Source organism: Hyaena hyaena, unplaced genomic scaffold (genome assembly GCF_003009895.1).
Source record: "Hyaena hyaena isolate Hyena2069 unplaced genomic scaffold, ASM300989v1 scaffold_398, whole genome shotgun sequence".
NCBI classification, from domain to species: Eukaryota; Metazoa; Chordata; class Mammalia; order Carnivora; family Hyaenidae; genus Hyaena; species Hyaena hyaena.
This window is the reverse complement of record NW_024081032.1, coordinates 92,410-164,498: the sequence shown is the minus strand read 5'-3', so window position 1 is coordinate 164,498 and position 72,089 is coordinate 92,410. Positions and strand designations below refer to the sequence as shown.

Below are 72,089 nucleotides of genomic sequence, written 5' to 3'. Positions count from 1 at the left end.
CTACATTGTGCAGTCCCTACCACCTTTCATTTTAGGTGAGCATTTATTATCATTCCAGCCCTCACACTGGACATGTGGCAAATATTACCCATAAACCATGGAAGACGAAACAAAGATCTCAAAGAACTCAGATCTCATGAGTCATAGCTGAGTGCAATGTATTCACTATATCTCTGTTAAACAACCTTCCAGTAGTGACTCAGTGAATAAAACATGCATTCCGATATCACACTCTGAAAGAAGCATTGCTGTCAGATAGAAACATACCTTAGGAAGTATTATCCCTACTCCCTCTCTGCCGTTTGGCTCGTCCTGAACTCCAGCTCCTCTCAGGCAACCTCCACACTACAGTGAAGAGAAATGTTGCAGCCTTGGCAGGGGGGAAGCTGTAAGGGCCACAAGCATGGGCCCTTCCCTCTACTAAGCTCACCCACCACAGGGGTTGCGTGGCTGGCGCCCAAGAAGGCCCCACAACCTGCTGCGTCTCAGCTACTAACCCAAAAGCAGCAGAAGAAAGCAGACTGTAATGTGGAAGAGAAAGATTTTTTTTAATGACCTTTTGTTCATAGAGATTAAAAAAATTAGTATCTTACCCTATGGATCTTTTTGGTTATGCGAGGTTATTTTCCGAATGCTGGTGGTAATTGTCCTCTTTATTAATTTTCTGTTGGTGATAATGGATTCTGTTGTGATTGGCAAGACCAGACGTTTGCATTCTTTAAAGTACATACGTATCTTCTGAATACTTTGAAAATTACAGATTCATCTTCAGTAGGTCTGGGGTGTGGCCTGACATTCCATATTTCTGGCAAATGCCCAGGGGATGCCAATGTTGCTGACCGAGAGACTAAATTTTGAGTAGCATGAAACCAATTATTTCAAAGAGTCCTTATATTCCCTAGGATCTATGAGAATAGGATAAATCTAAAGATTATTAATTATTTCACTTATCCTGAAAGCAACAATGAAAAAAATCCAGCTGGTTTTATTTTTCATTTGTTAATTTTTCTGTGGAAGTATCTGAAAGAAATAGAATTCATTTTCCTAGTGTCTGTGAATAAATCGGGTGTTGGACCAAATAGACATTTCTCTCTCTCTTCCATCCCCAGCGGCACAGAGAAATGCTAAGCTGCTTCCTCTTGGTTCACCCCCTTCCCAGAATTCTTCCTGTCTGGTCATCTCTGCCTCTGCCTGATTTTTTTTTTTTTCTATAAAGATTTAGCGTTTTTATTGACTGGAGATGGATTATGGCAGGAGTGTCCCAGTTGTTTTAGCTTGTGCAGTTGGCTGCATTCTTTTGAAATTAGCCTGAAATTAGATCACTGCTCAAAAGAGCCATAAAAATAATATCAGTGCACGATATCTTATTTTAAATTATCTGGCTGCTTTGGGTCAGCCCTATCTCAATGCTGTAGCCTTGTTTGTATTTTTAACTTTTTATTTTGAAACAAAGGCTCAGAAAAAGGTGCAAAAATAATGGACTCATGTACCCTTCATCCAGTTTTCCTCAAGGATGACATCTTACAAAACCATCATACATTATCAAAAACAGGAAGTTTACACTGGTAAACTACAAGCCTTAATTTGGATTTCACCAGTTTTTACGTGTCATCTTTTTTTGAATGAGGCGAGTACACACTATGATGAAACTATATAGATTCATGTAACCATCAACACAACCTGATTGTTAAAAGCTGGGGTCCTGCAGGGTTCTGTTCCAAGCCCTATTCTGCTTCCATTCTTCACACTGTCCCTGAACCTTGTCATCCACAATTGTGACTTTAACTGTCTTTTGTATTTGAATTCCCAAATTGATAACCCTAACTTCTCTCTCTTGAGCTCTGTTCCTAAGCATTTCATGGCTTATTTCTGGACACCCACTGAATATTTTATCGGCACTTCACACTTCAGCATATCCAAAATTGAAACAGTGTTCTTTCATTTTTAAACTAAATAGTCTGTATATGTGGGAATAGCACCCTGTAGCCCAAGCCAGAACACTCAGGCTTCATCCTAGATTGTATCCATCAGCCATGTTTCACTTTCATATAATGAAAACAGCTGACACTTCTATGGCAGGGTACCATGTGTCACACACTCAATGTAAATTAGCTCTTGTCATCCTGAGAGCAATCCTAAGCATTGTCAGAAATGGCTCCAAGTTCGCTGAAGCCAAAACTTGGACAAGTTTTAGTGTCCTTAAAAACACAAACAAACAACAAACAAAAACCAAACATCAGGATATTTTGCAAGATGCTACAACATGGACAAACCTTGAAGGAAAACATTGTACTAAGTGAACTAAGCCAGTCCCAAAAGGACAAATACTCATAGGAACAGACTAGAATGGTGGTTACCCAGCAGAGGGAGCTGGGGAGTTGCTAATCGATGGGCATAAAGTTTCGATTATGCAAGATGAATGAATTCTAGAGATCTGCCATGCAATGTAGTGCATAGTTAACAGTGCTACACTGTACACTTAAAGGTTTTAAGAGGATAGATTTCATGTTAAGTGTTATCACAAGAAAATATAATTTAAAAAAGAAAATTACAAATACCAAAGTTAGTACTCAACAAAAGTAAATACTTGAACTGATACAAGTGATGGGTCCTGAAAATTGACTTTCATTAGTTTCAAGATACACCCATCGTCAAAGCAGGTGGTATTCTTACTTTTGTTTTACAACAAGACAATGGAGGCACAGAAAGTTTGAACGTTTACTTTGATCAGGGTCCTCTTGGCATGGAGGTCCCATCAGCCCATGGCCTCCTACATGATCTTGTGACCACTGAACACCCCTGCTTTGACCACTCTCCATGCTGGCCCCAGAGGCATCTGTGCTGGGACCATGTGTCTCTCCTGATCAGAAGCCGTACCTAGCGCCTTACTACTTTTAGGATAAGTGCTGACCTCTTCTGCATGACTTCTAGGCTGTCTCCGGCACTTGATGCTGTGGGACGCTGAGGTGTCAATGGCTCTCCAATACTCCACACTTCCAACTCCTTTCCACATGCCCTTCCCTCTGCTAAGACTGCTCTCTCCCCATCCTGTCTACACTCGATGTTCTTTATCATTTTTTCAAAATTAAAAATAGCATTATTAGTTAATTTCAGCTTATAAGAGTAATATATAGTTAAAATGAAATACATATATTATATATTATATATATAAAACCATTATTAGCGACTTAGTGTACATACACTTTCCATTTTTCCTGCATGTCAGTGTGTGTGTGTGTGTGTGTGTGTGTGTGTGTGTGTGTGTGTTCTAATCTCTAAAATTGGGATATGTTACTATGGTTTTTCTTCTATTTCTATCAATCTACCACTCTCCTTCCAAATATTTTGTTGTTGTTATTTTAATGCACATCTGTGATTACTGGGCAAGCCAAGCAGCTCTTTATATGTTTCTTCTACTAAGAACTGCCTATAGATATCTACCCTTCCCTCTTGAGCTTATACTAAGGGTATTGGTTGTATATATTACAATATATTTTCCAACTTTATCCTTAGTCCTTTGACTTTGTAATGATTTAACTTGGAGTGATGCAATTTCACTTACTGTTGGTATGTTAGAATAACAACCATATATTTTTACCTCTGTAGCACCAGAATCTAGTACACTTGCAACAGAATAGGTGGTCAAGAAGTATTTGTGGAATGAATGCGTGTGCTAAAGACACATCACCTCATTTTAGAGTGCCCAGTGTGTTGGGGATAAAGTCTCATCCTCTGATTTCCTTATCCTTTCTCAGAACCAACAGCCAAATCCTGTGAATTCTACCTTCAATGTGCCTTTAAACCTCCCACCTTGGCCCACTCTAGCTCGCCATTCCTTACCTGGATTTCGGTCATAGGCTCCTCTTTCTAGTTTCTCTAACTCAATCTTTTCTCCATCTGCGACCACAGCTTTCTAAAATACAATCTGTTCATTTCACTCTCCTGCTTAAAATCTTTAAATGACTCCATATTTAGAAAGGGTCTGGAAGCCTCCATAAAATCTGGTTGGATTTCCCATCTCAGCCTCATCTCTCCCCCTTCCCTCTCTTTACATCTACACTCAAGCCACACTGTACTTTCAGCTGTTCCAGAAGAGACTATGCTTTCTATACTCTTTACTTTCCAGATCTATCTCAAATGCCACATATTCCACAGAAACTTGTCCTTTCTCTTCACCAAAATTATCACTCTACTATCACCACCATCAGCACCGCCAGTATCATCACAGTCACCCCTGCCTTGGGTACCTCCCTCTAAGCTTCTATACTTTTTCATTGTCTTGAAGATAATCTTTTACTTCACCCCCATTCCATTTTCTTGCCTGGATAGGAATTCTGGTTCAGCAATTTCAAAGACACAGTCAAATATCTGAGTACCTATTATGTGTGAAGTACTGACTCTATTTATGATACCCAACTCAGTTTCCAGCTGAAATTTTGAGCACAGCTGAGTTCTGAAAATATATTAGTTATAAAAGTCTAAGAGCCTACATGCACTTTTTTTGTGGTTTTAAAATAGTGTAATTTGAGCTCCTCTTCAAGCAGGGGATCTGAGAACAAATGGGGAGGTAGATGTCAGTGTTTTCTCAGCCTTGTTAACTAAGCAGGCAAAGGAGAAGCAGAAATTCTTCTCCCCTGGTGATATCTTCTCACTCATCAGTGTGATGATACAGTCACCGACCTAGAGCTTTTCATTCATACATAACAATAGACACATATATTAAAATTATTTTCATTAAGCTTTAAAAAAAATACAGTCTCTGAATAAGTATGAATAGTCATCTGCCTCGGCAAATTTACAGTCCATAATTTATTTGTGCCTTCCCTGTTATTGCTGCAACATGCCCTAATTCTAAATATCAAAAACAAGAAAAGGATTCAATACATGTATGTTACCATTCATAAACTCTAAAATGATCATGGCTATAAAACTTTTAAAGCTTATTGCTTTTCTTGCAAGATATTTTAAATGTGCCGACAAAAAAATACTATTTCTTTTGTTGCTTCCTATTGCTTCACTGGCTGCTGAGGGTACAAGAATAAAAATCACAAGCATGTCCTCTCCCTTCACTGGGCTTACATGAACTTCCAGATAAACAGAAACCAGCCTGGAAAGCTTTTGCAGAAGAAGGGCCATCGAAAACAAAACAGAGAGAATTTCAACCTTCAGATCTTTTATCAATCACTGAAATACAATATGATTTCCCCACAATCTCCATGATTCTCAGCCAAGACATTTTTATTCCTCCTTACTTTAAAGAAATTGCCAATAGGAAGTTATTCCTAATATGTCATTTATATGCCTTTCCTAATAGAGCTGGCAAGCTAACAGTGTTGGAACTTAGAACATCTGGTCAACTTAATCAGTTGGCTGCTGTGTGTCAAATTCAATAGAGAAGTCAAGCTATCTACGTAATTAGGTGTTCGTTTTATATTCTCCAGGCAATTCTTACTGAAGTGAAAATTTAAAACCTTAGTGTATTATACCATAAATTTCTTGAGAATAAATATAATATTAAAATAAATGGCCGAGGGGCGACTCGGTGGCTCAGTCAGTTAAGCGTCTGACTTTGGCTCAGGTCATGATCTCACGGTTCGTGGGTTCAAGCCCCGCATCGGGCTCTGTGCTGACAGCTAGCTCAGAGCCTGGAGCCTGTTTCAGATTCTGTATCTCCCTCTCTCTCTGACCCTCCCCTGCTCACACTGTTTCTCTCGCTCTCTCTCAGAAATAAATAAAAGCATCAAAAAATTTTAAAATAAATGGCCGAGTTTTTTCTTTAAATGCTTCCATTTTTCTCTACATGAAATCAGCTACTGGTTTGCTACCAAAGTCATTTGCCTTCCATCTTTTTTAGCCCAAGTGTCAACATCTTGTCACCATCACTGTTTATTAAGACTTTAAATAGCAATAGGCCCAGGCAGAATGAAAAAACGTATTAATTCATTTTGCCACTTAAAAGCTATTGCAGAGACTGTAGTAGGAAGAAGAACAGAATTACTAGGCGTGTTGCAATGCAGAGTTTATCTGACGTTTTATAGTTTCACTCTCCTCAGGATAATTGGTATCTTAGTATTAGAAGACATCCTTCACCTTCAGTGTCTTCAAATAACAATTTGTCTCCAAATCCTGGTACGATTTCACCATTGCTTTGGGGGTTAACTCTGAGTTTTCATTTTCATGTGGAACCATAATTTATCCCAGTTGTGAGGACGCTGGTTGGGAGTGTTTTCCAACCCAGGCACCAGCCTCTTAGAAAATAATCTTTGCCCAACCTGGGCTGCCATGCTTGACTTCAGGGTGACCCTAACATGACTGTGTGTCATGTTTACTCCTAAAAGTAAAGCCAAAAAGATTCAACTCCCAGGAATTATCCCTCTCGTCTGACAAATGGGAAAACTTCCCTGGCTTTCCACTGCCGACGCCCCTCATTCCTACCTCACGTTCACTCAGTAATTCACCAGATATTCACGGAGCCCTTGTGAGCCAGGCAGCCAAGTCAGCACTGCAGGAAGAACTGACGATGGCTCCAGGTCTGACTCTCCATCCCCTTGCCTTCGGAGGATGTTGAGGCCTGGTGGAGGATGGGGCAGACAGCCAGCTCTTAAAAAACAAAGTGCTCCCCTAAATACCTTCTGAAAGAAGGAGTGATACAGTGCATAAGTAAAATAATAGTGATTAATAATTAGAATAAAGTTTATTCCTTTACTCACTCATGAGCAATCCTCCCTGGGCAAGTCGCTTATGATTTCCTTCCAGAACTGAAGAATGCCTTTGCAGAAGGAAGGAGGGGATGTTGGGGGTGCTGTGGCTGGCGTGGGGGCAGGAAGAAGCAGGGATTGAAAAGAGTCTTTCATTCCTCTGGTGAAGGCAGCCTTGCAGCTGGGGCCACGGTCTGCTCTGCTGAGCCTTGGCCTCCTGAGAGAGAGAGAGAGAGAGAGAGAGAGAGAGTCTGTGTTCCTCTCATGATAGGAGCCTTAGCCACCAGCCTCTGGCAGCAGCCAGGAGATGGGGAAGACAGTTCAACGACCCATTTACTTTTATAAAACATGGGCAATTTGTTTTCTCTCCAAATCAACAATATCTACTCAATTTTAACTTTCATCTGTAATCCCTCTCTACCTCTCTACCTTCTATTTAATCTGGGCAGGCAGGATATCCTGACCCCATCAGTCTCCTCATCTGTAAACTGAGAAGGTGGTAACAGATGTTCCCAAGGTTCTTTCTAAATGAAACAAATACAATTTTTAAATCAAGAGCATTTCAAGTGGCTCACATTTGACTGTTAAGGAAAAGAATATTAAAGACAACCACAACACAACTATTTGCTTATTTTTCTGTCGGCCTTTTTCTATCATTTTAGATTACTTCTTGTAATTTATTGAGTCCACTTTGTGTTTATTATTCCTCCACTACCATCCCTGGAATAAAACAAGCAAAAATGTAAAGATTTGCATTCTAATCCAAAATTTTAAACACACACACACACACAACTGAAACATAACTCAGTGGTTCCCAAACTTTAGCAGGCATTAGAATCACCTACCTCATTTGGTAGGTAAAGCAGAGCCCAAGGGTTAATGTTTTTAAAAAGTTCCAAGTGATACTGATGTTGCTGGTCCAGGACCACACTTTGAAAACTACCCTTTTTTAGCAGAATTCCTATGAACTTAGCCGACCTAGCCCCCACGCCTGTTCCCTTCAAATCCTGAAAGTCATCACGTGCCTCGGGCAACAGCCTCTCCTCTGTACTGCTGTGTCAGCGAGTCCTGAGGATGATGGTGGTTTTCTTCGTCTCAAAGCACTTTCCATCTACTCCTAATCGATGGCCTATTGATTTCTCTGTTCACTTGACTATTTCCTTAAAAGGAGTTCAAGCCACTATAAAACTTTTATTTTAATACCTAGCATGACGTTGTCCTATTGTTTTATTTTTGCAGCAGATTAAGAACTACCTCTAGCGCTCAGAAATACAAGCAATTATCAGGGAATACTATGAAAAATTATATGCCAACAAACTGGACAACTTAGAAGAAATGGACAAATTCCTAAACACACACTCACTACCAAAATTCACACGGGAAGAAATAGAAAACCTGAACAGACCCATAACGAGTGAAGAAATCGAATCAGTGATCAAAAATCTCCCAACAAATAAGAGCCCTGGACCTGATGGTTTCCCTGGGGAATTCTACCAGACATTTAAAACAGAATTAATCCCAATTCTTCTCAAGCTATTCCAAAAAATAGAAGTCGAAGGAAAACTCCCGGACTCATTTTATGAAGCCAGCATCACTCTGATTCCCAAGCCAGACAGAGATCCAACAAAAAAAGAGAACTATAGGCCAATATCCTTGATGAATACGGATGCAAAAATTCTCAACAAGATCCTTGCAAATCGAATCCAGCAGCATATCAAAAGAATCATCCACCAAGATCAAGTGGGATTCATTCCTGGGTTACAGGGCTGGTTCAACATTCGCAAATCAATCAATGTGATCCATCATATCAATAAAAGAAAAGATAAAAACCATATGATCCTGTCAATAGATGCAGAAAAAGCATTTGACAAAATACAGCATCCCTTCTTAATAAAGACTCTCGAGAAAGTTGGGATAGAAGGAACCTACTTAAACATCATCAAAGCCATCTATGAGAAGCCTTCAGCTAACATCATCCTCAACGGGGAAAAACTGAGAGCTTTCCCCCTGAGATCAGGAACACGACAGGGATGTCCACTCTCACCACTGTTGTTTAACATAGTGCTGGAAGTCCTAGCATCAGCCATCAGACAACAAAAGGAAATCAAAGGCATCAGAATTGGCAAAGAGGAAGTCAAACTTTCACTCTTCGCAGATGACATGATACTCTACATAGAAAACCCGACAGACTCCACCAGAAGCCTACTAGAACTGATCCAAGAATTCAGCCAAGTTGCAGGGTACAAAATCAACGTACAGAAATCGGTTGCATTTTTATACACCAATAATGAAGCAACAGAAAGAGAAATCAAGAAACTGATCCCATTCACAATTGCACAAAAAACCATAAAATACCTCGGAATAAACCTAACCAAGGATACAAGAGATCTGTATGATGAAAACTATAGAAAACTTATGAAGGAAATTGAAGAAGACACAAAGAAATGGAAAAACATTCCATGCTCATGGATAGGAAGAATAAATATAGTTAAGATGTCATTACTACCTAAAGCACTCTACACATTCAATGCAATTCCAATCAAAATTGCACCAGCATACTTCTCAAAACTAGAACAAACTATCCAAAAATTTGTATGGAACCACAAAAGACCCCGAATAGCCAAAGTAATACTGAAAAATAAAACCAAAACGGGAGGTATCACCATCCCAGACTTCAGCCTCTACTACAAAGCTGTCATCCTCAAGACAGTATGGTATTGGCACAAAAACAGACACATAGACCAATGGAACAGAATTGAGAACTCAGAAGTGGACCCAAAAGTATACAGCCAACTGATCTTTGACAAAGCAGGAAAGAATATCCAATGGAAAAAAGACAGCCTTTTTAACAGATGGTGTTGGGAGAACTGGACAGCAACATGCAGAAGAATGAAACTAGATCATTTTCTCACACCATGCACAAAAATCAACTCAAAATGGATAAAGGACCTGAACGTGAGACAGGAAACTATCAACACCCTAGAGGAGAAAGCAGGAAACAACCTCCTTGACCTCCACCGCAGCAACTTCTTACTTGACACATCCCCAAAAGCAAGGGAATCAAGAGCAAAAATAAACTGTTGGGACCTCATCAAGATTAAAAGCTTCTGCACAGCCAAGGAAACAACCCAGAAAATTAATAGGCAACCAACGGAATGGGAAAAGATAGTTGCAAATGACATATCAGATAAAGGGTTAATATCCAGAATCTATAAGGAACTCACCAAACTACACGCCCGAAAAACAAACAACCCAGTGAAGAAATGGGCAGAAGACATGAACAGACACTTCTCCAAAGAGGACATCCAGATGGCCAACAGACACATGAAACGATGCTCAGCATCCCTCCTCATCAGGGAAATACAAATCAAAACCACACTGAGATACCACCTCACGCCAGTCAGAGTGGCTAAAATGAGCAAATCAGAGAACTCTAGATGCTGGCGAGGATGTGGAGAAACGGGCACCCTCCTACACTGTTGGTGGGAATGTAAACTGGTACAGCCCCTCTGGAAAACAGTGTGGAGGTTCCTCAGGAAACTAACAATAGAACTCCCTTATGACCCAGCAATAGCACTGCTAGGAATTTACCCAAGGGATACAGAAATGCTGAGGCATAGGAGCACATGTACCCCAATGTTCATAGCAGCACTCTCCACAATAGCTAAAACATGGAAAGAGCCTAAGTGTCCATCAACAGATGAATGGATCAAGAAGATGTGGTTTATCTATACCATGGAATACTACATGGCAATGAGAAACAATGAAATCTGGCCATGTGTAGCAACATGGATGGACCTTGAGGGTGTTATGCTGAGCGAAATAAGTCAGGCAGAGAAGGACAAATACCATATGTTTGCACGTATAGGAGGATTAGGAGGAACTTGACGGAGGAACAAGGGGGAGAAGAAGGGCGGAAATGGTGGGGGAAAGGGAGAGAGGCAAACCATGAGAGACTCTTGAATGCTGACAAAAACTGAGGACTGATGGATGTGGGGGGGAGGGGGGATGGGCACGGAGGAGGACACTTGTGGGGATGAGCACTGAGTGTTATGTGGAAACTAATTTGACAAACTATTTGTAAAAAAAAAATTAAAAAATTAAAAAAAAAATTAAAAAAAAAAAAAAAAGAACTACCTCTAGCGCATATCTCTCCTTAATCCTTCGGCCATTGAGGTCCAAAACTCTGGCAGAAGTTCGGTGCTGCCCAGAACATGAAATAAATGCAAGAATGAGAGAGGTAGTGCATGCACTACCACCCAAGCCAGGGTAGTGAGGCAGAATGTTTGCAGCGCACTGAGCTAACGTGCTCAGAGATGCAGTAGGCTGTCTCTCTACCAAGCTTCCATCTTTGCCTTAAGCAGGATATGAGCCTAAGATTGTGGAAGGAAAGATTCTGTTTGAAACTTTTATTCCGTGGTATTTGTGGGTAGATAGTCCTTAGTAACATAGAAATAGCTTCACAGGGGCACCTGAGTGGCTCAGTTGGTTAAGCATTCGACTTTGGCTCAGGTCATGATCTTGTGGTTTGTGGGTTCCCATGTCGGGCTCTGTGCTGATGGCTCAGAGCCTGGAGCCTGCTTCGGATTCTTTGCCTCCTTCTCTCTCTGCTCCTCTCCTGCTTGCATTCTGTCTGTCTGTCTCTCTCTCAAAAATAAGTAAACACACACAAAAAAATAAAATTAAAAAAAAAGAAAGAGTTTTATACCTCTAACTACAGGAAATGCTCTTCAAATAATGCTTCTTTATAATCAATGTGTTCTCAGGTCTCTGTTTTTAAGAGGGGTCTAGAAAATAAGTTACCCTGGAAGTTTGCGGTATATCAATAAAGAAGAATCAAGTATGATATATCATATCATATTTATCAATATGAAATAAAAACCATGATTTTTAAAGGTACTTACATGACTTAATTTCTAAAAAGTCTGATACCTTATGCTAGAGGTATAGGTACATACCCTATTCTCTTTTCATCTGCCAATATTAGGAATCAAGACTGATATCTTGTTAGAGTGCCAGCATTTACACAAAACAAAGCAATTCTAGAGAATTATTTAGCAGCCCTCTTTAAAAAAAAAAAAAGGTATCCCCAATGTGGGGTTCAAACTCACAACCCCAAGATCAAGAGTTGCATGCTCTACCAACTGAGTCGACTAGGTACCTCATTAGTGGCCCTCTTTCAAGATGATAAAGCTAGGTCCACTCCTCAGTTACCTGCCCCTCCTTTCCCACTTCCTTTTCTGCCTATAAAGAGAGCCTCGGCATTTGCCAGCAAGAGGAGTGAGTCAGGAGGAGGCCAGTGGGAGCAGATGAAGCAGAGGGCTGCTGCTGCTGGTGATTGCATGGGGTGGAGTAATTTCACCCCAGTACTAAAAAGATCCAAGCTTCACTTGCAGACGGTCTTGCTGAAGCCAGTCACTCATCCCTGTCCTTCCCAATTCTGCCTACCCAACGGCCCTCCCAGGTACTAAGGCATTTCTTTTCCTTTCATGGTTGTTACGACCTATTTTTAAACTTACATGTGTGTTTTTAGCAAGTGGTGTGTGTGTATGTGTGTGTGTAAGGGTAAGGATAAGGGTTACTATACTTTGGGGCTCACTATCCCAGCCATTGTCCTCCATCTCAAGAATTTCAATTTTTTTTAACCCAAGTTAGTTAACATATAGTGTAATAATAATTGCAGGAATAGAATTTAGTGATTCATCACTTACATACAAAACCCAGTGCTCATCCCAACAAGTGCCCTCCTTAATGCCCATCACCCAGTCAGCCCATCCCCCCCAGCAACCCCTAATTTGCTTTCTGTATTTAAGAGTCTCTTATAGTTTGTCTCCCTCTCTGTCTTTATATTATTTTTGCTTCCCTTCCCTTATGTTCATCTGTTTTGTTTCTTAAATTCCACATATGATTGAAATCATATATTTGTCTTTCTCTGACGGACTTATTTCACTTAGCATAATACACTCCAGTCCATCCGTGGTGTTGCAAATGGCAAAATTTCATTCTTTTTGATCACTGAGTAATATTCCATTGTGTGTGTGTGTGTGTGTGTGTGTGTGTACACCACATCTTCTTTATACATTTGTCAGTTGATTGACATTTGGGCTCTTTCCATAATTTAGCTATTTTCAATACATCTTCTATAAGCATTGGGGTGCAAGTACCCCTTCAAATCAGCATTTTTGGATCTTTTGGATAAATGCCTAGTAGTGCAATTGCTGGATCATAGGGTAGTTCTATTTTTAATTTTTTGAGAACCTTCACTCTGTTTTCCAGAGTGGCAGCACCAGTTTACATTCCCACCAGCAGTGAAAGGAGGCTTTCACCACATCCTCACCAAAATCTATTGTTTCCTGAGTTGTTCATTTTAGTCATTCTGACTGGTGTGAGGTGGTATCTCACTGTGGTTTTGATTTGTATTTTCCTGATGATGGGTGATGTTGAGAAGAATTCCAAATTTCTTTTCATCAAATGCTTCTGAATTAGAACTTTCTACTAAATTTAACTATTCAGTAGAACATTAATTTTCCCTTTATTTTTTATTTTTAGGTTTATTTATTTATTTATTTACTTACTTATTTATGTAACCTCTGCACCCAACATGGGGCTTGAACTCATGACCCAGAGATCAAGAGTCACATGCTCTTCTTTTTTTTTTAATGTTTTATTCATTTCTAGGACAGAGAGAGAGAGAGAGACAGCGTGAGCAGGGGACGGTCAGAGAGAGAGGGAGTCACAGACCGAAACAGGCTCCAGGCTCTGAGCTTGCAGTCAGCACAGAGCCCGACGCGGGGCTCGAACCCACGAACCGCGAGATCATGACCTAAGCGAAAGTCGGACGCTTAACCGACTAAGCCACTCAGGCGCCCCAAGAGTCACATGCTCTTCTGACTGAGCCAGCCAGGTGCCCCTCAAGCTTCCCTTTCAAATGGCTTAAATATATCAAATACTTAATTTAAAAAATTTTTTTTTCAATGTTTATTCCTTTAGAGAGACAGAGCGCGAGCAGGGAAGGGACAGAAAGAGGGAGACATACAATCCAAAGCAGGCTCCAGGCTCTGAGTTGTCAGCACAGAGCCAGACTTGGGGCTCGAACTCACAAACCACAAGATCATGACCTGAGCCAAAGTCAGACGCTTAACCATCTGAGCCACCCAGGCGCCCCTCAGATATTTCATTTTTGAAAGCTACTCACTCAGTGACATTTTTGACACTTTACATTTCCAGAAACAGCTAATATTTTACTAAAGAGATTCTAAAGTCACACAAAACTTATTCAACACATTGCCTTGACTCTAGTGGCTGTGTTGTGAATTATTACTGGGGGCAGAAGCTATAGCATTACTCCATGACCTTTATCAGTAGAGATTAGTGGTGACCTAAGCACTTCTTTTTCTAGATGTCTTATATTTTTTTTAGTCTTTAATTAGGCTAAGGTACCAGAATGGCCGTTCCTTTTTAAATTGTGAATATTCTCATTTCTACTCTTACTTATAATACAAAGATAGATACTTCCTAATTATTTACTCTGGCTAGGGGAATTATTTATTTACAGAGCTGGTAATGTTATATGACTCTTGTGAACAGGTCTGCATCATGGTTTTGCTGTTGTTCTAAATTTTGCTTTCCGTTTAATTATAACCTTGAGCTAATACAGATACTGTTTTTAACATTTCATTGGGTATTCGGGGCAAGAAGATAACAGATCTCCTTTTTGAACTCTGAAAACAGAAGTCCTCTGAGGAGCCTCTAAGAATTGAATCCCTTCAAGGCTGAAACTGCTAGTTCTCGTCAGCTCCGTAAATCTAGATTAGGCTTCGTGTGATTTGTGATTTGTGATGTAGTTCTATACACTAACTGTGGGGTTGCTGAGACAATAAACATTACTGATTGCCCCTCTCCCACCCTACCCCCACTGATATGCCTGCCAGAGGGGCCAAGGGAAGTGCCTGGAGAAAGAACAGCTGTCAAATCCTTGCCTTGCCTTTGCTTCTCTCTCTCTCTCTCTCTCTCTCTCTCTCTCACACACACACACACACACACACACACACACACCAGTGTTCTCCAGAAGATTCTCTTCCCCTTAAAGATTGAGTACCATCACAAGCACGTCCAGACATACCCAGGTTTTTAAAGAGAGGATACCTCAACCAGCTGGAGCCCCTGGTGCATAAGACCAGAGCAAGAACTTAGTACTCTTTTTTTTTTTTTTTTTGAAAAGGAATCAGGTAAGTGTGAACCAGAACATTCTTTCTAAATAGAAAAACGTTATTAGTTGTGCAAATGATTTCACCCATCATACTATAATCTCAAGTGTATGAATAAATATGTCATCATAATGATAAAGATGATGATGGCTTAATTTCTTATCCATCTAGAGATCCATATTGGTTATTTGCAGAGTAAAGTCACATTCCAGAGGCAGAATTCTGCAGGCACAAATTCTGTAAAGGGTTTACATTCTTTATCTTTATTCATTGAAGAACATTAGAGGGATAGGATTCATCATCCGGGGCAACATCTTCTGAAAGCCCCTTCTTCCACTTTCTGATTTTCCTGTACATTCCAGGGCCTCTCCTATGTCATCTCTATACGTGTCCCTCCAGGTTCTGTCTCACACTGGACTCTTCTTCTTCTTTCCTGCTCTCACTGTGGTACATGCCTTGGCTTCCATTCCAGTAATCAACATCTCTTATTCTTTAAGTGGGAGAGAAATGGAGACAGCTGGACAGGCATTGTGTTAACCGTGTTACTGGACCAGGTTTTGGAAGTGGAGGATCAGGAAAGGCATCCTACTTAATGATTTTAATTAAGGCATCCCACTTAATAACTTTTGCTGCAACACAATAGCTGCCCTTCATTATGCTACTGTGACAATGCGACTGCATATTAGGTGCAATAATTGTTTCTTGTCATTGAAGTCTTACTAGTCTCATTATAAAGGAGAGACATCTGAGCTTCAGAGAGATTAATATTCCCATGGGCACATTGCCTAAAAGTGGAAAAGTCAGGTTTTGAATTCAAATCTCTGTTCCTCCAGAACTTACACATCTGCCACATGTCTCTATGCCTATTATCCTAAAGAGTTAATTCAAGGGAAACATATAAGTCATTTGTATACATCATTTAGATTAGATACTGGCCAAAGCATCAAGGCACAAAAATATGAATGTGATTCAGTAAATTATTAACCAGCAATGTAACAGATTTATGTCATCGAAGTACTATAAATTTTTTAAATTATATTTATTTATTTTTGAAAGATAGAGAGCAAGTGGGGGAGGGGCAGAGTGAGAGGGAGACAGAGAATTCTGAGCAGGCTCTGTGTTGACAGCAGAGAGCCCAATGTGGGGTTCAAACTCATGAACTGCGAGATCATGACCTGAGCCAAAGCCAGATGCTTAACCAACTGAGGCACCCAGGTGCCTGGCCATTGAAGCATTATAAAATAGATTGATAAAAAATTAAATGAAGTTTAGTATACCTATAATTATAATCATTTAAAACTAAGCATACAGAGAATTAAAAATCATGAAAGTCATAAATATTACAAGATATGTCTATCAAGACGACAGGAAGGGGGTCATGTTTCAGGACATGGAGATCATAACCTGAGCAGAAATCAAGTCTGACGCTTAACCGACTGAGCCACCCAGATGCCCCTGTAAGATTAAACTTTCAATGACTTCTGTTTATCTGACAGCAAGATTGTCATCCCCGGGTGCACTGATTCTGTTGACCACAAGCTTTGTGAGCTCAGGTTCAAGTTGGGAGAGCTAAACTCTCATTAATCTGGTAGATGGAGGCAATTCATATTCTTCAACTTCTTATCTATTTTGTTTCTACGAAAATAGTACGCAACAGTGAAAGAACCGGAAGCAAAACCAGCCAAACCTCTGCTCTCCAACCTGCAGGGGGCACTGTGGGTTTGTATAAAGGGAGGACTGGCAGTGACCGCCCAGGGCAAAGTGGTCAATTAGTTTGACTTTCCTGCTCAGTCCGCTCCCAGGACTGTTTCTCCACTACCGGGCGCTGAATGTTTCCTGCTCTCCCTCTACCTGCTTCACCAGACCACTCTGCTAGTTGTCCCACGACAGAAGACTGGTACCATACGAAGTATGACTTGAGATTTTCATCAAATCTCGAAGCTTTGCTCCTAAGGGAAATGGAGACCCTAAGTTAAGGGAAATTGAGGCACTGTTGAGAAGGCAGTGAAGATACATTTAGAGCCAGGCTCCCTCTGTAGTTCAAAATCACCTTTTTGCTGCTGATAATGCTGCCTTCCTGAGGGGCTGTATCCTCAGGGGGAAATATTCTTTTTTTTTTCTTTTAAATAATTCTGGCGTTTATCACTTTCGTGAAAAGTGTAGATTTTGAAAAGGAGACTTACCACAGTATATAAAATAGCTTGCTGTGCTCATATGTCAATCCATGCATTCTGTCTAAAGAAGTATCTCTTTATTCTAGACGTGCATGTGGATTCTCTTTTTACCAGACAACTGGCATGGAAGTTAAGGATTTAACAACTCTACAATTCTCTTTGGCAGGTTCATTTTAATTAGGTTTTGTTTTGTTTTCACAGTTCATCATAGGAGGTCTCATGCTATGAATCTCATGTGGGATTCATCCATCAACAGACTTAGGTTCCTTCCATATCTTGGCTACTGTAAATAATGCTCCAATGAACACAGGGATGCATATGTCTTTTTGAATTAGTGTTTTTGTTTTCTTCAGATAAATCCCAAAAGTGGAATTGCTAGATCACATGATATTTCTATTTTTAATTTTTGCGGAAACCTCGTACTGCTTTCTACAGTGCTACACCAATTTACATTCCCACCAACAGTGCACAAGGATTCCCTTTTCTCCATATCCTTGCCAACACTTACTATTTCTTGTCTTTCTGATTATAGCCATTCTAATACGCATGAGGTCACGGCTCATTGTGGTTTTGACTAGCATTTTCCCGATGACTAGTGATGTGGAGCCTGTTCACACCATTGAGCATTTGTAGGTCTTATTAATGCTTATTCAGATCTTGTGCCGATTTTTAATCAGGACTTTTTTTTGCTATTGAATTGTAGGCATTCTTTATATATTTTGGATATTAACCCTTATCAGATACATGATTTGAAGATATTTCCCCCCATTGAATAGGTTGCTTTTTCATTTTGTTGATGGTTTCCTTTGCTATGCAGAAGCTTTTTAGTTTGATGTGGTCCCAATAGTCTATTTTTGCTTCTGTTGTCTTTGCTTTGGGTGTCAAATGATTGTGAATGCTCTTAATGACACTGAATTATACACTTAAAAACTAGGGGTGCCTTGGTGGCTCAGTCAGTTAAGCCTCTGATTCTTGATTTTGCCTTAGGTCATGATCTTGCAGTTTGTGAGTTCAGGCCCCATGTCTGGCTCTGCACTGACAGGGTGGAGCCTGCTTGGGATTCTCTCTCTCTCTCTCTCTCTCTCTCTCTCTCTCTCTCTCTCTCCCCCTTTCTCTCTCTGCCCCCCCACCTCAAAATAAAGAAGTAACTTTAAAAAAATAGTTAAAATGGTAAACTTTACGTTAATGCCTGTTTTATCACAACTTTTTAAAAAAATCACAAAACTAAGATCAACGTGGACTGTGTCTTCCTATAAATCAGCTTGTCGTATCCAAACCTAAAATGCCCTTCCCAATATTTGCTCTTTATTTGTTCCTAACCAGTCTCCTTACCTGTGTCCTGAACTCTGCATGGTCACCCTGACCATACTTGTGCCATAATCACACTTGAGCCCATAGCTGCCTGACCAGTCAGGCTCCCTCCCTCTGCATCTGGCTTCACGTAGCTCCCTGGAAGGTTACCTTGCCCACACCTTGAACCCTCCGTTTCTGCCCTGTACCTCTGCCTGTGATCTGGAGACTAGATCATGCTCTACTCTCACCTTTTGGCTTAGATTCTTTCCTGTAGGGGCTCAACTTTGCTGCCCTGTTTGTTTGAGGGATGACAGAACAGATGCATTTTCCACACACTTCCTTTGCCTTGTTCCTGTCCCCAGGTCCAGTACACATCTGTCACATTTGTGAAGTCAGGCTGGAGGCACTGCTTGAACAAGCATTCTCTTCTTTTTAATAGATTTGGACTTTTGTGGGAAAATGGATGTTTATGGTTTAAGAGGAAGTTATGTATTTCCCATATTCATCTATATCAAATGCTAATCAAAAATTTCAGTTCATTTATGATGAACATTACATGATACATGTTGGTTGAGAGATGACTACATCCCCGTCCTGGTGACATGTGTCTATTTCAGGGATAGAAACTGCTGGATCCAAGTGTTCTGCTCTCTCCCTGCTTAGACCATTGAGTCTGCAATACAGCCTCAAAAACAGCTCATTATGAAACATCAAACCATAATATAATTCTTCATTACTTAAGAACAACATATGGTTATATGCTCAGTTGGAGAAGGCATTGCTTTCAGAGGAAAGTCTTTGGATAACGAAAGTATTCTTGACAAAGTACCCTATACACTTTGCCATCTTAAATATTTGTGTAGAGCAATGAGGATTCCACTAGAAGTAAATAAATTTAATGCCATTTGGACACATCATTAGTTACTAGAAAGATATTCAGGGAAGCAACTGCTTTTATTTATTTATTTATTTAAAATTTTTTTTATTTTTATTTTTTTTATTTCTAGGAGAGAGAGAGAGAGACAGCGTGAGCAGGGGAGGGCCAGAGAGAGAGGGTGTCACAGACTGAAACAGGCTCCAGGCTCCGAGCTGGCAGTCAGCACAGAGCCCGACGCGGGGCTCGAACCCACGAACCGCGAGATCATGACCTAAGTGAAAGTCGGACGCTTAACTGACTAAGCCACCCAGGCGCCCCTATTTATTTTGAGAGAAAGAGCATGGGAGGGAGGACAGAGAGAGAGGGAGAGAGAGAATCCCAAGCAGGCTCCATGCTATCAGCACAGAGCCCTATGTAGGGTTCGATCCCAGGAACCATGAGATCATGATCTGAGCTGAGCTGAAGCTCAGCTTAACCACCCAAGCCACCCAGGTGTCCTGCAACTGTTTTACATTTATTCCTTCCTACATGGATTCCAAAAACACATTTTAGTGTCTACCATGTGTCAAGCACTGTGCCAGGAACTGATTATAGTGGCAAACATATGAGGGTGAATCTGAGTTTCTCTTTCTTTTCTTGCTACTCTTGGAGTTACATTTGAAATATTCTTGATCCCAGGCACCCCTAAAACTTGAATATTCTGGAAGTTGTTTGAGGCTGACCAACAAGGACAGACACAATGGGAACCCTCCTCTTCTCAGCCCAAACAGTCCTATTTCTCTTTCTTAGATGGTTTCTCTTACTCCTGACATAATTTCCCACATCTACCCAAAACAATGTCCGTCGGTGAAGTTTTGCCAAAAAAAAAAAAAAAAAAATCACCTACTATAAACTGTAATAACTGTCTGCCCTGAAATAGGATTGGCTGCTCTTTTTTTCTCTTTCTGAAGCTCTTTCAGGAAACCTAAGTAATCACTAGGATTCTGAAGTTTGAACATAATCTTTTAACTTTTGCATATGCAAATCATAGAGCATTAGAGAAATTAGCTTCACAATCTTCCTTGTAGAAAAATAAATCAATTTTCTTTTAGTCTCTGCTGTACAAATTGCAAATTGGCTGAAGAGATTTTGGCAAAAGGCAAGTCTATCATTACCATCTTAGAATTTACTGGAGGCAAAAATGGGACCATTAGTTAGAAACTATAATATACACTATATTTTGGTGTTTATATATTCAGTGAAACTTTGTAAAACCAGACAAATCCCTGCTGGAAATAAGATTTTAGAGTAGTGGGATAATTTTAGGATCTACTAAGTCCATTTCATTTGAGAGAACTTCATTTGAAGTTCTTTCATCACTCAAACTTTCATTTGAGTTCATTTGAGAACTTTAAAAAAAATAGTTTTTATGAAATTCTAGTCATCCTTAATATAAGAAAGCTAATTACTCAAGGAATAATTAAAAAATTGTCCAAGCCCACAGAGATTGCCTAAGCGGGCAACTGAAAAAAGTAGAAATTTCCCATTGTAGCTAAAATTTGGAAAGAAAATTTCTAAACCATACAATTTGCAAAGAATTCCTCCTTCTTCTTTAGGGGAAGACTTGGACTTGATATAACCCCTACCTGATGATGTGGAATTTTGAAAAATTTCAGCATGGCACTAACAGCGCAGGTACTAAGAGTACTGAGTAACAAGCATATCAATCCTACTCTGGCACTGAAAACACTGAAAGCGAGCATTTCCTGATTTCATTAGTAATCTTCTTGCTGCTATAGCAAATTATCATAAATTTAGTGTCTTAAAACACACATTTATTCTCACAGTTCTGGAGCTCAAAAGCCCAAAATGAGCCTTGCAGGGTAGAGATCAGTATATACTTGTATCTGAGTGGAAGTGCACACCGCTTGCACTCATCGTATCAGCTGATTCTTTACGGCCAAGCCCTGTCCCAGGGGGGAGTCACGATATGAGGGGTGAGTGAGAAACTGATGAGGCAATAAGATGTGCTTGGGGAGGAAAAATATCCTTTGGTTTCTACTTCACCCACATGTTCAGATATCCCAGAACAAATTTTTATTCTCACCGCCACTTTTTGCCAACAGTTCTAAAATCAGCAGCGGTTGATCCACTTTGGAAATACGAGGGTGGATGCATCAGAATGGAACAAAGGGACATGGAAGTAAGGGAGTGAGTGTGGAGAACGGGATGTGGGTTGGAGAAAGAATTAAATGTTCAGTGAGGTACAGATCAACCATACAGCTGGTATTTGCCAATTAATACTATAGCTGTGAAATAAGAAAAAAAAAGTACTATAGCAAGTTAGTGATTATTTCTGGGTGAAATGCTTACTAGTACAATAATTATTTGTTTCAAGTATTGCTTTTTTTTTTTTTTTTTTTTCCGAATATCATGCTCATTAACAAGTTTAAAAAGTGACAAGATTTAGGTACAGTCTGAAGCTGATAATTAATTGGTACCATACATATCTTGTAACTGAAAAGTAATGTAGGGTGGCTGGGTGGCTCAGTTGGTTAAGTGTCAGATTCTTGATTTCAGCTCAGGTCATGATCTCACGCTTCATGCGATGGAGCCCCACCGTGCTCACTGCGCAGAGCCTGTGTGGAATTCTCTCTCTCTCTCTGCCCCTCCCCAGCTCATGCTATTGTGTGCAAGCATACTCTCTCTTTCAAAATAAACAAACTTAAAAAAAAAAAGAAATGTAAATTTAGTTACAAAAATGTACAAAAATGTAATTACACACAAAGGTTACAACTTCTTTTGGAAACTTGATTGATGGCGTTTGACATACTTTCAATTATTTTTAAAATGTTTTTTGTTATAATATGACAAATCTGAGGGTGTTCAAAAGTAAACATTAGGGGTGCCTGGGTGGCTTAGTTGATCGAGGGTCTAACTCTTGATTTTGGTTCAGTTCATGATCCCAGGGTCACAGGATCAAGTTGTACACTGGGCTCTGAGTTGAGCATGGAGCCTGCTTAGGATTCTCTCTCTTCCCATGCCTGTCTCCCCTGCTCATGCTCTCTCTGAAATTAAAAAAAGTTTTTAAAGTAAGCATTAATTTTTTTGAAACTCTAAGTTAATAGAAATTTTAAAACTGCTTCATAAACATTTTATTAAAATCTGTGGAATGCTGATGTACAAAATTCCCGACCATTGCCAATGAAAAGAAAATATTAAGATAAACCTGGTTCTAATTTATTTTGAAGTCCTCAGATCCAAAATCCATAAATTCAAAATACGTACAGTAAAAATCTTTCAGTGACTTATAAAATGTTACCATTGGTTCATAGGGTAAAATGCAACTCTGTTTGACCAATCAAAACCTGAGCACAGTACTCCAGGAATAAAACTCCAGGATCTACCACTTCCTGCTGCCTAGTTGGATATATAGCCTGGAGGAGCTAAGAGGGAGATGGGTATTTGTTTATTTGTTTGTTTTTAGGACATTTAGGTATCATATCTATTATTGCAATAGAGACATTGCCAAGGAGAAACTTTCTGACAGATGAGCATTATCTTGGATAAATTCATAGTCCTCAGCTTTGTTAGGCTCAGAAAAAAAGATAGTACTGGTTTGTTTGAAATTGATGAAATTTGGGGGGGGGGTTGATTTATTCAAACCAAAAAAGAGACTAATAAACTTGGAAACTGTTATTTATGTATAATGGGACCGATAGCTGGCGGGATAATTTGGTGCCTGCCATTTGCTCAGGGCACTCCATCCTGGTATCTGCTCCGAAGAGTGAAGCAGAGGCTAAGCACAGAGATGGAACAAAGGAGGGGAGTTACTGGCCAATGATGAATGAGCTCTTTGTGACGCTGGATCCTCCTCAGTAACCTGCTAGCATCTCAAGTAGTTGAGGGCCTCTTTGGTCTCTTGATATATGTATGTTACATCTCTACTAAGCTTATCTACCTGATGCATAGATATGTTTAAAGTATTTTGAGGTTGGCTGACGTCATCAGCATTTTGTTAATTCTCTGGTTTTCAGGTTAGATGGTCATATTTCCTGACCTTACCCTTAAATTTTTAGATGTTTTCTTGCATTGCTCTACAGATTGGCTATATATCTTCGTATTCAACTGGAAATCCTGACTTATGGTTTGTTTACCTACCACACCAAAAGCACATGATCTCTTAAAGGCAAATTAACTATGTAACTTCCCAGCTTAAAAACCCTTCAGTGATTTCCTGCTTTCCATGCACTAAAGCCTAAACTTCTTAGGATGCTAGTAGACAAGTGCTTCATGGGCTGACCTCTGCCTTTCTCTCCAGTCTTATGCCATGTGAAACTTTTCTGAGGTTCCTCTGACACGTCGTAAGATTTCACACCAATCCTCCCTGTATACACATGCATCCTTCTGCCTGGGATGCCCCTGATTTCCCCTGCTGACTTGGAAATACTTTTTCTATGAAGTCTTTTCAGTCTCTTCAAGTTTCAGAATCAGTCACTCCTTTCTTTGTTCTAAATATTTCTATCACAGCATCTTTAGCATTATACATCATGTGCTTATACATACATGTGTCTGGACAGCGAGATGTTGTATATCTTTACTGCCTGAAACAGTCCCTGCCATATAACAAGCAGCCAATGAATATTTGTTGAAAACAAGAACAAAAGTCCTAAATCTATACATTTTCAGTCTACAGCACTGAAAGGATAGAGGAGAAAAAAGGAGAAAGGGGGAGATTACGTGTTAAAATCTTTGAAAGATGAAGTCAAGAACCGTCAGAAACTAGAAAATTCCCCTGACTAGAGAAATAAATATGATGGAGAAGAAATTTTTGAAGCAGATTAAATACTCTTGGGGCGCCTGGGTGGCTTAGTCGGTTAAGCGTCCGATTTTCGCTTAGGTCATGATCTCGGGGTTTGTGGGTTCGAGCCCCGCATCGGGCTCTGTGCTGACTGCCAGCTCAGAGCCTGGACCCTGTTTCTGTCTGTGACTCCCTCTCTCTCTGACCCTCCCCTGCTCACACTGTCTCTCTCTCTCTCTCCTAGAAATAAATAAAATATTTTTTAAAAAGTTAAAAAAAATACTCTTATAATCTACCATATTTTATCTCCCAAATTATAATTGTGCATATTTATCCATATTTGCAAATTTCTTTACCATTTCCTTTAAAACTTTTTTTTTAAATTTATTTTGAGAGAGAGCACATGTGGGAGAGGAACAGAGAGAGAGGGGGAGAGAGAGAGAGAGAGAGTCCCAAACGTGCTCGGCACTGCCAGCGGAGACCCCAATGTGGGGCCTGAACCCACAAACCACATGACGATGACCTGAGCCAAAACCAAGAGTTGGATGCTTAACTGACCAAGTGCCCCTACTGTCCCTTCTTTTATCTGAGTTCTACCTTCTAGAATTTTATTTCTTTCTGAAGTATATCTTTAGGAAAATGTCTTTTTCTTTTGTAATGTATATTCTCTTTTTTTCCTTTTTTTTTTTTTTTTAATTGAGTATAGTTGGCACACAATGTTGCGTTAGTTTCAGGGTACGGCACAGTGATTTGACAAGTTTATATGTTATGCTATGGTCCCCACAAGTGTAGCTACCATTGGTCCCCAGAAGTCACTACAACACTATCACTATTTATGCTGTGACTTTTGTTCCCATAACTTAATGCACTCCGTAACTGGAAGACTGCATCTCCCCCTCTCCTTCACCCATTTTTTCCCCCAGCTTGTGACTCCCCTTCCCTCTGGCAACCATTAGTTTGTTCTCTGTATTTATAAGTCTGATCCTGCTTTTTGTTCATTTATTCACTTGTTTTTTTCCTTCTGTTTAGATTCTACATATGAATGAAATAATGGGGTTTCTCTCAGTCTGACTTATTTCACTTAGCATTATACGCTGTATTTCCATCCATCTTGCCTCAAATGGCATAAGCTCATCTCTTTTTGTGACTGTTAATATTCTATCATATCATTCCATATTATATCCACTAAATTGCCATATATTTCCAATATATCATTATATCAGCATCTACTATATCCACAATAAACATTATACATATACATATTTATACACCACATCTTCTTTTCCCCCTCGTCTAATGATGGACATTTAGGATGCTTCCATATCTTGGCCGTTATAAATAGTGCTGCAATAAACACAGGGGTGCATGTATCTTTTCATATTAATGTTTTCATTTTCTTTGGGTAAATATCCACTAGTGTAATTTAATCATTGGTACTTCTATTTTTAGCTTTTTGCGGAAACTTCATTCCATTTTCCACAGTGACTGCACCAATTTATATTCCCACCAACAGCATACAAGGGTTCCTTTTTTCCACATCCTTGCCAAGACTTGTTATTTCTTATCTTTTTCTTATTTTAGCCATTCTAATAGGTGTAAGGTTATATTTATTTCATTGTGGTTTCAATTTGCATTTCCCCGGTGCTCAGTGATGTTGAGAATCTTTTCATGTGTCTGTTGGCTATCTGTATGTCTTCTTTGGAAAAATGCCTACTGAGGTCCTCTGCCCAAAAAATGTTTTTCTTCTGTTCACATTCTTTTTTAAATTAAAAGAATGTTTATTTATTTTTGAGAGAGAGAGTACAAGCAGGGGAGAGGCCGAGAGAGAGAAAGAGACAGAATCTCAAGCAGACTCCAGGCTCTGAGCTGTCAACACAGAGCCCAATACAAGGCTCAAACCCATGAACTGTGAGATCATGACCTGAGCAGAAGTTAGATGCCCAGCCAACTAAGCCACCCAGGTGTTCCTTTTGCTCATATTCTTGAATCACAGTATAGCCAGGTAAATTATTCTACTTTGATGTTACTGTTGCTCAACATCTTGAGGATATTATATTTTTCACCCTATTCTGACTTCCACTGTTACTTTAAGAAGTCAGTTGGTTGTCAGTGCTTCAGAGATAATCTGTTTTTTTCTCTAACTGTACATCTCTTTTTACTTATCAATTGGAATTTACTGCGCTGCTTGAATCTGAAGGTGGATGCCTGCATTTAATCAATCCTAGAAATTTATACACATACACATTAAGATATGTATGACATTTCTCACGTAAAAAAATACATGTTAAGAAATACACATTAAAATAACTTGAGGTGAAATCCACATAATAAAATTAACCATTTTAAAGTGAAGAATTCAGTGGCCTCTTGTATTTTGGAATATTGTCTCTGCCTTATTCTATTTTTTCTGACAGGAACTCCATATTATATTAGATTTTCATATTTTATCCTCCATGATTCTTATATCTCTTTCGCATTTTCTGTCTCTTTGTGCTATGTGCAATTTCTTCAGTTCTATCTTTGAATTCAATAAATCTCTCTTCAGCTATGACTCTTCTGCTTAACCCATCTACAGAACTGATATTATTTTCTTGTGATGAAAACTTTGATGATTAACTGTTAGTAACTTCCAAATATACGATACGGTATTATTAACTATAGTCACTATGTTGTACATTACATCCTGGGATTTTTAACTTAAATATTGTGTATTTTGACCTCCTTCACCCTTTTTGCCCACCCTTCCCCCCACCCCTGCCTCTGGCAACCACCAATCTGTTCTCTGTACCTAGAAGTTTGGGGTGGGTTTGTTAGTTTTAAATTCCACAGAGAAGTGAGCTCACACGTTTTATGTTTATTGTATGAGTATTTGTCTTTGTCTGACTTCATCGATTAATAGACACTTAGGTTGCTTCCATCAGTAATATTTTTAATTTTTAGAAGTTATGTTTGGTTCTTTTCCAGAACTTTCTAATAATTTATAATACTGAAAATTATACTAGAATATTCTTTACTCATATTTTTGATACCTTTAAAGCAACCACAATGAAACTGACAGCTGGCCTCTATAAATATCTATTTTATATTATTCCTGTGATAATTTCAGTACCTGAAATCCTTTCATGTTTTATTCAGCCTTTTTAGTTTCTGATGACTTTTGCTGATGGCAACCTATTTCCTCATGTGAATTGCCATTTCCTATTGGGAGCTCATATTTGGCTGACTTGGGGAATCCTGATTTCTGTGCTAAGGGTATACTTCTCCACAGAGGACATGTATTTGATTCTGGCAGGTGCTCCTAGACACCACCAAGCTGACACTCCTTTAAATTTTGATGTTTCCTGGATGTTGTAGGCAGTATAGTTTGAACCACAAATCCAAGTAAAAGGGTCACAGTTTAAAATTCTCACATAAGAGTTTCCAGTTTTTCTTTTACTTTTCTACCTATAGCAGGAAGATTAAAATACAAAATCTTCTGGCTTCCTCCCTTTTCCGAGGGCAATTTTTTTCTTTTACCTTGCTATTTTCATGAGGGCATAGTCTTCTGAGAGCACCAATTATTTGCCAGGGCCTTGATTCTAACTCTGCTTTACTTAGGCTTAAGGCCTTTCTTTCTTATTCCAGAATAGTCATTAAAACCTAAGGCTCTTTTTAACTATGTTCGAGATGTTTTTGTGTGGGAATAGTTAATTTTTGCAATGCCATATCACTAAAAAGAGCTAAGGTCTTTGACAATGGACATAGCTCCTAGACCATTTCATCTTATATGTGTTAAAAAAAATGAGTTATTATTAGTAAATCATATAAAGTCTAGTTATAATTTTCTTAGCATTTTTTGTTAGAGAACAAAAATATAAACTAGTTGATACATAATAAAAGTTGATGTGTGTAACAAAATTCTGAGAAGACTTGTAGTTTAGGCCAAAATATATCCTACGCAGATACAGTGGTTAGCCTAGTAGGACAGCCATAAGACTAATACAGCAATCTGATATTTACTAATAAATATTATTAGATTGGGGCACCTGGGTGGCTCAGTTGGTTAAGCATCTAACTTCGGATCAAGTCATGATCTCACGGCTCATGAGTTCAAGGGTCTCATGCTGTAGCCTGGGTCTGTGCTGTAGCCTGCTTCAGAGTCTGTCTGTCTGTCTCTCTCTGCCCCTCCCTCCCCCACTTTGTCTGTGTCTGTGTCTCTCAAAAATAAACATTAAAGAAAACTTAATATAAATATCATTAGATTGCCATGTTCAGTTAACACCCTAAAGATGTACCTTTTTATATATCGTTAATGGAAATTGGCTCTGACACATGGGTATATGGATGTACACTGAGAGCAGTCCACAGAGAAACTATAGTTTAAACCAAAGAAGTCAACACAGATCTTCTTTGAAAAGAAATTCCACTAAAAATGAACTGCCTGCCCTTAAAGGTCATTTAATACAAGCTCCATCTAATGTCTAATCTGTGGTGTTTCACTCAAGTTCCATTCTTATTAATAGATTGGTGAAGGGTATGCCACTTTTTAGATACTACCACTTATTTTTCTTTTCAGATTGCTATTAAGTGGGAATAAATCAGCCACTTTTCATGTAAATATTTTGGTAGAGATTATAGACCTCTGCAGGAGTTCATGTTTTCGAGGAGAGAATCCAGCCGTAGATTAACCAGCAGAATCTCCTAAGCACATCTAGCTTACATTGACTTTGGGGACCCACTAACTCATGCATATGGGCCAAAGGGAAGCTATAGTCGCTTGAGACAGCTTCTGTATTTCAGTATTTGCAGAACTTGCCAGGGAGTCATTGGGAATCCTAACATGTTGTGGTGAAAGGTTCCTTCTCTGTAAACATGAAAGCTAAAATACATGTCGATTTTCAGGGTGCTTATTAATAAACTGACTCTATGTAGCAGCAGCAACAGCAGCAGCAACAACAAATAAAGCTCCAGTTCCTGGCTGTTCAGATATCTAGAGGTCAGCTGAGACCTCATATCTAGACTAGCACTCAGATTTTAGTCTTGTCTTATATAAGATCCCTCGGCATTCTCTTACTTTTGTATGATCTCGGCTACACATTTTCTGTGAAACATTTCTGGCATCTAGGTGTTCTGTTGCAGGTGGATTAAAAACCAAAACACCTGTCTGCCCTACTGCTAGACGCAGACTCTCTGATTCTTGATTAGGTAAGTATGATGTTTTGTTAAATTAAAAAATAAACACAACCATCAAATCATCGTTAAAAACCAAAGTGAGACATTGTCTCCTTCATTTCTGAAGAGTAGTTTGTCCCAAATAGATATGTTCTATCAGCTGACCTTTTTGTTCATCATACGGCTTCAGAATTTCAACCGTGTAAGAGAAATAGTATCACACAGCTCCACATGCCCTTTTAATTTTCTCTCCAAAGAAAATTTAGATCTTATACCGTTTGTAACTTGATACCTTTTATAGAATGCTTTTCTTTGTTTTAGCAAACAAATTAAAAAAAAAACTCTCTGAAGCCTCCAAAACTCTGAACTATTTCTCCTGAGACTTCCATGGTATCTTCTTAGTGAAGTAAATCTGAAAAGCTTTGCCTACAAATGTTTGAAAATGAATTTTATATCATTTCTACAATCTCTCAAGGGAAACTATCTCTAAAGAGATCAATCTCATTGACTTGGCAGCTTTATTAAACTTTAATCACCTTTTCAGTATTTTCATTGTTGAGGAGAACATATTCCCATAAGGTAAAGATTCAGCCACCTCGGCTTAAAAGATAAATATATAACATTCATAAAGGTCATATAATCCTTACATACTGGTTGAGTAATAACAGAATTAAACAGTGGTGCGAACACTGAATCTATCAGTGAGACCAAGCAGGTGACGTACTTCAACAAACTGTGCCAGCAGAATATCAGAAGAAAACTGATTCAGAATAGTTGGGAAGACAAAGCTTCAATTCCAATTAATCCTGAAACACTATTTAATTACTCAAATCAACTGTCATACTAATTCACATTGCTTCTATAATAGGGAGAGGAGACCAATAAAAACAAACAATAATGATTTAGGTATAATTAACATACAAAATTTTTTATATATTTCATGTATACAACTTGATTAATTTGGGAATAAGTATACAACAGTGAAACCATCGCCACCATCAAGATCAAAACGTATCTGTCACCTCTGAAAGTTTCCTCCTGTCTTTTTGTGGTTTTTTGGTGGTAATAAAACTTAACAGAAGATGTGCCCTCATAGCAAATGTTTAAGAATACAATACAGTGTTGTTAGCTACAAAGGCACAAATGTACAGTAGAGGTCTAGAATTTATTCATTTTGCAAACCTGAAACTTTGTGCCCTTTGACCAACACCTCCCCATCTTTTTAATGTTTATTTATTTACTTTGAGAGAGAGAGAACACCAGAGAGCAAGTTGGGGAGGGGCAGAGGGAGAGGGAGAGACAGAATCTCAAGCAGACTTTGCACTATCAGCACAAGGTAGCAAGGAGCCCTCTGCAGAGCATGATCTCATGAAAGGTGAGGTCATGACCTGAGCTGAAATGAAGAGTTAGGATGCTTAATCCAACTGAGCCACCCAGGCACCCCTAACACCTCCCCATTTTGAAAGATTTTAATCTGACCTGATTTTAAATTGCCCTCATTCAGAACAGGCATTCAATTTCAATGTATTCCTTCATCTCAAAGAAATAATGATGTCTACTTATTTTGGATAATAAAATATTGTACATAATTTCTAAGTGAAAACCCTATTAGGCAACAGGCAACAGTCATATTTAACCATAACAGAAAAGACACATCCTTCTGTTTTTAGAAGTAAGTAACTGTTTTTATCGATTCACAGAGGGCTGTTGAGCTTCTGTTCTTCCTAACATTCTGGGCACCATGGAGAATAACCAAATAGATTAATAGTGCATTTATTTATTTTGAGAGAGAGAGAGAGAGTGCATGAGCGAGCACAAGCGGGGGGGTGGGGGAACAGAAAGAATAGGAGAGAGAATCCCAAGCAGGTTACATGACTGTGAGATCACTGACCTGAGCCAAAATCAAGAACCGGACACTTAACTGAGCCACCCAGGAGCCCCCAAATGTCACTGTTTTAAATCTAGAGTGTAATATAGAATTTAAAAACTTGGTAGGATTGATTCACAGCCACTATTAGAAAAAAAAAGTAAATTGAAAATTCTGTGAGAACAGGAATCTATGTCTCTCTTGTGTACTATCACATTTCAAACACCTAAGGTCGTTCCTGGAACATATTAGGTGCTGATAAATGTTTGCTGAAAAGTCACAGAATGAATACACAAATAGGAAGGGACAATAAAACTATGTAGCTTTATGCAGTTCCCATTCTCAGCCAAAAGCCTCTCTATGAATCCAAAATGTTCTTACTTATAGTTGAACAATAGGAGAGGTCTGCCAGGTTGTTGGGGAGAAAAGAGCAAGCGTTATTTCACTTTTAGTCTAAATATGTCCTAAAGGCTGGCTCAGTCGGTATAGCATATGACTCTTGATCTTGAGTTTGTGAGTTCAAGCCCCATGCTGGGCTTGGAAACTACTTAAATAAATAAATAAGTTATAAAAACTTCTTATATAGATACCCAGCATAAACATCAGGTTAATTTTTAAAAATCAGATACTAAAATGCAAATCAAAGTGTTTGGTACTATTTATTAATTTGTTCCCAATAACTACAACAAAATAATCAATTTATAAATTACAATTAAACTTATCATGGCAAGGTATAAGAACAGATTCATTTCAGCCTTTAAAAAGTTCTACATATAGGGGCGCCTGGGTGGCTTAGTCGGTTAAGCGTCCAACTTTCGCTTAGGTCATGATCTCACGGTTCGTGGGTTCCAGCCTCGCGTCGTGCTTTGTGCTGTCAGCTCAGAGCCTGGAGCCTGTTTCAGTCTGTGACTCCCTCTCTCTCTGACCCTCCCCTGCTCACGCTGTCTCTCTCTGTCTCCTAGAAATAAATAAAACATTAAAAAAAATTTAAAAAAAAGTTCTACATATAAATTAAACAAATCAAAGACAGTAGTAGAAGCCAGATTTAAGGGTATTTTATGTAAATCAGAATTTTGGGGGGATTTATTCCTAGTTTAGTTCTGAAAAACAGTATCTAGTATCAGCAAAATAATTCCATTTTTAAAAGTTTATTTATTTTGAGAGTGAAGGAGAGACAGAGAGGTGTACACATGCGTAGGAGGGGCAGAGAGAGGGAAAGAGAGAGAATACCAAGTAGGCTCCACACTGTCAATGCAGAGCCCAATGGAGAGCTCAAACTCACTAACCATGAGATCATGACCTGAGCCAAAATTAAAAGCAGATTTTTAACCAGCTGAGCCAACAAGGTACCCCCAGCAAAATAATTCTTATTTAATATTTGTCAGAATATAATGGACTTCAATTCTTAAATTATAAGATTTTCCCAAAGATAACATGCATAACAACGTTCAGGAAAGAAGTGGTGTGCAATTTTGCTTCTATATAACTCAGGTTCTCTCCCTAAAAGTGCAGTTTCAAAGTGGAAAATGAATAGGTGCTACACAGCTTATAGGAAAAAAGAATGATTAAGTCTTTTTAATGACTTAAAATTTAAACGAATATGCTTAAATCAGCTCTACCCTGAAACACTCTTAGAATACATTGCTACAGATTATTCATTCTTTTTAAAAATTCTTTGAACATTTATTCATTTTTTGAGAGACAAAGACACAGATTATGAGTGGGGGAGGGGCAGAGAGAAAGGGAGACAGAATCAGAAGCAGGCTCCAGGCTCTGAGCTGTCAGCACAGAGCCTGACATGGGGCTTGAACTCATGGACCATGAGATCATAGCCTGAGCTGAAGTCGGACACTCAACCAACTGAGCCACCCAGGCACCCTGAGATTATGAATTCATTCTTATGAGTTAGAATTTCCATTTTGCTCATTGCATAGAAAATATTGCTATTGTTGAACTGACAGATGGTTGGTTAATCCTGAACAGACTGAAGATTATTAACATTAGCAGGAAGGCAGAGCATTCCACCCTGTGTATTGTGTGTATTCGGGGAACACACCCATCCTTGCTCCTCTTGACTGCGGAAGCGGCCCTCCTTTATTTCTCTCTATGGGTTTCGATTCTCATGGAGTGTTTCTCCTACTGCCTTGATCTTTGCTTGAAATCAATAGAAATCTTAATCAGGATGTAAGAAGTTTCCATATTGGCTACTCCTCTTGACTTACCAACAAGATGAAATTTTTTTTTTTTGGCATTTCTTTAGTAAAAGGAACAAAAGCTAGCTTTTTACAAAACAAAGACAACTTAAAAATGGTTCAACTCTAGTGGGATAAAATACTACCTGTGGATTCAAAACAAGCAAACAGAAGCAAAGAAAGTATTATTTTCATCCCCTCAGATATTGCTCGGAGTATTCTCTCATTTTCAAATCCTATTTATAAAGTACATATGACTTGATCACTGTTTATTTGAACTTGTTTTCATTAACTGGGTAAATAAGTTTCTGGATTATTTTCCCAGAGAACTGGCATAGCAACACAGTTAGACTGAGCTCTTTAGCTCACCAGCTTCCTTTCTCTCCTTGCAGCTGAAATTACCAACGCTCTGTTTCTCACCTTCTTTTTAGCAACAGTTTCTGCCATCTTCAGTAAAAATTTATAATTTGTTCTGAATGAATTCTCTCGGATTTGAAATCCAAAGAAACTCATAATTGTAGCTGTATATCTTCTATGTTCGTTGTAATTATAAAAATTTCTCCCAGAAAATTTCTACCCCAAAACTTATGTTAATAACTTTCCTAACGCATTCCTAGCACATCTGTAGAATTTTTAATTGCTACAGTGTTCTTGCTTTATCAAGTAAATTAATATGTGAGGGGAATCACTACGGAATCTATCAAAAAGCAACCCCTCAATCAAGGAAACTCATGATAAAAATTATTTACAGTAACATCAACAAGCATAACTGTTAGCACAATGCTGCATAAATCAATTATGTATGTTCTGGAAAGCAGAAGTGCATTCTTATAAGGTGCCTCCTCAGGAAGCATGAAACAAACAAACAAAAAACAGATCCCAAATAAGGACAGATATTGGCTTCTTATGAAGTATTAGTGGAGGGATGAAGATTTCACAAACACTGGCATGAGTATGACAGGTGAATTCTTTTTTTTTTTTTTAAGTTTATTTATATATTTTGAGAGAGAAAGAGAAAGCACAATTTGGAGAGGGGCAGAGAGAGAGAGAGAGAGAGAGAGAGAGAATCCTAAGCAGGCTCTGCACTATCAGTGCAGAGCCCAACGCAGAGTTCCAACTCACAAAAGGTGAGATCATGACCTAAGTGGAAATCAAGAGTTGGCCGCTTAACCGACTAAGCCACCTGAGTGCCCCAGAAAGGCGAATTCTTAAGGAGATTATGAATTTGCCCACAAAATTCAACATACAACTTGAGTAATAAAAATGAACCTTAAGCTTCAATTTACATTAACTGTTATATAAGGACAGCATTCAGCAAATCTAAGTATACTTATAACTATAAAATTAAATGGTGAAAGTTTGATTAGTTCACCAGATTAACACTTCAAGTTGATCTTTCAGTTTGTTCTGGTTCTATCTCTAGACAATTGCCTGATGAGGGAAAAGGATGAGCATTTCACTTTAACAAGGAGCATGTAATTTCTGGATAAACTCTTCTTGTTCATTTATAAATGGGTCTTCCTTATGAACCGCATGAACTCAATGTTCCTCCAAGAACCTACACTGAAGACATGCCTTCGTATCATTAGTAACTGGTGCACTTTATCCCAGATAATGAAATATAAGAATAATTTCTAGAAGTATAAGAATAACTTAGAAAGAAGTTAGTCAAGAAAAAACACTCATATTTGCATACACTATCGAAGGAAAATGTCCATGATGTCTATTAATGCACTGACTGTTCCCAACCACCCAATATTTTATCCTGCCTTGACCAATATGGTAACTGCTAGCTACATGTGACTATGTAAATTAAATAAAAAATTCAGTTCTTCAGTTGCTCTGGTATACCAAATGCTCACTACATCTGGCCACTCATCACTATACTGGACAGTGCAGATATAGAACATTTTCATCATTGCAGAGTTTTATTGGACAGGGCTGTTGGCCTGATCTTGTAATTTACCATGATAATTTCTCTCTTTAATAATGACTTTTCTTATTGAGAAAATAGACATCTGAACCCAAGGGTCCTCACCTATATAGGTCAGGGCTTAATGACATGACCTTCAAGTATCCTCTAGCTTGCTAGGTCTAAGAATATTTTTCAATGAGTGCCAAAACCTGAAGTTACTAAAAAGAAGGAAAAAAATCCCATCCAGCCTTGAGAAAGCAATTTAAAGCAATGCATGTGCTTCTCCTCTCATACACTTAACAGCACTACAGGCTCAGGGATTTGGGAATTCATCAGGGGAAAAGATATGACCACAAGGTGGCAGTAGCACACAATGAGCTCCACTTGGGTGGTGCTTTGAGAGGTTTGCATGGGGAAGGGAGAGGGATGGATGGGAAAGTCTCTCCAACCAGAAAACCTTCAAAAGACAGTGGCATGGGGCCACCACCCAAAAGAGAAAGAAAGCAAAGGAACTCCAGGGGGAGAGAGGAATCAGAAATGAGAGGTTACATGTCTAGGGCATGTTACTCTGCAGCATAAGGGGGAGTCTCCGGGTCAGATAGTTGAAAGGACAGTGATGACTAGGGACTTTTATAATCCTAAGGTTTATCTAAAGCTCTTCATTACAGGACACAATGCACTTCAGACAGATACTGTGGTTTTGACTGACTGCTGACTAGACAAAAGTTTTATTAATGATAATAAGCAATTTTGGTAGTATGAACAAACAACTAAGCTGCCTCATTTAGTCAGAAAATATATCAAATGCCTAAAAAAGAACACATATACATGCAGACAACTTTATGACTCATTGTTGCTATAGGAAAAGTTATATGTGTTTGAGATTTCTTCTATCCAGATAGAATTTTCACAAGTGAGGGCTATATAAATTCTTCAGGCTAGATACTTCTGATCATAAACAAAATGGTATAATAGTTCTACAGCAAGGTTTGGAGTTTTTTTTTTTTTGTCTTTAGCATGAAAATTTTTTTTTAACAATCTAAGTTTATAATTTTTTTAAGCTTTTATTTATTTTGAGAGAACAAAATAAATTTTTGTGCACATGAGCAGGAGAGGTGCAGAGAGAGGGAGAATTTCAAGCAGGCTCCACACTGTCAGCCCAGAGCCCCACGCAGGGCTTGCAGTTGCGAATCATAAGGTCATGACCTGATCTGAAACCAAAGGCTGGACACTCAACCAACTGAAGCGCCCAGGTACCCCGCTAAGAATCCAAGTTTAGAATAGGAACTAATGTCATTTGCTGTGACTACTGTTGATACTATTATGGATGAGCAATAAAAGGACTATGGCAATGCAAAACAAATTTTACAAATATTCTGTGACTTACTGGCAATAGGACTTAATTAACAAAAATATCAATAGGCAGATAATATTAATGGCTGCTGGAGTTAACACAGCATGAGCCTGTCCTCAGATACAGGATTTAGACAATAAGACACAGGCAGCTAACATGGAAATACTATAACATTTTCAAATTAGAGACAGATAATTAGAGACAAATGTGAAACAAAGGAAACCTATTTTATGGAATCTACTGTGTCATAAAACTGATGGTACAATAATTGATTTGCACAGAAAAACTGTTATAAATAGGACTATTAACTAAAAGGATATAACCAGTAAATGACAGTTAACTTTAAGGATGCAATGACCTCGGGGCGCCTGGGTGGCTTAGTCGGTTGAGTGTCCGACTTTCGCTTAGGTCATGATCTCGCGGTTCGTGGGTTCGAGCCCAGCGTCAGGCTCTGTGCTGACTGCCAGCTCAGAGCCTGGAGCTGTTTCAGTCTGTGACTCCCTCTCTCTCTGACCCTCCCCTGCTCATGCTGTCTCTCTCTCTCCTAGAAATAAATAAAAACAAACAAACACAAAATCTATATTAAAAAAAGGATGCAATGACCCCATATTAACACGAGTTATCAGATGAAGTTTAGATCTATGAAAGATTGTGTAAAATTCACGTTCTTGACTTCCTCTAATAAGAGACTTTCGGCAAAGATCTGGCAACTCAAAACTTTTACAAATTATTTAAACTACAATGGCTCCATCATCGCATTGAAACTTTTTTTTCCCTTGGTGTAGAAATCTTGGGAGAGGCTACTCCCTGAGAACTCAACTCTGCAGTCAGAGGTTTTTTATTTTAATTGTGTATCTTTAGTTGAGCACATTATTAGGGACTGGGTCTTGGTAACTAAAGTCACTAGAACCTTCTTCCTCTTACCCAATTCCTGGGAAGTTGACTTCTTCATGAGATTGTTGCTGAGGAGTCTGTCCCAGAGCCAGTAGAGACATACTTGAGGGCCAATTTTAGACATCACAGTTTATTGCTCTCCTTTGGAAGGTACTGGATAAACACAGCTGAAAATTCTTGTTCTTTGGGCTCCCCCTTTCTAGGATATATGTAGACTATACCATCTGCCCTGCCAATTTTTTTTAACTTTAATCATCTTTATTGTCAGATCTGGATACTGCTTCCAAATCTCTACAGCATGTTTTATTCCTTTTCTCTAAGCTCCAACTGCTCCCTGTTTATATATCTCTGTCCCCCATGGTGAAATAAACACTAATTATGTTTCACCATAACTATCTGTTTACCATCTCTTTGCCTGGAACAAAAAGCTCTTTGAGGGCAGGAATCATTTTTAATTGCTGTTCCATACCCAGCTACTGCCTGGTCTGAAATGCTCAAAAAAATACTTGTAAAAGGAATGAATGAATAGTAGACTTTGGCTACTCTCATGTATCCCAACTATTTTTCCTCAGAGAGAGCACTTCACCTGATATGTATGAAAGGCTCCACTTCACACTGTTGAAGGATGCATCCTTCCTAAGGTTAGACATTTTGGGCTGCTTCTCAAACTGGACTTCCTTGACCCTTTGGCCATCTTCCCTGGAACTACGTGGACTACAATGACACAATGGCCCACCAGCCCCAACATCTGTCCCGTACCTCACTATTATAACTATATTCTGAAATTAAATATATCATGGCAAAGGTAGGTTTATGAAAAGGCAACGTATGTCCCTGAATGGACATCTGCCCTTAAAAAGAAAAAAAGGTTCTACTTTTTCATATATTTTTCAGCCCTACGCTGAAAATCAACTTGATTTCATACAAATTAATGAAAACGGAAATGTTTGAACAGGAGGTTAATTACTAGCTACCATGAGCAAATGTAATAGAAGTAATAACAGCTTCTGAAATGCCAGGTAATTGCTGGCAAACAGAAAAGATTGCCTTTGTAATTTGGAGAAGAGAGGAATTGATTTTAACAGGACCATTGGGTTTTCAAAATTCCTACTAAAGAATTCAGCTGTCATCCTTATTATGGAAATTAACTCCACGTCAAAACTAGCTGAGTACTGAATATCAGGCAGAAATGCTGACCAACTAATTTTTAAGCTAAGAAAGTGTTGTATCAGTATGTAAGTCTCCCCAAATACTTTAGACATTAAAGATGTATTTATAATTAAATGTACGATTCATTTCTCAATATATTAACAAACATATAGTTTATGTAAAACATGCAGACGTTTAATATTGACTTAACTTTGAATTCTAATTCTGGTTTTCCTATAACAGCAAAATTAAAACTACACATCTCACAAAAAACGCATAATTTGTGAGAAAGTCTGTTCTATTCTCTCTGCTCCTATTTGTCTAAATCATAAGGCCAAGTTTTTTGTTTAAATTTTTAACGAAAATTGTGTACTTTTTTCAGCTGTATTCTAAGGCAGCACAATAAAATCAGAAGCCACTTATCACTTTCCTTTGCCACGTTTAACAAAGTGGAAATCGAGGATGGTAAGATGTAATGATAATAATAATATTTCGTATGTATTAAAGCAGAATTAGGCTGCAGCTACTCACATGAGAAAAGGTAGGGGGAAAGGACTATGAAAGTAATTTGAGGATCCCACCTTGTTACAAGGTATTTTCTTTTTCTAAAGGCAGTTTTCAGACCCAAGACACCCGAGAGGCACTAGACACATTTGTAGTCTGTCTTCTTGTCCTGACTCGATTAAGGTCCCCTACACCCAACTTCAAAGAGCTACCTCTGAAGAAGCCTAGCGCTACCCTTTCCCTGCTCAAGCTCCAGTCTCAGAAGAGAGGATCAAAACCACAGGCCGCCACAACCAACACTGCACTAGCTCCTTTGTTTAGGAAAAAAGGAGTGAGGGTTTCAGTCAATTCCCTCCAAGAAACCAGATCAGAAGGGGCACACCTACGGTCAGGTCACGTGAGTTCAGGGAACTCTGGAACCCGCCAAAGCAACCAAGGTTCTAAGCAAGACTTGCTCCCGACTCCCTCCCAGACACAATTTACCACTTGGGGTCTTCAGCGTCCCCAGAAATCGCGCAAGAGGGCAGAAAGGCCCTTTTCCTCCATCAGGCAGAGGCACCTTGCAAAGCGGAGCATTTGCTCCGCTCGTCTCTTGCCACAGCCAAGATGTTACCAGGGAGCCTGCGCTGCCTTCATTTTCAAAGGCACAAGGAATTCCAGGGTTCAAGGGGATTGCTGCCTCCGACGGACAGTCGGTGATGAACGTGATTAAAACCAGTTTCATCCTAAGCAGGAGCCGTTTCCGGGCTCCTCCTGCACTGATTTCCAAGAGGCTTCGCAACTTCCTCCACAGCTGACTGGAGAAAATGCTTTCGTTGGCACTTTCTGTAGCATACTTCAATTTTCCCATTAAAATAATGCATACCCAGCCCGCTAATGAAAACCACTTGAAAAAAAATTTTTTTTGGTAAGATGAACAATCATTTCCGTTCAAAGTAAGAGAGGAGGAGGTAACTAACCATTTCGTAAAGCGGCCATTTAAATGGCCTCTGGGGGTCTGCTTTAGAAATTGGGGGGACGCGTGTTTAAAATAAAACAAAAAGCAGTAACACTACGCAATTCGTGCTTGCGTGTACACACACATTTATAAAATAAAAGTTTATTTTACCTGTTGCGCCAGTTGCCAGTCACCTCTGCTGGGTGCCAGAGCTCCCAGGGTCCAGGGACCCCCTCCCCCTCCCCCCATGTAGGGCCCTCTGTTTTCGGGCTACCTGGCCATGGGCCTCCAGTTCCAGGGATTTCTCTCCCCACGTGCCCAGGCCACGTGCCCAGCCCCCACTTCCTCGCCTCTCTCAACGGCCCAGGCCCCGGTGCTGCCACCTGTGTTCCTTCCTCTTCCTGGGCCGCTAACTCGACGTTCCTAGACCAGCTTCGCGCCGCGCCTGCCCCACGGAACCCGCCCGGGAGCCCCTCCGCTGGGGGGCTGCGAGCACCCTTCGCGAACCTAAAACCCCAACCTCTCCCGCCCTGCTGTGCCTCATGCACCGCAACCGGGCCGGCCCGCTGCGGCCTCTGGTGCACAAGGATCCAGAATGACCGAAGGCAGGCCGCCGCCATGGATTAGGAGGCCCCGGCGCACGCCTGGGGCCAGCCCGCCGCTTCTCGGCCTCTCTCTGGGAGGAAGTGTAGGTGTGTGAGCGGGGGACGCGGAGCGAGCGGGCGGGCGCGGCCTGGGCGCCGCGGCCTGCGCACCCCCGAGGGCCCCGCGTCGCTCTCCCGAGCCAAGGTTCTCAGGAGCGGGCCGGGGAAAAGACGTTGGCGGGGGGAGTTAGCGGCTGTTGGAAGAACGGGCTCACGGAAACAGTCCCTTCCACGGCCCCGGCCATCGCGGGGCGGGCCGCCTTCCTCCCTCCCGGCCCGGGGTCGCCCGCCCGAAGGGGCGCGTGTGCCGACGGCGACCGCCTGCCCCAGCACGCCCGGGCAGGGCGGCGCCGGGGCCGCAGCCCGTTAGCCCCGCCCGGCCCTGAACGCCCGGGCGTCGCGGGGCATCTGCCCAGAGCGCGTCAGGTGAGGGGGTCGTCATGGCGATGGGGGCCCGGAGCGCGCACGCCCGCTGCGGTTGGCATGGGAGCGGCCCCCGCGAGGCCCGGGAGCGCTGCTGATTGGCCGATTCAACAGACGCGGGGGGGGGGGGAGTTGAAAGTAATTAGCGCTGAGCGCCGGGGCCGCCGCCTCTGGGAGTTTTGCGCCCCCGCTGGAATCTATTAACACCTCCGTCCCCTTCCGCCCCCGCCCCGCCCCCGCCCCGCCCCCTCCAGCGGCCCCTCTTTCCCAATCCTCGTGTGCACTTGCTAATTGTTCGAGATTTCTATAAAGATACAAAGCTGAGAAGAGCGAGGCTCGCTGTGGGTTCCAAGCAGGTTTTGGGGTCCTCTATCTGGTGGAAGGAGGGCCGCGGAGGAGAGCCCTGCTTGTCCTTTGAGAAGAGGACTTATTTCCCGCAGTGATGTATCCTGGGCCTTTTGTTTGCAGGGAGGTGGGGGGGGGGGCGGGGGGCGGTCAGGAAAGACTCGAGCTTGTAGTTTCAGACTCTCGATTAACGCGGGGCTTAGTGTCCTGGCGCGGAGGCCTGTCGTGATTCGTCTCTCGCTCCAGCCGTCACACCAGGGCTTGGAAGAAAGCCTCGAGAGACTCAAGTCACTGCTCAAAGCAGCTTTGATCATGGCTCATGCCCTTCCTTTCGGCCCCAATAATTGCAGGGAAAGTCATATATCTTAGTGCTCTCCCTCCTAGACATTCACTACATGCTTGAAGCCCGTGGTGGAAGAGCTTACTAACTGTTGGCTTGTCTGTTTCTCCTCCGATAGCTGCATCCTGTGGAGACTGAGGGTATGCATCGCAGCGGCTCCCAGAGCCAAGTAACTCTGGCTCCGGTGCCTGGAGGTCCTGATGGGTGTCAGATGATAAGCAGAGCCCACCTCGGCCAGGATCCCCCCCAAAGAACAGTGCTAGGGGTGCTAACTGAGAATGGGCAGTACAGGCGGTTCTGTGGCCAGGTAATGACTGAGAACTGCGGCGGAACCTGGTTGTTGAGAAGGGCTATTACATCATGGGGGGAGGTGGGTTTCTCTTGCAATTTTACCAACAAATACCCATGAGTATTCCAGCCCTGAGATCTGGACGGTAAGGGATATTGATTCTGTTAAAGATTATTTTGGGCGCGCCGGGGTGGCTCAGTCGGTTGAGCCTCCGACTTCGGCTCAGGTCATGATCTCACAGTTGGTGGGTTCGAGCCCCCGGCGGGCTCTGTGCTGACAGCTCAGAGCCTGGAGCCTGTTTCAGACTCTGTGTCTCCCTCTCTCTCTCTCTCTCTCTGACCCTCCCCTGCTCACGCTGTCTCTCTCTCTCTCTCTCTCTCTCTCTCAGAAATAAACAAAAAACATTTTAAAAAATTTATTAAAAAAAAGATCACTTTGGTCCCCTTTCCAGCTAGAAATAGTGAATTATTTTATTATTTTTCCAATATCAAGGAGATAGGTCTAGGAACTGTTCAAATCTTGTAAGTATATGTAAAGCCACTTAAGCACTGGGTTAAGAGGAAATATTGATGCATCAAAATAGATTATGGGACTGGCGTTCCTCCAGATCAGAGTGGTGTTCAGGCTGATCTAGGTTGTGCCTGAGCAATTTGAAAAAATCTTTGCTGTGTTTATTGGAGATGGTGTTAGAATCCGGATTGGATAAGGCTAGGCTAAATTACTTCAAAAAGTGTGCTCTGCGGTCTGCATCCTGCTGTATGGCTTATGTGTCCCTGATCTTATGCAAGGTGACACCCCACCCCCCCAATGTGCAGTAAACCTTAGGATGTCACTCTTCTTTCTCTCCTCAGTCTTGTCTACTAGGTTAAGCTCAAGCATACAAGTATATTGTAATTTTTTTCCATCTTAAAAACCTTTCAACTTCACAGCTCTTTGCAGTGACTACTCATTTTATAGCAATAATTCTTGACAGTTTGTCTATCCTGCCAGGCTATAAAGTCCATCAGGATGAGAATTGGGATATCAGGTTCACTGCTGTATTCTCAGTGCTTAGAACCATGCCTGACCAGGGTAGGCGGCAAGTATTTGTTGAATGAATACTCTCTCTCTCTCTAATTTTTCTCTTGTTCTCTTTTGATTCAGTTTTTAGGCCTGTCCTTACTTGAGTTATCTGGCAACATTTGACATAGTTGATTTTTCTTTATTTCTTGAAATAATTTCTTCTCACTCAGCCCGGGGAACACTACTCCCTCCTGGTTGTCCCCCTAGGTCATTGGCCTATCAGCCTCAATATCCTGTTTCTTCCTTATCCAATCTCTAAAAGAATGCTCAGGGCTTGGTATTTGATCTGAATCTCCACTCACTCCCTTAGCAATCTCTCAAGCCTCCTAGCATTAAATACCATCTATCTGTGATGACTTACACTTTTGTCTCTAGCCTGGACCTCTTAGCTATATTATAGGCTCACGTATTCAGCAGTCTACTTGACATCTTCCCTTAGATCATATAATAGACATCTCAAATTTGTGCAAGACCTCACACTAACGCTAGCCCCAAATAACTGTTCCCAAAGTCTTCCTCATCTCAGTGAATGGAATATCCATCTTTCTTAATATTCAGCCCCAAAACCTTTGTCATCCTTGACTCTTTTTCTCCCTCCTCACATCAAATTTTCTGAGAAAATTTCTGAAATTTTTCACAGAAAAATTTTCTGGCTCTCCTTTTTAAAACATCTGGAATCTCTACCTCTTAGTCTTTACTGCTGTTATACTGGTTCCGATCCCGATTGTGTCTCACTGAGAATTTGCAAGTTTCATAAGTGGTCATCTTACTCATCTTGCTTGCTCTCTATACATATACACAGCCAGGGTGATCGTATTAAGACATAGATCATACCACTCCTCTGCCCAATGGCTTCTCTAGTGGCTTCCCACTTCTGAGTAGTAGAGGTCTTAAATGGTCTGTGGTAAGGCCTACCTGATCTGGCTTCTCTTTTCTTTCTGACTTTGTGACCTACACTACTCTCCTTCTCACTCTGCCCTATCTGCTCTTTGCTGTGTCTCGAAGACACACTTGAACATCCGGGCGTTTACCCATGCTGTTCCCTCTGCTCAGAATGCACTTCCGCCCTCCATTTCTGTGACTTACTCCCTTACCTCATTCATATCTTTGCTCAACTCCCTCCTCTTCATTAGGGCCCTCCCTGACCACACTGTTTAAAATGGCAAGGAGTCTCTTTTCCCTGTGTTCTTCGCCTCCAAAGCACTTAACACCAGCCAGTGTAATAGGTCCTGTCTTTCCCCATCCTCTGGGCTAGAATATGAACTCCATGAGGAGAACCCTTCTTGAACGTTTTGTTCACTGCTAAATTCTGGGCACATAGAACAGTGTCTGGTACATAGTATATGATCAGTAAATATTTATTTAATGAATATATGTCTCATCCCACATACATATATCTTTGGAGCAAAACTCAAACTTGGTAGTAACTTGGAGTCATGATTCTAGTAACTTATGATTTTGGTCCTTTATATATTCCGCTGTTGTTGTCGTTTTTTCTAGTACTACCTTAAGGAGTCTTTTTTTTTTTTTTCCTCACTAGACATAAATAAGTCAGGTATTTAATTTGGAGATATAAGGGAAAGTTATGGAAAACACATACTAACTTGAAAGTAACCTCAAAAGGAAACACCAAGATTAGTTATAAATAGGTCTAGCTACTGTATTTACATTTTACTAACATTTGCATAAATATAACTCAGATTCATAAACCTTGGCCACCTACCTTGGTTCAGCTGACCTTCAGGCCTAACATGACTCACCGTAATGTGCTTGTTCATTGGAGGGGTCACACACTAGTGCTACAGGGATAAAGAAAAGGGAGAAGTGATTGAGAGAGAGATTTCCCCAGGGTAATTATGTTATGTCATACAAAAGATTCTATGGCTTTGTAAGAGAAGTTAGTAGTATAAGTTTCTAAAATGATCATGTGTGTTTTTGTTTTTGTTTTTGTTTTTTTTTTAATTTTTAAGGTTTTTATTTATTTCTAGGAGAGAGAGACAGCGTGAGCAGGGGAGGGTCAGAGAGAGAGGGAGTCACAGACGGAAACAGGCTCCAGCCTCTGAGCTGGCAGTCAGCACAGAGCCCGACGCGGGGCTCGAACCCACGAACCGCGAGATCATGACCTAAGCGAAAGTCGGACGCTTAACAGACTAAGCCACCCAGGCGCCCCTAAAATGATCATGTTTCTAAATAATGGAGTATAAAATGGAAACTTTAGAGGAGCTTACTGACTAAAGGCTATTTAAGGAGGAAAACTACAGGAACTCATTGACTGTGTTGAGAGCTTTGCTGGGTACTTATGAACTCCTGTAAGGCTACAAGTATGAAAGGCAATTAACAAACCCCTTCTTCCCCCTGCAATACCTATATCATTTTGGAGGAAACCTATGCTTTCTCTTTTTTCTACAATCTTGAGTCCCCTTTGATAAATACATGAGGAAGATGACAGATTACAGGTAGCTCTTTTCCCAAATGTCAGATGTAGACAAAGATAAGGGAGAAGTCATAACTTCATTTTCTGAAATTAAATTGCAGACCTAGATATTTAAGCCTCCTCTCATCTTCCCAGCCTCCTGGTTTGAGTCACCCAGGCTTACATCACCTATACAATCTTGGGGTTGACCTCTAACAAAAAACTTAATGCTCTTCTAGGGGATTACAACAATCAGGTGTTTATCTGGATCAGAAAATGTCTTTCCTCCAGCTGGTAAGAAAGTGCTCACTGACTACGGGGTCCAAGTGCCAGCCAAGCAAGGATTTGATATCTACATGGATGAGCCTGAGCAGGGAGACAGAGACAGCTGCACAGGGAGAGATGGGATGGCATTTGAGGAGGTGTATGAGGTAGACACCAGCACACTCAAGTCAGACCTTCACTTCCTGCTGGATTTTAGCACAGGTAATCTGACTCACCTACGGCTGATGGTACCCTATGTTCGTAATTGCCTACAGCATTCGATAGTATGTAACTAGCAGGAGAAACCTGTGAAGTAATGACTTATTTTCACAGCTGCCTGGGGAGGGTTAGTGGTTGGGATGAATTTTTAAATTCAATGTCTTACTTGATAATGTTGAACCCCCACAGTTTCCCCTATGCTGGTAGACCCATCTCTCCATCCCCAGTCTGACGGTGCATCAGATTTTGGTACAGATGTGATAAATGTGACTGAATATGCTGACGAAATTCATCAGTACCTTAGAGAAGCTGAAGTGAGTTTTCCCAAATTCGATTTCAATTTCTAGCATCCCAAACATTTAATAATAAGATAGTTATAAACTCTTGGCCATAACCAAGAGCATTCTTACGGCATCTAAACATTGGAAAATCTATGAAAAATAAAGTTGTGAGGCAAGTAGCAACTACTTGGACTATTTCTCCATGACTCAGAGGGTTTGTACATGAAGTATTTCACTCTTAGGAATAAGCCATATTAGTATTTCCACCCCTCCTTTAAGTTATTTGTTACCTAATTGCATTTTATACTTTCTTCCATAGTAAACATTTATTTGGCTCTTGATTGGTTTCTTCCTAGCCTTTGCTCACAAGATTCTTTTTTTAAATAGCCACTGTACTGTGGAGTGATCTTTATGATAGAGCAACAACGGGTTAAGTATCAAAACTCTTTTTCCACACAGATAAGACACAGGCCCAAAGCACACTACATGAGGAAGCAGCCAGACATCACAGAAGGCATGCGAACAATTCTGGTGGACTGGCTGGTTGAGGTCGGCGAAGAGTATAAGCTTCGAGCAGAGACTCTCTACCTGGCCGTGAACTTCTTGGACAGGTTTCTTTCCTGCATGTCTGTTTTGAGAGGGAAATTACAGCTTGTAGGAACCGCAGCGATTCTTCTAGCTTCGTAAGTGTTCTTTCAGCTTAAATAATGTAAGACTGTAGCCTGTCAAAACACTTGATTTTCATTTCCTTTTATTCAAGAAATGCAGTGCTTGATAGCTAATGCTTATTCATACCTCCCCTGATAAAATATCATCATTTGTACGGTATTTACTGAGAAACTGAATCTTAACACACTTTCACTCTTCAATTCAAATATTTAAGATTTATAGCAACAAGTTCAGTGTCGTGACTGAAGCAGCCATGAGCTCAATTCAGGATCCAGTTTAACTTTTGCAGTATGGTCTTTTGACTACATTCTAATACAAAAAGATTTTGGTTATGGAAAAACCATCTTCGCGACCTAGCAAATGACTAGTAATAGCACAGTTTATTCGGTTACATATGAATAAATGATTTCAGCTCATCCTTGATACTATCAATCATTCATAACAGTACCTCACTGTGTACAAAAAAGAGCTGGCTTGTGGCTGAGCTGCCTTTAATTAGGTGACCTGTGGTGGATTATAGTTCATTCTTTTTGTCTCAGATATTCTAGTTAATAATGCCTAGAAACTTGCCAAAATTCCCCTCCAGAAAGAGAAACAAAAGCAAAAGTTGGTAATAATGAAATTATATCATTATTTTATGATACAGAGCCTCACTTGCTAATTCATTAGGGAGTTCTGAACATGATCTTTTTAAAGAAATTAAGATCTAAGGAATTTTTGCTCAACCACTGTGTGCAACTTAACCTTCTTTCCCACAAGATGAGTGAGTGAGGTCTCTGGAATTAAGAGGACTTTATCTGTGTGTCTGTCATTCAGAATCTTTCAGCAAATCAGAGGCCAACACCTAAAATCCTCAGTTGGAAATGGTTTCTGTTACTGTTCCTAGCAGTACAACATAGCCTTGTAATATTCATATTCCGGTTCTGGCACCAAGCTCCTAATATTGTCCCGGCCAGGACCATTTAGTGATACTTAAGTGGATATGTGGATAAAACCTAAAGAAGTCTGCGAGGGCCACACAAGAGGCATGGTTGTGATAGCACAGGTTCCAAGCTTTACTCCCCAAAACTCTTTACCTTTCACAGGAAATATGAAGAAATATATCCACCTGAAGTAGACGAGTTTGTGCATATAACTGATGACACTTACACAAAACGACAGCTGTTAAGAATGGAACACCTGCTCCTGAAAGTCCTGACTTTTGATCTGACAGTGCCAACTACCAACCAGTTTCTCCTCCAGTACTTACGGAGACAAGTAGTGTGCATCAGGACTGAGAACCTGGCCAAGGTAGGCCACGTGACTGCCGGGAACTTGGGAGCCAAGGAGAGGAAGAAGTAGTCTTTCCCAGTCATCCCTCAGTTCTCCCTTCCTTTTCAGTTCTTTGTCTTGGGCTCAGAAAAAAACTTGAGTGATGGAAGGGGGCTAATCTTAGAACCATGATTTATGGTTATGAGACATGACAGTTGATCACGGTTGGTAGTCACGGATTGTCTACTCACCCAGCTCTTAAAGAAATTTAGTTTGGAAGCTGTCCCCTTGTCGGATACAGACCACACGTGAGCAGTACCTCTTCTTAGGTTCACAGAATGGGACCAAAGTAAATGTGGTGTGATTTGGCTCTAATTTTATCCTAACGTATTAAGTAGCGAAGCATTATTTGGTCGTCTGAGCTTGTAGTACTTGAGTTGAAGGCACTGACGTATTGATTTGGAAAACTTGGTTCTAACCACGATGAGCTAGTATATCCGGTATGTATATGCTACGCAAAAAGTAATACGGATATATGTATAAATTTCCCAGTATGTTCCTTCTAATCTAACAAGTTCTCACAGGTACTGTTCTAGCCTCTGAACTGAATGCATTTGCCTGACAAATTAATAGCTTCAGTATGGTCATATTTTTGCCATCGGCCAAAGACTCTTCCACACCAGTGGCCAGAACAGTGCTACTTTACCTGACTAGCATAAGTCTGTAGTACTAGTATAAGATAAGTTAACCTATCATATATACTGTGCAAGTGGACCAAATACTTGTATACTGATATTTACTACAACATAAATGTTACTCTGGTTATGGACAGACATAGCAATTATTAACCCAGTAAATAATTTTGAGCATCTGTTTCTATCTACTTATCATTAGATATGGAAGATGAACAAAGAGAAGACAGTTTTTTTTCCCTTGACATTTCTAGGTTTACTTTTAACCTTAGTCAGATTTCTAATTCCACTGAGATTTTCTCTTTGTGCTTAGTACGTAGCAGAACTGAGTCTACTTGAAGCTGACCCATTCTTGAAATATCTTCCTTCATTGATTGCTGCAGCAGCTTATTGCCTGGCAAACTATACTGTGAACAGGCACTTGTGGGTAAGATTCTACTTCTTTCTAGATGAGATTCAAGGCCCATGTAAGAATCTGTTCAGTAACTCCCAAGGCTTAGAATGAGGAAGAGCTAGTTTAACAAGGAGCTGGTTGTCTGGCCAGCAGATTACAACATGCCACTGAGTCTTGCAGGTCAGCCTTTATGCCTTTGACTCAGTGACTCGGAGTAGAGATTGCAGGAAGTCAAGGAGACGGTGTTGGCATGCTTATTCAAAAGAAGCAGGCCTGGAAACTGCAAAATGCCCATCTCATGCAAGGTGAGCAAAAATTGTTGACTTTTCCCCTCGGTGTGCAAAACAAGCTGGATCCGCTTAGGATGAGCAGAAGATCGCAGCAAGTTTTCAAGGAAACAGAGCAGGCAGTATTGCCTCTTGGTCCAAGAGGCAAGATTGAAAATGGACCCCTTGAGGGGCACCTGGGTGGCTCAGTCGGTTGAGTGTCCAACTTGGCTCAGGTCATGATCTTATGGTTGTGAGTTCGAGCCCCGCATCGGGCTCTGTGCTGACTGACAGCTCAGAGCCTGGAGTCTGCTTTGGATCCTGTGTCCCCCTCTCTCTCTGCCCCTCCCCCACTCATGCTCTGTCTCTCAAAAATAAACGTTTAAAAAAATTAAAAAAAAGAAAAAAAGAAAATGGACCCCTTGATTTGCTTCTGAAGGCTCACTTTTGTGCTAAAAGAAGTGGGGGATCTACTTTTACTTTCTAGAATACTTATTTACTATCCTGCATTTCACTAAGAATCTTTCATATTCTATGTAAATACGGTGTTGGTAAGTAGAGGTTCTTTAGGGACCAGTAAAAACCCTGCTCATGAGGGAAGAGGAAAAGTAACCTGCCCCAAACTGAGCATTTTAAATATACAGTGTGAGCAAATTGAGAACTCTGGCCGTTCTTCCTAATATTTTACTTCTCAAGTCACTGAAGGAGGATTACAGTTTCTTTTGAGATGAATGTGGATACTTCCTAAGTGATTAATTTCCTTTATTTCATAGTTTAATCTTCAGCTGTCTGATAATCCTATGAAGTTATATGATGCAGTTTTTTTCTTTTGTCTTGATTAGCCAGAAACCCTGGCTGCATTTACAGGTTATTCGTTAAATGAAATTGTGCCTTGCCTGAGTGAGCTGCATAAAGCATGCCTTGATATACCCCATCGACCTCAGCAAGCAATTAGGGAGAAGTATAAGGCTTCAAAGTAAGTTTCGGAAATTTTCTTATCTAGGCTTACTAATTTAAAGCTTTAAGAGGTTATAGGAATGTCAGAATTAAAAATAGAACAAGTCAGATCTATGGTACTAGGCTGGCATGTTAAATCAAGGAAATCAGAGGCCCAGATATATAATTTGCCAGGGTGTTGTAGATGCAGTCAGGGAGCTTTCTTCCTTTCTGTTGAAACTACTGGAAAGTTTTCTGTGGCCCGAAATTTTACAACACTGAAGTCCTTTGGGTCTCGTTTCAGGTACATGCATGTGTCTCTCATGGAACCGCCTGCAATTCTCGCTCTGCAATAAGTTTCCTACTGAAGCACTTTCAGAACTTAACCTCCAGATCAACAGAATACGTCTTAACTTTTATAGGTTCCTGTAGTGTTGCTACAATATTGACATGTTTTTAAAAACGTAAATGTATTTAGGTTCTCTTAGACTTTGGTAGCTTGACTATCAGCTAATATTTTATAAAGAATAAACAAACAACTTGCCTTATGATCACGTGTTAGACTCATTTACTAATTAGGATGGTTCATGTGCTTGCCTGGAGTTTTAGTGGGGGGGCATTCTCCATGTCACTTTTATTTCAAGGGTTCTCCTAAGCTGGGTTCATAAACCCGGCCTCCTGTTAGGATTAAATGTTCTGAGGAATTCAGAGATTTTCGTGTTTGGTAAATGGCTACCCCGAGAGTTTTTCCTTCCTATCTCTTTACTTTTCACATAGATCTCCATAAATGGGCAAGGGAAGGAACTCCAAGCTCAGACAGTTGAGTGAAGGGATATAAACGGGCACTGTCTCTGCCAGCTTCCCTCATGGGCCCTACGGAGTAAAGCCAGTGAGTTGAGGGCTGAGTGTGGTCAGGTACCTCTGAGGGGTGATTTACATTTAATTCTAATGCAGGGATGTAACACTCATTTTGTAGATTATGTCCATGTTCGGTTTTGATTTAGTCACCCATCAAGCATATAGTTCAGCTTAGAAGATGCTCAGAGAGGTAGAAAAAGGAAATTTCACAACAGGGTGGGACTTCAGAATAATGACGCTGACGCCTCTTCCTTGTCCCTCGGGAGAAGTCTGTGCTAAGCTCCGCCATGGCTCTAGTTATCCTACGCTCACTGCACATCCCTCTCTGGCCCCATGCGACGGCACTCCCACAGTGTGCTCGGGGAGGAAACCTGCAAAAACAGCCAACCAACCAAAGATGTGTTGCAACTTTCTTTTAAAGATGGGAAGGAAAACCAAGAGCACACTTGACCTGATGCAGGCTGGTACTTAATTGGGGATTGAATGTAACTTTGATAAATGTCAAACCAGTAGGCCCTGGAGGCACTTGAGCTTTCTGTGCTATGTGCCCTGCTCCCCCATCCCCCATCTCTAGGCTGTCCCTGGGCTCAGTCCAGATGGTTCTGTGGAGGCAAGAAGGAAGGGAAACTTCTGCTTTCTGGATCCCTTTACATAGAAAAGATTAGACCCAGATATGTTTTGGTAAAATGGTAGTAGATGAAATTAACTCCAAATACTACTTTTTTCAAGCTCTAATGAAATCATTAATACAGAAATACAGCCATATTTTACATATTTTGTGAAGACTTTTTTTTTAAGTACCCACAAACTCTAAGAAGGTTTTAGCATTGCCTTCTTTTCCCTCTGCAGATAGACATTCTGACATTCTCCAGGTCTCTCCATGTCGGGTTCCACCGAAGAAATCCACACTTCTCTAAGTATTCTGTGATTTATTTTGCATGAGTTTCACTAAGGGGGTACGGGACCTGTATCACTACTGAGCTCTCTGTTTTCATGTTCTATAATCAGCAATATGTGATGTCACGTTCTAACTTATGACCGGGTACCTTTCTGTTCACTGCATAGATGCTCTGACCCTTCCGCGTACTCTGTGGACTTGGCGGCATAACAGACATGCAATGTCAAGTGTGCCATAATAAGGCCTGCTCCGGAGGGGACAGTGGAAGAGGCCAATTCCGGCTAAGGCTTTTGTGGCAGAAGTGCCGTGTTTGTCCCTTTCGGGCCTTAAAATTTGCGGGCCTGGCCAGGGAAGCTTCCTCTCATTCTCTGCCAGTTTCCATGGGCTAACCCGCTCCCTGGGAAACACGCCTGTCTCTAACTGCGGCAATGTGGAATCCTGACAAATCAACATGTTCTTTCACTAGCGATATTCTTGTCCTCGAATGTGTTGCTTCTGCCAGAGGAGACCTGAGAAATAGGCCTTCGTTACGAATTATTTTACAAAGGAGGATTTTGTTGCTAACCTGGATCCAAAATTTAACCCTGACTTTGGGTCACAAAACCACACCATGGGACATAGAGGTCTGAACCCATAATTTTTAAAAAAATTTTTTAATGTTTACTTATTTCTAAGAGAGAGAGACAGCATGAGCAGGGGAGGGTCAGAGAGAGAGGGAGATACAGAATCTGAAACAGGCTCCAGGCTCTGAGCTAGCTGTCAGCACAGAGCCTGACGCGGGGCTCAAACCCACGGACCGTGAGATCATGACCTGAGCTGAAGTCAGACGCTGAACCGACTGAGCCACCCAGGTGCCCCTGAACCCATAATTCTTGTGTTCTTTGCTGCCAGCGATTTGCACACACTTATTCCCGGCCCCCAACACACACACACACACACACACACACACACACACACACACACCCCAATTGCAAAGAACTCATTCTCAGCTTTAAGTTGCTTGTCTTACTACTTTTTTGTGTCCCTGAAATACTTTATTTAAAACTAGAATACAACTAAAAAAAAATAAAATAAAATAAAACTAGAATACAACTGTCGCCTGTAGACCACTCAGCCAGCCTAGAGAGAGAAGCAGCCTTCATTCACTGTGTCCCTCCTTTCATCCCATTCTTTTTCTTCCCTCGATTTGGTGTTGGTCACACAGGGTTTTTGTACTTCACAAGAATGTATACATAAACAATAATCCTTTTAAAATTTAATGGTTGTTGACTATCTTGCATATTCTTCAGTGATACGTGTTTTAGGCCGCTCTGTATTTTGATGTTATCTGTAGAATACTAGTTATTTATATACCGTTGTGGAACGTACAACGAATATACCATGGGTTTATCTGTTCTCTTGGTTTTCCCCCATCTTTCTCCCTGCCCTACCCCACCCACTACTTGCCAGCCAGTGAAGGAAATTGGTCAGGACAGGGCTTTTGGAAGTGTGAGTGTCACACCTATCTGTCTCTGTGGTCCTTTGGCCTGTGGCTTCAGGCCTTTCCCACAAAAGGAGGGGCCCTTGTTGAAGTGGGCCGTGAGAAAGGACAATGGGAACCACATCTGCCCACCCATTATCAGGAGCCCAAGAAGGAAATCGAATATACACAAGCTGCTCTGGTGTTTGTGTCATCCCAGTAACCTGTCCCAGCGGAGAGTTAAAACCTCTAGATCTGATTTAGCACTAAAATCTTGGAATTGAAACCCACACTGTTTGGCCGAGAGTGCCCTTGCCTAGATACTGTCAGGCTTTCTGTTTCGTGTGTCCAGATTGAGGGGATGGGACATACTCCTTGGGGCTCATGGCTCGGACCCCATTTAGCTTCCTGCAAGGCCCAGCATGCAAACCCCACGGTTTGCTCCGTTACAGTTTTACCTCAGGGAGGACTTTCCCTTAGAAATAATAAACAGCTTTTGTTAGTGATTGTGGACTTGACGGTATTCTTAAAATAACAGAATGGCCAACGCAATGATGGAGGAGGCAGAGGTGGAAAGGCATGAAGGCAAGAGACTATGGATGGAGACCGTAGGTAACACAGAGAAGTTAAAACAAGTCAAGCCAGGATCTGTGGATGGAATATCTGTCCTGAGGATGAAGCTTACCGAGGCAGCTAGTTGACTGAGCCCAGGTCCTATTCACCTTGTGGGCTAGGTGTTCACCCGGGCTCCACATGTTGGCTTCTCCTTAGTTCCTTCCCCCCTTCACTCGTCTCCTTCACTGACTAGGTTTCCTGCTTACATCGGTCAAGATATTATTATCATCCGTTTATTTGCTACCTTTAAACTTGATCAACCAGGTGACTGGTGTGGCTATTCACACACTGCAGTGAACACAGTGGAATGTTGGCTGGTTACCATTTAGTTTCAGCCGCAGGCTACAAATATGTAAATATTCCCAACTGATTCATAATCATATTAACTTTTTGTCCTACATGTCCCACCTTCCCCCACGGCTGATCTTCACATTGACTGCTCTTTCCCTGCAGCATCGAGTTCCCTGCAGAGGCATCCTCCACTGGAACATCCATGCCGACCTCCCATCTTTTATGCCCAGGGCATGGACTGTCACATTCCAAGACACCCAACTTTTCCCGCCACTGGTTGGTAGGCAAAGGGAGAAAGATACTGAAAGCTGCAACCTCAGCAGGGAATCTGCTGTTAGACTGCAGTTGTTATATACATGCCCACGGCCCTGTGGGATACCTTTTAATCGCACGGCCAGTGCATATATAGTACATAAAGCTGAGAACAGCTGAGCTCCCTCTGGTAAAGCCCAGACTCAGCTCACGGAGACAGTGGGTTGGGACATGTTTGTTATTATATTTGAACCCCACAGTGGAAGCCTGGGTTCTAGAACCTCCAGCTGCAGGAGCTGTGTCTATCTTCTGTACCCCCTTGTTTCTCCAAGCAGCCGATGCTTGTGTTACAGACCCCAAAATAAAAGGAGAGTGCTTTCGGGGTCCCTGCTCTGCTGCAGCAGCCCCACATCAAACTGGAGATAAGCGGTCAGAGAAACGTCTGGAACAGGTGTTAGAGAGAGGGAATGGGCTGGCTGGGGCTTAACGGTCTAAGCTTAACCTACACGGAAGGGGTTTCTCTCCTCAGTTTAATCAACAGTGAGAGAGAACTACACCCAGATACCAATTTGTGGAGTTGAGTATGTCAGTCTTTAAGACAACTTGTTTCAAACTTTTGTCATCTAAAAATGTGCTTTTATTCTTTTATAAGAATTGAAACTAGGAGGCAGATAAACGCAGTGAAAGGCCAGTACTGCCTTTCTCTTTCCACCTAGGAATTTGTCCTTCACAAAGACCCTTAGGAGACCGGGGTCCTAATTCCAACTTGGCTATTCACTGAGTGACGCTGACGGTACTGGGTAAGTTGATTGCTTTAACCGCCCCCAAACCTGTGCGGCTCACCACGTTGAAGCTTTGTCTCTCCTGTTACTTTCCAGTGTGTATGAGGCAAAAGGGGGCTTTTGTTTTCACATGAAAACATGTGAAAACAACTCCATCCCTCCCCTGGAGTCCCCCACTGAATTCTTGTTTTCAGCAGGTGAGAGAAGAGAAGAAACATGGAGAAAACACACCTACTCTTACTGCCAAGGCCTAAGAGAGGTAATTGAACTGTAAGTGCTGGGAGAAGGGCATTCAGGGTGGATAAACAATCCTTCAGTTGCCGGTGGGCATTTTACTCAGTGTCCTGACTTTAATCCCTTCATGAACTCAGAGCTTGATCGGATCAGTCTTTGTCGATTTTGAGTTACTTATCCATTTTTACTGTCTCTCTCTTATCTAAATATCTCCTTTAAAATGACTGACCTTTTAAAGCAACCACTTCTGAACAGTAACATTTCTTAATAATGGATGTGGATAAGCTACTTATATATTTTCTAATACACATCTCAATATACAATTACTGAACGTGAGTCACGTAAAATTTTGAGTGCTGTGTGTCATCTCTTGGGAAACACCAGATTCAATTATCTGAGACGCTGCCCGGTTCTGTGGTAAACCGGTAATGCTTCAAAATGTAAATGCCAACAAGAATCCACTTTTTTATGTGTCTTAAACTTGATGGCACTTGGGCAGGAAATCTGAAGGTTGGTCACGAGCTGCACTGGGAATGACACTGTCCATAGGATGACCAAGGGCCCCAGAGAGAGGTGATATGGATTTAGGCCTTTACAGTAATGGGGTAGCATCTCATTTCAGCCTTCACCCTATCCCTCGTCCTCAAGCATTAAAAGCAAGAGCCAGGGAAGGCAGAAGATTGACATATCTGTTTAGAATGAACACTTTGATGTGACACTTCTGACACATAGGGGAAGAAAAGGGCTGGGAAAGGTGCCTAAAGTTGAGAATGATACGTCACACTAGAATTTCTCACAGAAATAAGACATAATAGGGGCTATTTTCCTGATGCCTGCATCCATCTCTTTCCTTATCCACCTGCTGCCACTGCCTCAGCTGAGCCCCCATCATTTCTCAAATGGATCCATCCCTGTAGCAACCTCCTAATGATTCTTCCAGTTTCCTTTTCCATTTCCAGAGTTTCTGAAGTGAAATTGATGGGATCACTTTCTTGCATCTAATTCTTCAATGCCTCATCACCACTGGGATAAAATAAGGGGCGTTCATTAGACAGACTCTGCCCATCCTTAACTAACAGCTTCTGCTTTAGTTAACCCCTCAGGTTACTTGTGGCCTGAAAAGGCCATGTTCTCCCTTCTCCCACACAGACTACTCTCTCTTTGAAAAACATTTCCCACTTCCCAATACCTTTTGGCTACCTCTGAAGTGATTTTTCAGAACCGGTCTTTGGCTTTACCTCCCCAACAGCCTCAGGGTAAGTGTCTCTCACTACAACTGGCTCTTAATTGTCTGTTTGCCCTTATCTGTCTGCCTCCTAGAGTGTACATTCCATGCCTGTACTCCTAGTAACACGTTTCATGCTAGAGATTCAATTATATTTTGTTGAATGAATGAATGCTTTATTCTTTTTATAGACAGTCACTAGCCCTCAATTTAATCCACTATAAAGTGATATTGCTGAGAAGTATAAAACTTTGCGAAGTACATTTGGATAAAATGAGATTAAAAGGTAAAGTTGTGGGGAGCCTGGTGGCTCGGTCAGTTAAGCATCCGACTTCAGCTCCGGTCATGATCTCACAGTTTGTGGGTTCAAGCCCTGCATTGGGCTCTGTGCTGATAGCTCAGAGCCTGGAGCCTGCTTTGGATTCTGTGTCTCCCTCTCTTTCTGTCCCTCCCCTGCTCATTCTCTCTCTCTCTCTCTCTCTCTCTCTCTCTCTCCCTCCCTCCCTCTCTCTTTCCCTCTCTCTCCCTCTCTCTCTCCCTCTCTCTGTGTCTCTCTGTCAAGAATAAATAAACATTAATTTTTTTTTTGCAACAAAGGTAAGAGTAGATGGTATCAATGTACTATCGTATAAAGTTCATTCTCTTCATAATTCTTCCATTTATTGTAACATAAGAAACGAGAACATTAAAGGAAAACTTTCATGAGGATCTTGAAACAAAAAACATTTCTTAGATGAGAACTGGGAGTACAGTGGCTTTTTGAGAGACAGATCTAGGGCTTTGCTATCTTTTTGGCCTTTACATATTTCTCCATCTGCCTTACAGGGAAGATTTTTGCCTTCAAAGGAGGTCTTCCTAAGCTTCCATTTAATGAGCAAAAACAGCTTTATTTTGCATGTACTGTGATCTATCACAAATCATACTTGCTTTTGAAATGCATAGAGAAAAGCCCTTTTAATGGAAGGGTTTATTCTTTGATCCCTTTAAAAAAAAAAAAAAGTTTTGGCTTTGTGGCAGAATGGTCGGGGAACACCTTCATCAAGGCCCACCAGAAACAATGATTAACTCAAGATTGTTTGTACTCATGGAGCACAAACAAAGGTAAGACCAAAGCAAAATGAACTCAGGCTAGGGAGCAAGGGTACTGGGTGGGGGGTAGTGGGTAGGCAGGAAATAGGTGCAGAGAAAGGGACTTTTCAGTGTAAGGAAGACTTCTAGTGCTCATTCGTCATGGAAGATACTACTTCTTCCCTAAATTCCAGGAGATGGAGAAAGGCCTTCTTACCATAACAGCATAGAGTTAAGCTTTTAGGTTTTTGAAAGACGCTTTGCAGAATGGACGTCTTCCTGTGGATCCTGTATTATGTGGATTGTTAGGTTAGTCAGCTTAGGCTAAGCTATGCTGAAATAACAAGTAAGGCCCAAATTCCAGTGGCTTAAAACAAGCTGGCCAGCTTGCCTGTGAACTTGCTTTAAACAGTGACTCAGGGCCCCAGGTTGCTTCCGTCTTTCAGCTCCATCAACTCGGAGAGCTATGTTTTCAGATGCATCCATGGGAAACACAGCAAAGACATGAAGGAACTCAACTACCCTCACACTGGAACTGCACATATTTCTGCTGATAAGGGGGCTGGAAAAAGTAGCTTAACTTTTTGCCCTGAGAAAAGGGAAAGGTTAAATCAACACATACCAAGGGCTGCAACAGTTAATATCTTTCTGGAGATTCTCTGTTGAATTTGAAAGTTGGAATTGGAAAGAGAAGCAGCCTGGGCAGTAAAACTTCATTCTGAACTGCAATTAAAGCAACAGGTTACTATACAAGCATGGAATTTGGAACTATTACAGACGAGGATGATAAGCAAGAACAACAAAGCAATCAGAACAAGAAGGGAATCGTTACCCAGGTGTAGTACTTCCCCAGCTGTGTGCTGGGGACCCTAATGCTCCTTGAGATGAGGATGAATGCTCTTTCGTGGGGGTTGGGAGGGGAAGCAGACATGTATGAGTAGTGGGAAGGCATTTTGCAGTCAAATAAGCTTGGTGGTTAAACAGTTTAAATAATTTCTCTACTATCGGAATTCTCACAGTCTTTAACTGGCCATGATAATGCACCCCTCACATCTCCTCCTGAGGGGAACATAACTGACCCAGGGCCCAGCTGTCGCACTCTGCCATCTCTTTGCTGTGTTTGCCAGGAAGGCTGCCCTTCCCTCTGGCTGCTCCTGATGACTGGGCACAGCAGAGATACTAATGGAAGATCATTACGAAGAGATCTGGCCTTCTTCTGACTGCTGGCTTGGGCCCCAGGACTCCTAACAGATAGTCTTCTGAATACTTTCTTAGCACTGCACCACAGTCTGAGTCTCTTCATTTCCAGCCCTTCTCTCCTTCCCAGGACCTGGACTTTGGTCTTAAGCCTCCCTCTGTGTCCCCCACCTCCACCCCCTTTTTGTCTCCCGGACAACTTGCCCAATAAATCACTTGCACATTTAATCCTGCTTTGGTGTCTGCTTTTGGGTGGCCCCAAAAAAGGAGAGCTAGGCTATTTCCCAGATGAAGTTGGCACAAACCTGTCATGTTAAAAAGGAAACTAACATTTTAAGGAACACGGATTGGAAATGCTACCCTAGAGAAAAGGGCAGTTAATAATGAACTAAGCCATCTACACTTTAATTTGTATGTTATTTATAATTTGTACACATATATTTAAATTCTATGTTAATTTGTGTAGTCTTTCAGTCTTATCTAATTATTTCAGATTTCTGGATTAAAATAATCCTTCAGATGGTATTAAGGACCCAATCACTGTCATAGTTATTGCCCTGGTGCCTAGGGCAGGACCAATCCAGGCGAAGAGCAGCCTCCTCCTTCCTGTCTCCTGGGAGCGTTCTGTTGCATGCTGTTAATGCAAATCACCAAGGTAGTGACCATATATTAAATATTGATGCAAGAGGGTTTTTTGGAATCTTTAAGAATGTCTAATTTGTTATTAGGCATTTAGAGATTTTATTAGCACATTCAGAAGAAACTAAAGTTTTGGTTTCTAACATCTGACAGGATAGAATGCTAGAATATATAACTCCATGGCGCTGGCTTTTTGAAAAGAATTGAGCCCCCAAAGCACACATTAGTATTGCATATAAGAGATTATGCATTATGGCATAAGCAGGCATTATGTCTTGGAAATTACTCAAAGATCCTTGCAATTATCTAAAAGGAGGCATCTTGAAGAATTATTTGTACACGTGTATTGGGGGTAGCATTATTCATAGTAGCAAGAGGTAGAAGCAATACAAGTGCCAATCAGCACTTGTATTTATAAAAGGATAAACAAGAATTAGTATCTTGTACGTTTATTGGATATACACTTTCCAAAGCACTTTCAATTACATTATCACATTTGATCCTCACAAGACTTTGCAACATTCAATAGGGCAAGCATTATCAACCCCATTTTACAGAAAACTAACCCAAGTCTTGGCAAGTTTAGAGTCTGCAGTGGTAGTTGACAGAAGTGGCTCAAATTCACTCACTTACTCATTCCTAGGCCACAAGCTACTAACTTCATGTCTCTGGGATGCAGTGTCCTCACCTGCGAATGAGAAGGAAAAGATCGCCCACAAGGTAGATGGAACATGTGAAGACTGTGGTGTAACGGCTGCCTGCGCACAGCAAGAGGGGCACCTACGAGCCACTATGATTGCTGACAGATCATATGGCTAATATGTGACCACACTGGACTTAGGACTCAATTTTTTAAAAATATTTATTTATTTTTGAGAGAGAGAGAGAGAGCACAAGCAGAGGAGGGGCAAAGTGGGAAGGAGACACGGAATCCGAAGCAGACTCCAAGTTCTGAGCTGTCAGCACAGAGCCCGACGCGGGGCTTGAGATCATGTCCCAAGATGAAGTTGGTCACTTAACTGACTGAGCCAGCCAGGATCCCCTTTTTTTAAAAAAATTTAAAAAAAATTTTTTTAATAGACCTAGGGCTCAATCCATCTTCTTTGGGTTCTAAGTCCAACGGTCTTTTCATTATACATCAGCATATTTCCAGCATCATCTTCAGATAGCATTTTCTGATCCCAGCGTTTCCCTGGCCGAGTGCCCCAACTCTCTTTCCTAGCTGCATTCTGTACATCACTAGCCCTCCACACTGTGTATGAATCCGCTGACTCTAAGCTCCCTCAGGGCTGGGAACATGCCTCCTCATTCGTCTTGGTATCACCAGAGCTACGTCGTTGCCAGCACATAGTAAGCACAGGAAGTGTTTATGAATCTGAACTCCAGTATGGCTCATAGGAAGCAGTCTTGGCAGCCAAGACCATACTGTACCCTTCTGCCTGTGTTTCTTTGCCTTTTTGTCTTTTATCTCTTCTCCTAGAGGCCTATTTATTATCTCTGTCTATAATTCTCCAATTCTCACACAGAGTTTGAATAAAATCACAGTTTAGCTCCAGCTGTGTAGATTTCTACAACCCAACATAAAGCGCCTGCCTGCTGCTGAGAAAACACACAGATGCGATTTATAATCAGATTTCAGGGGAATGTAGCTTGTTTTTACGGTTTCATTTCTGGCCAAACGGGAGGGAGGAGCTAAAAATGGGGCTGCCAGAACAAGACAAAAATGTCAGGTGCTTAAAAGGAAGCGCGAAACTCAGACTTTAAACAACTAGATGATACCACAATGGCCTTTTATTTATTTCTTTTGGTTTTCTTTAAGTCTGGAAAAGTGGATTGTATTTGAACAAATCAAATTCACTGCAGATTACACACGTATGAATGCACAGAGATATATACACATATATGGACATGCATTTTCATCCTATGTAGCAAAGCCTTGATATGCAAGCCCATCCTATCATTTAATTGGTGTTATTTTATTCAAAAATCTTACTGTGATATACTAAAGGTCATAAGCACAAACCCAAGCATTAGCTACTTGTACACAACACATTGAATAATGTGACCATTAGCCATCTATGAAATGGACCTCCATTCTAATAAATTAAATAGGTTTAAGGAGGAATTTGATAAATTTAGGGGAGTATTTCAGGGCAACAATTCATTAACCAAATATCAGCAGTCCTTTTTTTTTCCATATTAGAAACCGTGTTGCTTTGGACAATATATTGAAAAAACAGTTTCTACTATTTTTGCAAGTCATACTTGAGAAGGAAAAAAATAAAACAGTGATTGCTCAATTTGAAACTTCCAAAAGGATGGGATATAATATTTAGAGCTACTTTAATATATGAAATACAAATAAAGCCTTTCTGGATTGGTACAACTATTTTTAAGTTCTATCCTTATGAGAATAACAATCTTGCTTAATTTAAAACATCACACCCCCTGCATTTCCTTAGTTTGAGAAAATATAAGCAGATTTGACTTCACATTATTTGGCAAGAGCATAGTTAGCTGATGAAAGGTGGGATGTGACATGTTAGTCAATGACAGCCCAAGATAACCATGAGATCATCAGAGTAGTTTTAAAATCAATTGGTAACACAGTCCCATGGCGAAGTCGAGGGATAATTTTCTCAGACACCTAATGTTTCAAAAAACGTTACGCTATTAATTTTGATTATGGTTGTAATTTAAAATGGCTCTCCAATTTAAAAATGATTACATAAAAGCATTGATTTGGTGCCTGAAACACATATGCTCAGAAAGCACATTCAGGTGAAAAGAACAGTTTTTAAATGCACAGCATACATTGTCTGCACTCTAGAAAACAGCTAGAAATATGTTCTCCTCTTATGAATTCTACCCACCCAGAGCTTTAATGCATTTGTCTTTATGTTAATATATTATCACCTGATTTCTGATATGGATTAGCTGCACTAAGAGAAAAAAAGAAGTCGTTAATTTTCGGTGAGTGACCCCCAGCAACCCTCAGTCTCGGAAGAAATGCTGAAAGCATTCACGCCTGAATCCTGCAATCAGGCCTCGAACATGCCTTTCTTTCACTGTGTAGAGACATTTGCAGAAAGAACAAGAACTGCTTGAAATCCTTCTGGTTGTCTGTTACCTAATGTTTGTCCAGGGGCTAAGTTTCATTTGGGTGAGCGCTCCTGGGGTCTCAGGCTATGTAACTTTGATTGAGGTAAGGAAAATATGGAAGAAGCATCCCCTTCAGGTGGGTTTAAGAGATGTCCAAGCTTTTAAATCACCTGCGAGACCATCAAAAGAGTTCCATGTTTCAGGGGTCCTGGAAGGCAGGATTTTAGGTCAGTTTGGAGACAGGAGAACAGAGAATGAAAAAAAAAAAAAAAAGAATTCCAAATAAAAATAATTATAGCCAAAACCCTGGAAAGTCAAGGGTACAGTTCAGGAAATCTGTGTGAAGTATGAACAATAAGTTGCTGGTAAGCCTAGTCTTTTTTTTTTTTTTTAATATTTTATTTACTTATGAGAGAGAGAGAGAGAGATAGAAAGAGAGAGAGGCAGCATGAGCGGGGGAGGGTCAGAGAGGGAGACACAGAATCTGAAGAAGGCTCCAGGCTCTGAGCTCGCTGTCAGCACACAGCCCGACGCGGGGCTTGAACCCACGAACTGTGAGATCATGACTTGAGCTGAAGTCGGATGCTTAACCGACTGAGCCACCCAGGTGCCCCTGGTAAGCCTAGTCTTAAAGTCTCTCAGAGGAGCCCTGATTCAGTCTTCATTTTAGACCCATCTTGTCCCAGACTGATATTGCTACGGCTCACTGAATCAGCTGGGATGTTCCCATTATTCCCTAGGGGAGGTAAGAATGTGAGGAGGTAAGAAAAAGACCTAACCAGTGATGTGCTACTAAATGTTTAACAATTAGCTCAATGAGGTGTTGCCGGGTGGGAGAGTACGCCTTACAGTAAAAACTTGGTTTGCAAGCACAGTTTGTTCTGGAAACATGCTTGTAATTCAAAGCACTTGTAAGTCAAAGTGAATCACAAGAACCATTGGCTCAGTTGTGATAATGGGATGTTCGCCATCATGTACTACTCATCCTGCAAGACATCGCTTGTTTATCAAGTTAAAATTTATTAGAGATGTTTGCTCAGTCTTGCAGAACACTCACAAAACAAGTTACTCACAACCCAAGGTTTTACTGTATTTATATACAAAGGTTTATTATAAATTATATTGCTGCAAAGGGTATATAACACACAATTTATCAATAATAATAAAGTACATAATACCTTTTGTTGTAAATCCCATATAGGTAATTGATTCTTACAGAATACTTTTGTTGGTTTTTGCCAAACTGTTGTATTTCTAGCCAATCTATAGTTGCAACTGACAACCAGATATAGTTCTTACATGAATGTTAGTAGATGTTTTCATTCAAGGCAGTGAAAAAGACAAAGTGCACAAGAATTGTATATGTTGGAACACACTTGTCAATGACTTTGGGTACTGTAAGAATACTGGAAGATTACTTTCTCAATTTTTTATTCACAGTATAATAGACAAACACATGACACATTTAAAAAGTTTAATCTGTGGGGCACCTGGGTGGCTCAGTCAGTTAAGCGTCCAACTTCAGCTCAGGTCATGATCTCATGGTTCATGGGTTCGAGCCCTGCATCGGGCTCTGTGCTGACACCTCAGATCCTGGAGCCCATTTCAGTTTCTGCTTCTCTCTCTCAAAAATAAATAAAACATTTTAAAAATTAAAGAAAAATGTTTAATCTGCATTATTTAAAATTTCTCTACCATGTTCTTAGGTCCAAACCAGGAACTGGCCAATGTTTTCTGCTAAGGACCAGAGAATAACATTTTAGGTTTTACAGGCCATAAGGTCTCTATCTTAACTATGTCTCTATCTGTACAACCCTCTGCCTTCACAGTCTGAAAGCAGCCACAGGCGGCACGTGAATAGATGAGCGTGGCTGTATTCTGGTCAAACTTTATTTATGGACCCTGAACTTTGAATTTAATGTAATTTTTATATACCATGAAATCTTCTTTTGATTTTTTTCAACTATTAAAAATATAAAAGCCTTGGGGCGCCTGGGTGGCTTAGTCGGTTGAGCGTCCGACTTTCGCTTTGGTCTTGATCTCTCGGTTTGTGGGTTTGAGCCCTTCGTCTGGCTCTGTGCTGACTGTCAGCTCAGATCCTGGAGCCTGTTTCAGTCTGTGACACCCTCTCTCTCTGACCCTCCCCTGCTCACGCTGTCTCTCTCTCTCCTAGAAATAAATAAAATATTTAAAAATATATATATAAAAGCCTTTTTGAGCTTTTAAGTCATACAAAAACAGCCAGTGGGCTAGATTTGGGTTATGAACTGTAGTTTGTCATTCCTTTGTCTTGTTCATCAACAAAAGAGTAACTCAAACCCTGATCTGTAGCTTTTGCCATTCTTGTGGCATAAAGATTACCACTATGGTTGACTTCAAGCTTCTAATGTGACATCACCGAATGTTGGGAAGAGATGAGGAGTAGTACAACATTATGTAGTATTTCCACCCAATAGATACACAATAGGTAAGAAGAACCTCAAGAGCATAGATAATAGTAAAATAATTAGAAATTCTAAGTATTAGGTGTTTATTACCTTACTTTTATATTATCAACTTATATGTGAGATTATATAATTTCATTTTTAATAATGGCAATAACCATTATTAAATGGTTACTTAATAATAAATATAACTAGCAAAATTCTCAGAAATCAGCTTCTGCAAGTTGGTACAAATTCCAACTTGTACCTCACCAAACCACTTATTACTTAGCACTTATTATTCCAGGGCATGCTGCAGCTCTTGACTCTGAGATTCCCACATCACCACTGACTCTTCTACCACAGAGGCAGAATTGCCTTTTGGAACGGACCACAAAGTAGAGAGAGCACCCGGAATCCTAGGCCCTGAGTCCTTCGAAGACGCTTTTGCTGATTCTTCCATCCGCGTGGCAGCGAAATGGTGGAAACCTTCATCGACACAGGTACAGTGGGGCTTAACTTATCTCCCAAATGGAACAATTGTTATAATAGTAATAATCGCTGGCATTTCTTGAGGGTTTACTCTGGGGCAGGCACTGTTCTCAACTTTTACCTGTACCAGGTCATTGAGTTGTCACTCAACCCCAAGAGGGGTTTTTCCATCGTCACCATTTTCCATTTGAGGATCCTGAGATGCAGAGAAGTGGGGCTGTTTGCCAAGGTTACAGTGTGGAGAATAAAATGTTCCACCTTCTCTAAACACTGGCTCGGTTATCAATAAAATTCAGTAGGTCCCAAACTGGACCATTATCTTTCCTCCCAAATCTCCTTTTCCTCTATTGTCTTCTCCATGGGTTTGCTGTCGTTACTGGTATCAGCCCTACACTAGGTACCCTGGCTTCTTGCACTCTTTCCTCCTTGTTCTACACACTGGCCAATCCTGCTAATGGAAACTCTAATAGTATGTCTTGTGCCTTCTTATTATTTTCATTCTCCTTCCAGTTCATGGCTTTGCTACCTCTCATTCAGATGATTACAGAAGTCACCACCTTACAGTACTTGTTCCAAATTACATACTGTATTGCTGGATTAAACTTCAGTCTCTTGCTCATAAGCTGTAATGACTGCCCACTGCCTCCTCCTCAAAGCTCTCCCCTTCTTCCTCCTCTTCACTCATTTTAAGCTCTAAGCTTACAGAACTTTTCACCATTTTTCACATATACCCCATGCTTGACCCACCTCCACGCCTTTGCTCAAGCTGTTTCCTCTGCCTGGAGTGCCCTTCTCTGTAACTCTGCATGTCTGCTCTCTACCCATCTTTTTCTTTTTTTAAGTTAAAATGACCCAAAATTTCCTTGGTTTCCCAGCTAGAAAGAGCCTCTCCCTCTGCTGAAGCTCCATAGCATTTTCTCTGTCTGTGCTTTTCTTGCGGCACTTCTAGCTTTCCCATCCTAATTGTTCTTTTTTGTTGCTTCCCTGATCTCTCCTGCTTGATTCTGAATTCCGGCGAGCATGATTACTTTTCCTGCTATCCCCTACAGTTTCCTGTGCACTATGTGCTCAGGCAGTATCAGATGGATGAATGAATAAAATATGGTAAAGGCAACCTCTCACCATATAAGTATTACGGTTTAATATCCCTTTGGTGCATTAAACTATGCAGATTATAGAGCTGCATTGTCCAGCATGGCAATCGCCCACCACGTGTGTCTATTGAGCACTTGAAAGGTGGTCTAAGTCCAAAATGTACACTGGTCCAAACTGCAATGTGCTGGAAGTATGAGATATACACTGTACTTTAAAGTCTTGGTATGAAAACAATCTCAATAATTGGTTTCCATGCTGGAATTCTAATGTCTGTGCTACACTGGGTTAAATAAAAATTATCACCTGCCTATTTTTACTTTTTTAAATATGACTACTGGAAATATTAAAATTACATTCGTGGCTTGCATTATGTTTCCATTGGCAGCTCTGTTATAGAGGGTACTCATGACCCCTTTGAAATGTCTCTGTTTTTTAGAGCGACCGTGTATTGTCATGGAAAAAGCTCTGAGAGTTTATCGCAGTTCCTTAAACTTTTGGAGACTTAGTTTCCTTGGCTTTCGGGATAATTGCGCCTTCCTTACAGTGGGTTATGAACATTTAACAAGATAATATACATAAGGCTGCCTGGCACTTCATAGGTACAGAGTAAGTCCTGGTTTCTTTGACTTTCTATGCAAGCACGAGCTTATACTGTATGCATCATTCCCACCAGTCACTGGCAGTATATTAATATCACTGAACTGACCGGTACTGATCATTATTTTAGGTCAGCTCTTTATCTTTCTATGATCTCTTCCTGTTGCTTTGAGTCTCATAAGCCTAGCTAGAATATGTGGGAAATACAATTGTTAACTTGATAAAAAGGGAGAATTTAGAGTCTGTATCCTGCTTGTATTTTCAGGGTTTGGTTCCAAATGACAATGTAAGCAGTTTGAGGCTCGCCTCCCTGGAGGAAAGAGATGTCCACATCTGCACAGTACACAGGGGGTCAATTCACATTATACAGTATCCTATGTTGTACACTAACGGTTCAGTGTGAACGGACCCTTCTGGAACTGCACAACACTGGGATACTGAATAACTTGCTGCTGTCTTTATTGGTGTTACATGATTGATGGGCAGGGGGGCGGGGGGAGTTAGGGAGGAATCATGTACAATTTATCTCCAGTTTAGGCATGACCAGGAACCTTAGTTTTGAGGTCCATAATGATTACAGTATAATTTTTTTTTAACTGAACAGTGTGTACTTTTTTAAAAATATTTTTTTATTTATTTCTAGGAGAGAGAGAGAGAGAGACAGCGTGAGCAGGGGAGGGTCAGAGAGAGAGGAAGACACAGACTCTGAAATAGGCTCCAGGCTCTGAGCTGACAGTCAGCACAGAGCCCGACGTGGGGTTCGAACCCACGAACCGCGAGATCATGACCTAAACGAAAGTCGGATGCTTAACCGACTAAGCCACCCAGGCGCCCCCAGGATAATTATTTTTAAAAAACTTAAAAAATTACCAGTGTTCTAGATGAATGTTAACATTATCTTCAGAACAGATATTGCCATTATAATACACTGACACTAATACTAATGAAGGATTTCTGGGCAAATTCTCCTTCATCAGTAAAGGATAGAGTTGTTATTGCTGTCATGTTCTGAGGGGTAAGCACATCGTGCATCTGCTTGTCTCCTCCACAAAAGGGCTTATATATCTAGAGAAGGTGAGGTGTTTAGTATGGGAAGAGGAAGATGGCAAGTTTTCATTAACAATGTAGGGCAAGTAATTTTAGATCCCAAGATAACCTAACAATAGAGTGATGATGGTGTTTATCTTCTTAGGCTGTCAGTGCGTGAATATTATTAATCATAAACTTAATCCTGAATATCTTGGGACTGCAGCAGAGTTCCAGGATTTCATTTCTTAATGTCTTCGTTACAGCTGTAAATCTCAAAATAAATACAATAATTACAAGGGAGCATCAGCAGCTGGGGTAATTAAATACAACTTGCCTTCTGCTATGGCTGAGACTTGCATTAAGCAGAAGATGTGCTCTTCATTACAAAAGAATTCTTTACAGGTAAATGTTCCACATAGAAATGTTGCTCCTTCTGCCAAAAGGAGCAGCTTATCAGGAAGGGTACCATCCCTGGGGTCCCCGGCTTTCCAAATGGAGATGCTCAGGCTCAAACGTGAAAGATAAATGGGACATGAAATTTTCAGGCTCCTGGGGCTCTAGTAATCAGATGAGTGGGCACAAAGATGGGTTTTCTCTTCTCAGACTGTAAATGTATTTGCCATGGAAAATCAACAAAATAATCAAGAAACATATATTGAAGACACACCATAATCATCATGGCCATCAACTACAAACGTTTATTTTGTGTGAGTCACATACACATTACCCATATTAAGGGCAGAAGAACCATAAGACTTGGATTAGGCCACAGAAGATCAAAAATCTAGACTGTAGTAGGGGAAACTAGACATAATACAAAAATAATAACACATAAATTTCAACAGAAAGTACTATATGGTAAGAGTTATAGGGAAAGCTTTGGTGAATGTTATTCTGGAGTCATGATACATTTAATAAGAAGTATGAGAACTGATCTCTGTGCTTAGGGAATTGTGGTTTAATTGGGAGATGAACTAAACCTAAAACAATGAAAATGATAGGATACTATAAAGAGCTAATGACGACCTGTGAAGACTGGAAAGAAAGAAAGAAAGAAAGAGAGCAGGCAGTATGGAGACAATAGTCAGGGGAGAGAGTGCTTTAAGAATCCTGGAAAGTCAGAGAGAGTTTGGATAAGTGAAGGGGAGAAGGGAGAGTTCAAGGCTTCAGGTGAAAATCTCTTCAGTTTTGGTATACTTTGGTAAGTTGCTCAGCAAATTGCTTATTCAACATGAGCGTTCTGATGGAGGGACTGGACTATTTTGAATGGGAAACAAAGAATTATGTCTATAACTGTAGGTGCTACTGGTGGGCATGCTCCTGGGTTTGGAAGTCAGCACTCAGTTCATTCAGTCAACACCGAGTAAGGAGCCGGTATGTGCTAATATTGTGCTGAGAGCTAGCCTGTGCAGCCAGGACAAGATATGCATCAAGGATATGGAAAACTGAACAGGTTGAATTACATACAATGTGATCCATGCTCTCACAAGGACAAATACAGAGTTTCAGAGGAACACAGAGAAGGAGCCCCAAACTCAAGCTTGGCGAGTCAGGAAGAGTTAAGATACAGAGGATAAATAAGGGTTATCCTGGCAAGAGACATGCGATGGTAGGAAGCATTTCCAGGTGACATGAACAACTTGGGTAAAAAGCCTACCTGGCTAGGTTTGTGAACCCAAAGTTGTTCTGTCTGCCTGGAATGGAGAGGTAAGACTTGAGGTCCGTGGCAGAGGCCAATGTCATATGGTAAAATACTTTTAAGTGGTGATAAGGGATTTGGACTTTGTCCTGAGGACAGTGGAGAGTCAGTGACTAATTTTAAACTGAGGATGGACATGACTGCATCTGTCTTGAAACTTCACCCAGGCTGCAGTGTGGAGAATGGATTGGATGCTCAAGTCAAAGCTGACGTTAGCATAGCATTTTCATATCCACACAAAATGAGAGAGGGAAAGATGTGTGCAGTTTCTCTGTCCATGCCTATTGTCTGCCTCTTGATTCAAGGTTGCAAACTTTACCTTTAGAGGCATAGGATTCTGATCCTCAGTATCAACCAGAAGGTTTTTCTGATTCTACATGGTTCTACCCCAGCAATGGATAGATGGCTGCTCAAATTTCTGTCTACTCAAGTCCTAGCCTGATTCGAAAGGAGGCCACCTGCTAACACATATAATGATCATAGTATTCAGCACAATTATGTTGTGGAGGACAAAACATCAGGGAATTATAGTGACTCAATTTAATATCTGCTGAAAGCTTTGATAAAGGTTTATGTGGCTGTTCAGAGAAATTGCATGAGGTAAGAAAGCCACTGCCATAACCACTGAAGAACACTTGGTATTTTGACAAAATTTAAAGTGCCTCTCAGGACAGGCTCTACTCTTCCCTTGAATAACTTTTTAGATCTTGAGGGAAAGGCAAAGAATATGTGTGATCAGGAATTATGTTCATATTATATACAGCTCTTAGTATTCCAGGAGCTCCAAATTTCTTTTTGTCTTTTCCTTTTTTTCATTTCAGTCAGGATACGAGCAAAATTGATCTAACTTCACAAATTGTGCTTCTAGCACATTTTAAAAGTACTTAAAATGTTATCTTGGAAGATGAGGTAATAAAATGGGACATCTGTGCATTCTTTTTATTCTAGGCTTCTGAAATAGTAAGCATCCCAGCAGGCTTCCAGGTTAATAGAATCTATGTGTGATTACAGCTGTTTAATATGCCCAATTAATTACACGCTGATCCCAATCATCGTGCTGCCAGATATAAATACTATCTGAGAAGGGTTGTCTCATAAGATGACAAGTCTACTGGTGCAAATGTTGCCACAACATTTGAGGAGGAAGGAAGCCATTCTGGAGTTTTCCTAAAAATAAGAAGATTGTGCTGAGAAAGGAAACTATTAAGTCCACATACGGGAAACCATCCCCACCTAAGTTGGCCACCCATTGCATTCCAAAGAGTATCACTCACTTCCAAACCACTCCGTAAGATAAAAGGAGCTTTGATTGATGAAGAATAAGAAACTGTTAGATCTGTTATTCGGACAAATGATCCTTTCTCCTTTCCTTTCATATAATTGTACTCCTTTGATTGAATAAATAAGAAGTTAGTAACATTAATAAGAGAACCTAAGCATAAGAACAAAGGTTGCATTCTGCAATATTTAACACGTGCTTCTTGAAACAGATATACACACTTAACTTTATGAACAGATTGTTTTCAGTTGCATCTTGGGAGCTGTATTAGTATTTTGATTCATTACTTTTAGGTTCTTATCCTAACTGCATGCGACTATAAAAACAGAAAGAAACACAATCTTGAAAAGAGAACGTAGAAGAGTTTAAGTAGAA

The 72,089-nt window shown here is 40.7% G+C and overlaps 1 protein-coding gene across 4 annotated transcripts; it reads left to right on the top strand.

The window, feature by feature from the left end:
• Positions 1-40,452: 40,452 nt before the first annotated feature.
• Positions 40,453-51,031, top strand: CCNA1 (cyclin A1). 4 transcript variants are annotated; one of them, XM_039251865.1, is made up of 9 exons: positions 40,453-40,684; positions 41,863-42,051; positions 45,748-45,994; positions 46,181-46,305; positions 46,732-46,955; positions 48,027-48,231; positions 49,198-49,311; positions 50,387-50,520; positions 50,785-51,031. In XM_039251865.1, the coding sequence occupies exons 2-9, from the start codon at positions 41,887-41,889 to the stop codon at positions 50,834-50,836; spliced, it is 1,266 nt and encodes a 421-aa protein (XP_039107796.1). In that variant the 5' UTR covers positions 40,453-40,684; positions 41,863-41,886; the 3' UTR covers positions 50,837-51,031. The 4 variants fall into 4 exon arrangements, with proteins under 4 accessions (XP_039107796.1, XP_039107797.1, XP_039107794.1 ...); XM_039251866.1 differs by lacking the exon at positions 40,453-40,684 and adding an exon at positions 41,322-41,400; XM_039251863.1 differs by lacking the exon at positions 40,453-40,684 and adding an exon at positions 41,357-41,498.
• The last annotated feature ends 21,058 nt before the right edge of the window (positions 51,032-72,089 follow it).

Bases quoted from the DNA above. Each gene is read 5' to 3' on its own strand.
- CCNA1 (XM_039251865.1), top strand. From the start codon at position 41,887: ATGCATCGCAGCGGCTCCCAGAGCCAAGTAACTCTGGCTCCGGTGCCT. The intron at 45,995-46,180 runs GTAATCTGACTC...GAACCCCCACAG, and splicing joins CCTGCTGGATTTTAGCACAG to TTTCCCCTATGCTGGTAGAC. The intron at 46,956-48,026 runs GTAAGTGTTCTT...TACCTTTCACAG, and splicing joins GCAGCGATTCTTCTAGCTTC to GAAATATGAAGAAATATATC.